Genomic DNA, 70,772 nt, shown 5'->3' on the forward strand with positions numbered 1-70,772 from the left:
CCTTCGGCTAAGGGCTTATGGGATCGAGCCCCACATCAGGCTCTTCCGCTATGAGCCTGCTTCTTCCTCTCCCACTCCCCCTGCTTGTGTTCCGTCTCTCGCTGGCTGTGTCTATCTCTGTCAAATAAATAAATAAAATCTTAAAAAAAAAAAAAACCAAACAAACAAAAAAAACAATCTACCATGAGAAGTATGTTTGCCAAGAATACTTGTGTCAGCCAAGCAATACAACCTCTTCCCACGAGGGAAAGCCTTCTGGGACTAGGGGGCTGCTTGGAGAACAGGGCCTTCAATGCAGATGGATTTGGAGGCTGTGAAGAGACATTTTTTCCAAACTGTGGAAGTCTGGAATGTCACTTGTGGGCTTCCAGGAGACTGTGACCAGGGTGATGGACAGGATGTGGTAGCTGCTCAGAGCCCCTCTCTGCTGCAGCTCTGGAAATGCATTAGAAAACTCTCCCTTAGGGCACATGGGTGGCTCAGTCAGTTAAGTGTCTGACCCTTGATTTCGGCTCTGGTCATGATCTCAGGGTCATGAGATCTAGCCCCCATCGGGCCTGTGTCGGGCTCCACACTCATCTAGGAGTCTGCTTCTCTCCTTCACCCTCTCCCTCTGCCCCTTCCCCTGTTCACGGGCGCACGTGTGCATGCACGCATGCTCTTTCTCCCTCTCGATCAGACGTGTTTCATTACTTACTGTGTGGCCTTGGGAACCTCTCTATGCCTCAGTGTCCAGAAGGACACAGAGATGTGACATCCAGTAAGGAGGACTTGCTGGCCCAGCTGATGGCCTTTAGCTTTCAGATACTTCAGTGTCCAGCTAAGCTACAGAAAGACACTATGCTCAAGGTCACAGCCTTCCCATGTGGCCTACATCTAATGAATGAATGAGGCAGGGCGATAAAGGTCTGGCCATTTCAGCCCAATGTGGGACAACTGACCATCTATTTTGGCTTTGGATTACCCATGTGATTAGTTGACACTGTTGTCAGATACACACTGCAGCTCAACTTCTCCTGCTTTCCCCTTCTTCTGTGGTTGTCAATTTCCAGGCACACTCCCTAGAAATATCCTGTACACTAAACTCCATCTCAGAGTCTGCTTCTTGGAGAACCCAACCTACAATGATTGGTGCTAGGAGTGATCCAAGAAAGCCGGCAATAAAAGGAGGTTTAGAAGCAGGGTCACTTAACGCACAGCTGGAAATGAAGATCTGGTGGTCCAACTGCTAAATATTTTATCATTGGTGAATAGGGATATTATGCTGGAAGAAGAGAACATACTAGCTGGTGGGATGTATCAGATAAAATATGGGGACCATAGTAACTGTAAGAATAGCGAAATTGGGTCACTGTGACTGAAAGCCAAGTGTGAGAGCCAGAGGGCCCCCTTAATGGCATATGAAGAGGGCTTCATCCCCTGGAGTGGAAGGGCAGGGAAAGCTGAGGCCCAGGATAATCATCAGAATAGTCTAAGATCCAATGATGTTAAACTCCCAAGCATAGCAAGGCGGCCAAAGACCCTGGTTGGGAAATAATGGGAACATGACATGTAGGACGGAGATATCTGATTGGTGCCCCTAAAGATCTTGAATTCCCAGATTCTCCTAAACCGTCTGAATGTGCAGAAATTGCCCGTCATCCAGTGCTTCCCTCTCATTTGAAGCCAATGCAGAAGACGAGACCCTGTAAGACGACATGTACCCTTCTCCAAGATTGCTGTTACCTCCCTCCCAGATACTAGGCTGATAACCAGGGTTAAAGCACTACATAACGCAGTGAGGGACTTATGGGGCCTCATAAGGGGGACTCATTAAGGGACTATCCCCCAAAGGAGCTGCAAGAACTAGCCACATAAAATGGCAGGAGATGGGAGAGTAACAAGGGACTGGATTCTGCAGATGCTTCATCAAGAGGACCAGATCATAAACCTGGGTTAGGGAGAATTTTTATTGATTTGGAAGCATTCTCCTGAGATACAGCATTTATCATTCTGCCAAGAACGCAGGAAATGGTGCAAATTTGCTACCAGAATGGCTCTTAGAAGCATGAAAAACTACAACCCACACAAAGGGGAAAAAAGTCAGAACTGCCAAGACAGATAGTGTAAGAACAGATTTAAAATCTCAGGGAAGCACAACGAAGTAGGTGTACTGTGGGAAGGCTGGAAGTCCCACCGAATGATTATGTTCCATGGGAAGATCAAGAGGACACTTGACTTACTAAGGCCATAGGGAATGAGATGGTAAAGAGGTGTACCAGCATCACTGAAATTTCCCTACATGCTAAAAATGCAGGCCAGAACTGACAGTAGGAGAGACTGGTATAAAACTAGGCTCACAACAGTAATGGGGTGATTGAACTTGAAACAAGAGGCCAGGTGGCAGCACTTAACTACCAGAAGCCAGGTAGATACAATTATTCTAATAGCAGAAAGGGCAGTGACAGCCAGGGAGGCCTGAATCTGAGAGACTTATGGAATGGTTAACAGAATACAGCCTCTCCAAGGGCTAACAGGGCTAATCCTCAATTTTCAATCAGAAGAAAGCAAGGTTGGAAGATCAAGGGGCTGAGGGCAGTTGCCCCAATAAAAAGTGACATCCTTCTCCCACCTTTGGATCTGAGCCAGTTTCAGACCCTGAACTCATTCATTAAGAAAAGCTCGGGTGTTGTGTGCAACTGATGAATCACTGAATTCTACCTCTGAAACTAATAATACAGTACATGTTAATTAAATTGAATTAAAAAAACAAATAAACAAACAAACAGATAAATAAGTGGTTCAGTAACCAAAAGAAGGACCCTGCAACACCGTGACAAACATAGGGGTGCCTGGATGACTCAGTCGGTTAAGTGTCCAGCTCTCTTTTTTTTTTTTTAAGATTTATTCATTTATTTATTTGAGAGACAGAGAGCAGGAGTGAAAGGCAGAGAGAGAAGCAGACTCCCCGCTAAGCGGGGAGCCCGACGCGGGTCTCGATCCCAGAACCCTGAGACCATGATCTGAGCCCAAGGCAGGCGCCCAACCAACTGAACCACCCAGGTATCCTAAGTGTCCAGCATTTGATCTCAGCTCAGGTTTTGATCTCAGGGTCATGAGTTCACGCCCTGCATTGGGCTCCACACTGGGCGCTGAGCCTACTTAAAAAAAAAAAAAAATCCCTCTAATTTTAAAAACAAAACAAAACAAAAACACTGTGGCAAACATACACAGTAATGGTTTCCCCAGTCCTTCTCTCAACGTTCAGATACATACATGTATTTCCACTTTTTCTTTTTTTTTAAGATTTATTTTTAAGTAATCTTAGCTCCACTCACCGTAGGGCTGGAACCCACTACCCTGGGATCAAGAGTCGCATGCTCCATCAACTGAGCCAGACAGGTGCCCCAGTAGGAATATTTTTATAGTAAGAAAAAAACATCCTATTTCCCCAAAATTGCTAAAAAATCATTATGAGGGACGCCTGGGTGGCTCGTCGGTTAAGCGCCTGCCTTCAGCTCAGGTCATGATCCCAGGGCCGTAGGATCAAGCCCTGCATCGGGCTCCTTGCTCAGCAGGGAACCTGCTTCTCCCTTTGCCTGCCACTCCCCCTGCTTGTACTCTGCGCGCTCTCTCTGACAAATTAATATCTAAAATCTTTTTAAAAATTATCATACTCAGTGTAAAAAGCTCAAACAGCACCAAGGTGTACAAATTAAAAAAATAAAAATCTCCTATCTCCAACCCTCTTCCTACAGCCCCTCCCTAAACAATTATAGCTGGCATTTATTGAGTGCTTACTCTTTGCCAGGAAGTACTCTAAGCACTTTTTAAACATATGTTAACTAATCTAAACCTTATTACAACCCAAAGTGGCAGATATAATCATTATCCTCATTTTACTAAGGGAAAACTTGCACAGGTCAGGTTCTCTGGGAAACCAACTCAAGAGGAAATTTAGAGTATGTTTATTCATTCAATGTAGACACTTTCCGGGTGCCTGGGTGGCTCAGCCGGTTAAGCGTCTGCCTTTGGCTCAAGTCATGATCCCAGGATCCTGGGATCAAGTCCCGCATCGGGCTCCCTGCTCAGCAGGTAGTTTGCTTCTCCCTCTGCCCCTCCCACCACCCTTCTTGTGTGCACTCGTGCGTGCGCTCTCTCTCTCAAATAAATAAAATTTTAAAGAAAAAGACACTGTTTACTCTCAATATAGACTAACTCCAGTACATGAATCATTAGAAGACTCTCCTTAAGAGCAAAATCAATAGATTTCACTCAAGTAAGAACATAACTTTTTTTGTTTGTTTTATTTATTTAAGTAACCTCTACACCCAACATGGGGCTGGAACTCATAACCCCAAGATCAAGAGTTGCATGCTTTTCCAACTGAGCCCGCCAGGTGCCCTAGAACCTATCTTTCTTAATTGCAGTCAAGCGTCACTGACAATATTATGGTCTCTTAACATGGAGCTTGAACTCACAATCCTGAGAACAAGAGTCAGATGCTTAACCAACTGAGTCCCTGAGGTGCCCCTATTATAGTCTTCTTTATACTTTTTTTAGAGAAAGAGCACATGTGCAAGAGCAGGCAAGGGTGGGGGGATGGTGGGCAGAGGGAGAGAGAGAATCTTAAGGGCTCCACATTCAGCACAGAGTCCAACACAGGGCTCTCACAACCCTGATATTATGACCTGAGTCGACATTTAACCAACTGAGCCACCCAGGCGCCCCTGATCTTCTATTAACACATTCAGAGAGGATCCTCACAGAAAGGCACCAAACTTCAGGGTGGCTAGACACAGGGAGATTAGCCAGGTCATTTTGAGTCATTCTGGCCATAGGCTCAGTTCCAAGGATATGTTGGAGGAGAGAGGTCTGGGGGTTATATCTTAGGAAAAATCTTCTGGAGTAAAAAGGTAATTGGGGCTTAGTTTTCTCTATATCCTGAATGCATTTTCAAGCTAACTGGTAGCAAATTGGACATCTAGGTATGTGTTTAGTTCCAGGGATTCCTCTAAGTCTGATATTTTTTTTTACTACTATTTTAAAGCATGCACATTTGTGATATTGTAACTTACCGGAGAAAATAAAATTTAGACAGTAAAGGGGAAAAGAAAAAGGGAGTCAGCAAAAACTCATCAGCTTGCCTGTGCCCAGTAATGCCCAGGGGAGACTGGGGTCTAACTCCCAAGTTCACTACCAGAACAAAGAATTAATGACTCCCCAAAAGTTTTGAGAACATTTTCAAATGATTGCTAATGTTCCCTACCCTATATTCCAAATCCCACAAATCACTTCTGAAATTGCCCTTTATTTTTTAAAGTAATTTCTATGCCCAACATGGGGCTCAAACTCATGACCCCCAAATCAAGAGTCATATGTTCTATGGACTGAGCTAGTCTGGTGCCCCTGAGGTTGCCCTTTTTCTTTTCTTTCTTTCTTTTTTTTTTTTTTAATTTTGCTTATTTATTTGACAGAGAGAGAGGCAGCAAGAGAGGGAACACAAGCACGGGTAGAGGGAGAGGGAGAAGCAGGCTTCCTGCTGAGCAGGGAGCCCAATGTGGGGCTCGATCCCAGGACCCTGGGATCATGACCTGAGCCAAAGGCAGAGGCTTAACGACTAAGCCACCCAGGTGCCCCATGAGGTTGCCCTTTTAATTAACTGATATCAACAGGCAAAAAACTGAACTTATTTTCTTCATACATCAGTCTCCCAAACCTCCTTTCCACTTGTGTTTCTTATCCTGATGAATGGACCACTCACCACCAGCTTTCTAAGCCTGGATCTAAGCATCATTTGTGCTTGGGACCTCGCCTTACGCGCTCTCCCAACTAATATTCATGTCCTGGGAATTCTACCTTCCAAATCATCCAGAATCCATCCACTTCTCTCCATTTGCACTGCCTCTTCTTTGGTTTGGGACACCATCATCTCTTACCAAAATAACACCAACAGCCTAAGTGGTCTCCTCGCCCTCAGCCTCCCACCCTTCCAATTCATTCGCCACACTGCACCCAGAGTAATTAAAATACAAATCTAGTAACGTCGTTCTTCAGTTTAAAATCTTTCAATACTGATGTTCAAACTTCTGAATATAGCTTATTAGGCACTGAAGGATGTGGCCGCTGAGTCCTTCCACACACACCAACAGTCTCTGTTCCATAATGAACTTTCAGTTCCCTGAACCCAATTTTTTCAATTATCTTTGCCCACGCGGGTCTCTGCTTGGAACACCCTTCCTTCTACTCTTCTTTTGGGTAACTCGGATGCATCCTCCAGGTTCCATCCAGCTCAGGGGTCACTTGCACCCCAGGTAGGCAGGTTTTATCCCGGACGCGTGCCCTCTGCGTGGTCCAGCCGACTTGTGTCTTTCAGGCAGGCAAGCCCCGGAAGGCGCCCTCGACACTCCATCAGCGTGGGCCAGTTGAAAGGCTTGTCAGAGCGGACCCAGATGCTTGCAGCGCCAGTTCACTACAGGTACGTAGCATACCAAGCTTCGGCCCCGCAGAGAAGACACACCCAAAGCTTCTAGGGGCCCGCGCAGGGTACAGGACCGCTGTCCACTGTCGGGAGCCCAACCCTGCACCGCGGCCCTCCTCCCACGCTGCGTCGGGGGTGGGGCAGGGCGGGGCACCGGGCGCCGGCGAACTGCGTGCGACGAGCGGGGGGCGGGGCCAGGGGCGGAGCGGAGCGCGCATGCGCGGTCGCCTTTGTGTGGGTCGAGCGGCGGCGGCGGCGGCGGCAGTGGCGGTCCCACTGGCAGGCGGGCAAGAGGGGAGTCCGGGCGGCGTCCGGCGTGCGAGCCGGGGGACCACCATGGTAAAGAAGCGGAAAGGCCGCGTCGTGATCGACTCGGACACGGAGGACAGCGGCAGCGATGAGAACCTGGATCAGGTGAGGGCAGGCCGCGGAGGCGCGGGCCGGCGGAGCGGGAGGGCTGAGTCCGGGCCACGGGAGCCTGGAGCCGGCCGGGCCCGGGGCCTCCGGCCCGAGCTCCCGGCCCGCCCCGTGCCCTGACCTCCGCTGCCACCTTTTTCTTGTCCTCCCCGCAGCGCCCGGGGCCCTCGGAGTCCGGCGGGGCCTGGATACGGAGCCCCGAGGACTTGGCGCCTTGGGCGGGGAGGCGGGGCAGGGACCAGGCTAGTGGGCCTCGGGCTCGGGGGACCAGCGGGGTCCGTGATCTGCCGGGGTCAGATCCGAGCGGCGGGCTGCAGGCCCGGCGATCCGGGCCCAGAGAGATAGGAAGTATCGCCCGCCAACCCGGGAGGCTGGGAGATTTTGGAGGAGGTGCAAGGGTGAGTGTGGGGTGGTGGGGGCGGGGGGCGAGATGGTGCGGGCCCTGGGAGATGAAGTTTTTCAGACTAGAGGTGTGGACCTAGAGGAGAGACACACTTAAACGTTCCGGGGAACCTTTGCCGTGCTTGATGAGGAAGACTTAGCTGTGGGCACAAATCTGTTTAGCAACTAGGGTCGTTTGTGGTTGAGAAGGGTCCTCGTTGAGATGTCAGACCAAAGAAAACTCTTGGGAGAAAGGAGGGCAGAAGTGAAGAAATATATAGGACGACTTGGAAGGACTATGACTTGGAAGGACTATGAGGCCTCTTGACTTTTCATGCAGCATCCCAGAATTCTTTCTTACTGAAGATTGTGCAGGAACCATTGAAAGTAACTTTTGGTCTCACTCTCTTGGGTTTGAACTTGTTTTTATGCTCTAGAAAATATTGTAGGGATGAAGCTGTCCTTTACAACAGTGCTCCAGTGATACAAGAAGATTCAAAGAGTTTCCCTCCCATGTTTTGTGAACAAATGATACAAAGAATATGCCAGAGGTAGTAGCTTTATAAGTTGAGAGAGTACTGAATTCAGAATCTGAAATTTTGAGTTCTAGGCCGGCTGTGCTGTTTTTTTCTAGCTATGTATCTTTTGTAACTGTAAAATTTAGATACATTAGCTTTGAGTATCTAATTGGGCTATTATAAGAATCAAGTGTTTGTAAGAATTCATATTGGTACAAGCACTTGCAAACTAAGGCTTTTGTATAAATGATTTCTTGGGGTCCCTTGGTATTAGGCCACAGGTCTCAGGACTAAAGTATTAAGGCGTGAAAGGGCTGGACTTTAAGGAGGAGGGACTGGAAATGTGTTGAAGAAAGAGGACTGTTTCGAAAATGGTGGTATTGAGGTGGAAAAGTAGTGGGGCTTCATCAAAGGGAGAAAATCTTGTTTGGGGACAGGAATTGAAAGGTAAGTTGAAATGTTTTCACTGAAAGGCTTTTGAAACTTACAAAAATAAAAAAATATATTCTTGGCTGGAAAATTTTAGGCTGGCACTTAGGAGGATTAGAACTTTTTTTTTTAATGTATCTAGAAATGTGGGTATTTCTAATAAAAACATCAGCTACCATTTACATAGTGTTTGGGGTGAACTAGTCACCTCAATTAAATGCTTTATTTACATTGTCAAGTTTTCAAATTGTGGTGAATTTAGTATCATTTTCTCCATTTTACATATGAGGGAGATGGAGATTGAAGAAGTAACTTACCTAGATTCACACAACTTTTTAGTGGTAGAGTTGGAATTTGAACTCCAAATCTGCATGATGGTAAGCACACAGTCTTCACTATATCAACGCAATCTGTTAGTCTTTTAATTTTTCATAGTGCAAAATGAGAATGATGTTTCATGGTCATTTTCCACGTTGCTGGAATTCATGTTTGTAAAGTACATTGAACAGTTAGGAGGAAATTATTACATCAAACAAAAAGATTATTTGGGAGCTTCCTTGGTAAAGCACTCTAAGACATCTGTTTTGATGATGAATGAACTAAACTGCAAATTACTCTGTCTGTAGTGATTTTCCACAGAATTCTAACAAATGATTTCAGACCTTCCTTTTGTGGTAGAGAGGTTTTACCTGATCTACAAAGAGCTCTTCCAAAGTGGACACTGGAAGGGATTGCAACTTTATTTTTTTTTTAAGATTTTATATATTTCTGAGAGAGAGAGCACGAGCAGGGGGAGAAGCAGGCTCCCCCACCCAGTGAGGAGCCTGATGTGGGACTCAATCCCAGGACCCCAGGATCACAACCCAAGCCAAAGGCAGAAGCCCAGCCAACCCAGGCGTCCCAGGATTGCAACTTTAAACCCAGCTCTATCTATTTATAAAAAGAAATTAGCATAAAATTTGTAAGTGATACCTAATACAGTTTAACAGCAATTTCAACTTTTTCCTCTTCAACCATTCTCATTGGCATTCTTTTATCAGATGGGAACCAGATCAAAATTCCCTTTCTCTGCACATCCTAACAGAGGCACCTGTGCCTTCCATCTCTCTTTGTTCAGTGCTCCACCAGGCTCTTAGGGGAATCAAAAACAAACATCTCTGCCCTCTAGAAGTTTTCACCAGACACCTTTAGCAGAAATTCAAAGTCAGGCTGGTTTGGGGGGTCTTTGGAATCCTCAGAACAAAATTAATGCATCTGGGCCTTTCTAACCAAGATGCCTTGGGCTGCTCCATCTAGTTCTGGGTCTTCATTGGGGATATAACATCATATTTGCTGTCTAGTGTAAGGTCCTTGTGGAAAAGACAAAATCATAACAAACCTCTGAGTGGTGTAAGACTGAAGCGGTTGGAAAGGAGGTCCTTTGTTCCCAGGTTTTCCAGATGGGCATAGAAGTCATTATGTTAGAAATATTGTTTCCAACTTTGTCCTTGCTGAAGGTGAGGCAGGTGAGCCCACTGTGCTGATTCTTCCTGGTGGTGGGAGGTCAGGACCACCTGTGTCAGAAGCTGCTTGGGTTGCTTATTGAAAATGTACTTTGCAGGGGCTCCCATCCCAGACCTACTGAATCAGACCCTCAGGGGATAGAACCCTGGACTCTGCAGTTTTACCAGGTACAGCCCAGGTACTCATGTATGTTAATGATTGAGACCACTGTCTGTGTGCGAGTTAATATTTTTGGTAAGACACTCTAGGAGAGAAACAGCCTCCTGTCCCGGCTGTAGTGTGTGCACAGTTGAAGAAACTTGACAGAGATGTTTGAGGTAGTGAAGCTGTTGGCTGTTTGAATTGTTGGGATGCTTTGTATTGAGGCCTATTTCCTTTTTTCCTTTGTTCATGATGGGAAGGAGAGGTGTGTAGGGACTGTATTGGAGTACTTTAAAATTGTTTTAACTTTGACGGGTTTTAAAAACTCAGACCTTTGAAAATTTGAAGTATTTCTTTATTTTAGAGAGAGAGAGCGAGTGAGCACGCAGGAGCGGGAGGGCCAGAGGGAGAGAGAATCTCAAGCAGACTCTGCACTCAGCACGGAGCTGGTTGTGGGGCTCGATCTCAGAATCCTGAGATCACGACCTGAGCCGAAACCAAGAGTTAGATGCTTAACTGACGGTGCCCCCTGGGCACCCCATCTTGAACATTTTAAAATGGCAAATCCTGAAGATACTTGTTTTTGGCACCTTTTGGAAAAGAGTTTTTGGCAAACCTAGGCTGTTGTTTGTTTGTTTTTACCCCATTGTGTACTTCCATGGAAATAATGTATGTCACTTGTTATGGAATAACATTTATGCGCTGGGTCTTATCAAATGAAAAGCATCCAAGATAATAAAGGAATAAGAGTTCTCTATTCAGATCAATGCACCTCAGTATTTATAAAACCTTTACTCTGCCTTTCTCAAGAAGAAAATTGAACTACTTGCATACTGGAATGCTTTATTTCATAATTTCCTCTCATTTAAAATGGTGATGTTGTCATGTCCTCTTTTTCTCTGCTTATGATACTTGAAGTAGCAATAATTAAATTTGTCTTTGAAAGAACAGGCCCCTAAGTATTTTCTAGGAGTTATTTTTAGATATTATATGTTAAAAATACCAGCGTTATAAAGTATCCTTCCATAAACCTTCCCCATAAAAGTTGGAAAATTTATTTTTTTAAAGATTTTATTTATTTGAGAGTGAGAGAGCAAGCACAAGCTGGGGGAAGGGCAGAGGAAGAGAGAGGAGCAGACTTCCAGCTGAGCAGGGAGCCTGATGCGGGGCTCCATCCCAGGACTGATCCCAGCTCATGACCTGAGCTGAAGGCAGACGCTTTTGATTGAGCCACCCAGGCACCCGAAGTTGGGAAATTTAAAAGTTGTGCCTCTTTTGTAGTCTTTTTCTTTTTTTTTTTTTTTTTAATGATTTTTTATTATATTATGTTAGTCACCATACAGTACATCCCCGGTTTCCGATGTAAGGCTCGATGATTCATTAGTTGTGTATAACACCCAGTGCACCATGCAATACGTGCCCTCCTTACTACCCATCACCGGTCTATCCCATTCCCCCACCCCCCTCCCCTCTGAAGTCCTCATGTAGTCTTTTTCTATTAGAGAATTTCATAGACGTCTAGGATGAAAAACTTGCGAGAAGTGTCAGTGTTAACTTGTGAAGTTTTTAATTTGTGTCATAATGTAGCATCCAGCTTGATGTAACTCATTTGGTAATTTCACTCACCTTTTCTGTGCAGGGAAGATTGAGTCCCGTGGGAGCTTTAGCAGGGAGGCTTTTAGGAAAAATTCAGGACTCATCTTTCAACACCAGATCTTTTGCTATACTTACTGCTCCCTTCCTAGACTGTAAGTTTCCCAAGGGCAGAGATTGTTTATCTTTCAGCAAATGTGTTAAACAGTGTTAGGCACTGAGGCTATTGGGTGAACAAAATGGAAGCAGTTTCCACTTTAAAGATTAGAGGAGACAGAAAGGAGAGGGTGACTATGGGGCAGGCATTGCTCAGAGAGTCATTTCCTCACAGTTTCACTAGCAGCTATGAGGGAAGAGCAAGGATACTGTGAGAGTGTGACAAGTGACCCTAGACTACCCTCGAGGGAGTAACACTTAAAGACTTGGAATATGTGTTAAGGAAAGGATTAGGAGACTGAAGAGTACAGAGACATATTGAGTGTTCATGGTTGAGGGACGAGCATGCTCAAAAGCGTTGAGGCAGGAAGGACCTAGCACCCTAATGAAACTGAAAGAAATACACAGTGACTGGAATATAACAAGTTGGAGAGAGAAGGTACAAAGGAAGCTGCGGTAGTCCCTTTGAAGGTGGAAAAGTCAGTTTAGTGAATCACAACCAGCATTAGAAATGAAAATGAAATTGAATCAAATAGAAAACATCAGGGATGCCTGGCTGGCTCAGTTGGTAGAGCATGTGACTCTTGATCTCGGGGTTGTAAGTTTGAGCCCCATGTTTGGGTGTAGCGATTACTTTAAAAAAATCTTAAAAAGGAAAGAAAGAAAACATCATGCGTCAGACTTAGTAAAAAGGAGTATTGTTTTCTGTAACCTGTATTTTGCGTTATACATGTACGTGTGTACTGGCTCATGAGGTAGAATTGATCGTACTGTGGGCTGGGGTTAAAAGAAGTTTTAAAGTTATTGGTAGGGCCATGTTGGCAATGTTAAGGACTTTGGACTTAATTCTGAGGGTAATGAGAAACCACTGAAGGATTTTAAGTTTGAAGAGGTGTTCAGATTTGTCTTTTAAAAAGTTTGGTTAGGGGCTCCTGGGTGGCACAGTCTGTTAAGCGTCTGCCTTCGGTTCAGGTCATGATCCCAGGGTCCTGAGATCAAGCCCTGAGTCGGGCTTCCTGTGCATCCAGGAACCTACTTCTGTCTCTCCCTCTGCTGTTCCCCCTGCTTGTGCTGTCTCTTGAGTGCACACTCTCTCTCTCAAATAAAAAAAAAAAAAAAAAAAAAAGTTTGCTTAGGCTGTTAGTGGAGAGTAATCTAGAGAAGGAACACCAGTTGGGTGGCAGAGGAGTCCAGGTGAGAGATGGTGGAAAGCACAAATCCCACTAGAACGGAAGCTCCAGGAAGGCAAGGCTATTTGTTCACTACAGTGTCCCTGCACCTAGGACAGTGCCTGGTATGCAGCGGGTATCCTGTTAATGTTTGCTGAATGAATGCCTGACTTGGACTGGTATGGTACTCACAGAGACAACAGAAGTAGATTTGATTGGTCAGAATATTCAGGATAAAATGGGAGGACTTGATTGATTGGATATTGGGGGTGAGGAAGAGGAAGGCCTGGCATGAGATGGGGAACCCCAGGGGAAGATCAGGTTTAAAGGTGAAGAGTTTAAAGTTGTGAGAGATCTGAGTGGAGACGTCAAGTAGGTAGTTGGAAATAATGCCTGTCTGGGGTGCCTGGTGGCTCATTTGGTTGAGCGTCTGACTCTTGGCTTCCACACAGGTCTTATGGTCTCTGGGTCCTGAGATCCAGCCCTGCGTTGGGCTCTGCATTCAGCACGGAGTCAGCTTGTCCCTCTCCCTCTGCTCCTCCCCCTGCTCACTCACGCTGCCGCGCACACGCTCTCTCTCTCTGGAATAAATAAAATCTCTAAAAAAAAAAAAAAAGAAGAAAAAAAGAATGCCTAACATGGAGTACGCTCGTTTGAAGCAATCTTTGTTGAATATGCAAATGGTACTTGGCATATTCATGGTGGCAAGTTCTCTGAGTTTTCTGGTTACAGCAGGATTACTCAGAGATAAGAGACAGTGTCAGTTTGGGAGTTCTTTTTTTTTTTTTTTTTTTTTTAATTTTATTTACTTATCTGAGAGACAGAGCATGAGGGGGGAGGGGTCAGAGGGAGAAGCAGACTCCCCGCTGAGCTGGGAGTCCGATGCAGGACTCGATCCTGTGACTCCAGGATCATGACCTGAGCCCAAGGCAGTCACTTAACCAACTGAGCCACCCAGGCGCCCCAATTTGGGAGTTCTTACTCCAACTCCTCTACTGTAAGATACCCCTTTTTTAAGGGGTAGAAGAAATGTGCATTAGTTAGGAAGTATATTAGAAAAGGGAACCAAGTAAAAACAAGTAACGATAGAACTTTTTTAAAAATTTTATTTACCTTTTGGGCGCCTGGGTGGCACAGCGGTTAAGCGTCTGCCTTCGGCTCAGGGCGTGATCCCGGCGTTCTGGGATCGAGCCCCACATCAGGCTCCTCCGCTATGAGCCTGCTTCTTCCTCTCCCACTCCCCCTGCTTGTGTTCCCTCTCTCGCTGGCTGTCTCTGTCAAATAAATAAATAAAATCTTTAAAAAAAAAAAAAATTTTATTTACCTTTTGTTTTGAATGGGTTGAAAAATGATTCTGTCAATTTTATAACATTGTGGGCATTTATACAACTCAGTATTTTATCTACAATTATAATTACTTGGCCGGAAATTTGAAGGGAAAGTTGCCACATTTAGTGCCAATCATGTGAAATATAAAGGATTGTTATACTGCTACTTTGGAATTAACTCAGAAGGGTTTTTGTATATACGTTAATTGTTTGGATTTATTTTCTTTCAATAAAAATAGTAGGGGGCACCTGGGTGGCTCAGTCGGTTAAGCATCCAACTTTTTTTTTTTTTTTAAGATTTTATTTATTTATTGCCAGGAGAGAGAGCACGTGAGGGTACAAGCAGGGGGAGCAGCAGGCAAAGGGAGAGGAAGAAGCAGGCTCCCCGCTGAGGAAGGAGCCCAATGCGGGACTTGATCCCAGGAATCCGGGATCATGACCTGAGCTGAAGACAGCCACTTAACCAACTGAGCCACCCAGGAGTCCCTAAGCGTCCGACTCTTGATTTCAGCTCAGGTTATGATCTCGGGGTTCTGGGACCAAGCCCCGTGTCAGGCTCCACACTCAGCAGAGAGTCTGCTTTTCTCTCTTTTGCTGTCTCTAAAATAAATAAATCTTTTTAAAAAATTAAAAAATAAAAATAGTAGATGCTTGTTGAAACAGTTCCAACAAAACAAATACCTCCCTGTCCCCAAAACATACATACACACAATGGCTCCATTCCTTACTCCTGAAAGGAAACCATGTGTCCACCATTGGAATCCCGTTCCTCTACCTGTAGTTTTGATATGAAAGAAGGAATAAGAATTAACATCTCAAATTTGTTTCTTTTCATTTCTAGAGAGGGAGTGGGGAGGGAGAGGGAGAGAAGAGAGAGAGAGAGGTGGGGAAGGGCAGAGGGAGAGGAAGAATCTTTTTTTTTTTTAAGATTTTTTTTTTAAATTTATTTATTCGACAGGATAGAGACAGCCAGCTAGAGAGGGAACACAAGCAGGGGGAGTGGGAGAGGAAGAAGCAGGCTCATAGCGGAGGAGCCTGATGTGGGGCTCGATCCCAGAACGCCGGGATCACGCCCTGAGCCGAAGGCAGATGCTTAACCGCTGTGCCACCCAGGCGCCCCAGGGAGAGGGATAATCTTAAGCAGACTCCACGCCCAGTGCGGAGCCCCACGCAGGCTTGCCTCACAACCTTGAGATCATGACCTGAGCCCAAATCAAGAGTCTAGGCACTTAACCAACGGAGCCATCCAGGTGCCCCAACATCTCAAATTTAAACTTATGTGAATTACTACTCTTTCCTCATTATCTCTCTAGTTCTCCCTCTTCTCTTTGTTCCTGTGACTACTTCCCATGTCCAGGTCACCATCCACTCTGATGGCATTGCTATGGATTCCTTCTGACTCCTTCCTGCACTTCTCGGCCCCTCTGGTCTGTTCCTCTGTCAGAGTGCTCTTTAAGAAACCCTCTGGGGATGGTTACTCCACTTAAAACCGTTTGATGGCTTCCCATGGCCTTCAAATAAGATGTTTACTCCGCATCCTGCTTTATAAACCCTGGAATGATCTGGTTTCTTCTTACCTCTAACCAACCTTACTCTGTTCTGCCCCTTGCCTGCTAAGCTCCAGTTGCATTGGTTCTTCTTCAGTTCTTAGACCATGCCAAACTTTGGCCATCTTCAGGGCCTTAGCTGTTCCATCTGGAGATCTCTGTCCAGAAAACTGCACGTCTCTTTCCTCCTTCAGGGGTTCTAGTCTCAGCCTAAATGCCGTTGCCTCAGAGAAACCTCCACAGATCAATGTATCACAGACACATTCCCCATTCACATTCACTTGATTCAATTCCTTTTTAGCACTTATCATGAGATATAATGAGTTGTTTCTGTTTATTGTCTGTCTCCCTTACTCACGTGTTTTGTTTTGTTTTTTTAAGATTTTATTTATTTGAGAGAGAGCGTGAGAGAGAGCACGAAAGGGCCAGAGGGAGAAACAGATTCCTCACTGAGTGGGAAGCCCGATGTGGGACTCGATCCCGGGACTCTGGGATCATGACCTGAGCCGGAGGCAGACGCTTATCCGACTGAGCCACCCAGGCACCTTACTCAGTTTTAAATTCCATAAGGTCAAAGACTGTGTATCCTTTTTTCATGACTGTCTACCCAGGGCTTGGTGGTACATGATACCTATCATGTGGGTAGTAGGGTGACCATCTGTCCCAGTTTGCCTGGAACTGAAGAGTTTCCTAGAATTTAGGACTTCCAGTGCCAAAACCAGGACAGTTCCAAGCAAACCAAGATGTTTGGTTACACTAGCTGGTAGTAATTATTTACAGTAGTTATATTTGTGGAATGAATAAGGGAAAAAGAGCTCAGCATGCTAATTAGCCATAAAAACCTCTGGGGCCTATCCATATAGGCTTTTAGTCTCATTTCTGGGGTGCAGAATGTGTATCCCACTTTCATGTGATCAGGGGAGGTTTGGTCAAAGAGATGAGATTTAATTTTCTTTAAGTGAGAGGGAGCTAAGTTGCTTTATTACCAACTGATCCTGACATGACATCCCAAAATGTACACTGTGAATGATTGGGGGGGGATTAAATCTCAAGGTTTATGAGTCTTCATGTATTGATGGGGATTAGAATTCTTTTTTTTTTTTTTTTTAAGATTTTATTTATTTATTTGACAGAGATAGAGACAGCCAGCGAGAGAGGGAACACAAGCAGGGGGAGTGGGAGAGGAAGAAGCAGGCTCATAGCGGAGGAGCCGGATGTGGGGCTCATCCCAGAACGCCGGGATCACGCCCTGAGCCGAAGGCGGACGCTTAACGACTGAGCCACCCAGGCGCCCCTGATGGGATTAGAACTCTAATCTTACCAGAATAATGCTACTTTAACAAACATTACCTTACTGCAGTTAGACTTGCTTTATTTTAGGGTCTCAGTTTTGGCAGTCTAGTTTAATGTTAAATATGGCTTTTAAGCAATATTAATGAAACTGCTCTAGAAGCCAGATGTGGCGTCCTACACAGCCATTCCTGTAGTATGATGGGCATTAGCCTTAACTTAACCAGATCTTTAGTTCAGCTTTAATTTGATATACCATGCTGTCACCCCCGACTGCCATTCCCTTAGACGAATACTGAGGTAAGTAGGGAAGGTTCACACTGGATGAGGTGAAATATAGGGACAGTGGTGAGAGAGAACTGTGGGACACACAGAATCGTCTCAGCCAGCCTGGTACAGTTGAATCCAGCTGGCAGGAGACAGCTGCAAATGGACCGGCACCCTGTGCGTGAATCAGTTTTAGATTGGCTTTTTCAAGTTCCAGGTGTTGAATCAGTCACCCCTACAGGTAGTAAATCTGATGGTTTCTTCACGTGTGCATGTTGGAAAGACCTTTTTGTTGTTTGTTAGTCTGTTCAGCTGTACTTAACGAGCCCTCAGTAGACCAGGGGACTTAACTATAAAGAGTACCCTTGCCATGCATCCCCCTAGTAACTTCCTGTACACATCTTAACTTGTGGAAAGGGTATATTTCACACTATTGACAAGGTCTGTGCTGTCACCATACTATTGTTAATTTGTATTTATTGTCATAGGAGAAGAGGAACTATCAGATGCAATTGTTTGTTGATGAAGGAGAGCCATTTGCTAGGTTTTTCATATAGAGTGGAACTTTAATAGGAAGGCAGTATTAACATTTTAACACTTTTGTTACAGTGACTTTTAATGAATGTCTATTACTTATAATAGTTAATGTTTCAGGGTAGGATTTGATTGACAGTTATCTAAATCCCTGTTATACTGAGTTGGTATTAAAACAGATTTCTGGTGCATTTGTGAACCTCAGAAGGTCAGGATGATTACTTACCAGAAATCTTCCTAAATTTTATAAATTTGCATTAAGGTAATGTGGAGGAAAAGATAATAGTAAAGTCCATATGTCAGTTACCATATAACCCAGCAATCCCACTTCTAGGTATTTACCCAAGTGAAATAATAACTTACATTTAGGGGTGCCTGGGTGGCTCAGTCAGTTAAGCATCTGACTTGATTTTGGCTCAGGTCATGATCCCAGGGTCCTGGGATCAAGCCCCACAGTGGGCTCCACGCTTAGCAGGAATGAGGATTTTTCTCTCCTTCTGCCTCTGGCCACCCCCCGCCCCTCGAGCTGTCTCGCCCACACACATTCTCTCACTAATCTTTTTTTTTTTTTTAAGGTTTTAGGTATTTGGGGTTTTTTTGGTTTGTTTTTGTTTTTGTTTTTGTTTTGAGAGCAAGATAAGCAGTGGGGAGGGGCAGAGAGAGAGAGAAAGGGTGACGGAGACTCCCCCCTGAGCAGGAAGCTTGATGCAGGCTCAATCCCAGGACCCAGAGATCATAACCTGAGCTGAAATCAAGAGTCAGACGCTTAACCAGTGTGTCCCCCAGGCGCCCCTAAAATAAATCTTAAAAAAAAAAAATCTTGCATGTACACAAAAACCTGTATATGAACGTGTAATTGCCTCCAAATGGCAACGACCCAAATGTTTTTCACCTGGTAACGTGTGGCACATCCACACAATGGAAGACTACTTAATAATAAAAGGAACAAACTACTAGTATGTGCTGCAGCATGGATGAGTCTCAAAAGCATTATGCTAAGAAGCCAGACTCAAAAGCCTGCATACTCTACGATTCTATTTATGTGATTTTCTACAATTGGCAGATCTGTCTACAGAGACAGAAAACACATCTGTGGTCGTCAGAGGATGGAGGGAGAGATATAAAGAGCACTAACTTCCTGAAAAGGCTAAAGATCATAAGAACACTCTACTTTCTTTTTATACCAAAACAGTAACTCCTCTTGACCAAATGCAAATTACAGCAGTATTTGTGGGGATGATAGAACTGTCCTATGTCTTGATTGTGGGAATGGTTAAACTGTATGTATTTGTCAAATTCTTAGAATTTATACATAAGGAAGGATAAAATATACTATGTGTAAATTACACCTCGGGCTTTTTTTTTTTTTTTCTTTTTTCAATTTTTATTTATTTTTTAAAGATTTCATTTATCAGAGAGAAAGAGAAAGAACGCGCGTGCATGCCCAGGAGTGGAGGGAGGGGCAAATGGAGAGGGACAAGCAGACTCTCCACTGAGTGCAGAGCCTATTGGGGGGCTCAATCCCAGGACCCAAGATCATAACCTGGCTGAAGCCAGATGCTTAACCAACTGAGACACCCAGGTGCCCCTGTTTTTGCTTTTGGGTTTTTTAAAAAATTTTATTTTTAAGTAATCTCTATACCGAATGGGGAGCTCGAACCCACAACCCCAAGATCAAGGGGCGTGCTCCACCGACTAAGCCAGCCAGGTGCCCCCTCAAGTTTTTAAAGACAGTAAACACATACACTTATTGCTGTAATTTGCATTTGGTCAATAGGAGTTACTATTTTGGAATGAAAAAGTAATGTTCTTTTGATCTTCAGCCTTTTCAGGAAGTTGGTGTGGTACCTCTCTTCAATGAAATGAGAAGAGTAACATTTCATGACTACTTATGAGGAAGAGAGCAGGTCAGCTGTTAATCTGAGAAGGTCATTTTCTCATTCTGGCCAGGGGAGTATACTCCTAAAATAGAAAGAGACTGGAAGAAGAAAACAGATACTCTGTAGCAGTCTATTATTTTAAAATCCGTCTTGGCACTTGACCTATAATTGTATAGCACCATCATCATCAAGAAATAATACTACTAATATTTATTAGTTGTATTTTTCTCTTTTTTGACAGAAGGGAAAAATGTTTTAGACTGGTAAATCATGACTGACTTGGGGTTCTATCTGCCCTCGTTTGAATTCTGGCTCTATCATGTACTAGCTGTGTTACCCTGAGTAATGGTAACCTCTCCTGCTGCTTAGTTTCTTTATCTTCAAATGGGGAGGATGACAATACTTACCTTAAGGTTGTCATGAAGAGTAAGTGTTAGATACTTAGAGAGGTACGTGGCACCTAGTAAGTACAGTATAATTTTGGACTGGTACTGATACTACAGAGGGCAAGAACCAGACAAGTGTCCTTTTGTTCCATGTTTGAGTGACTGGACTGAGTTGGTGAGAAGTAACAGAGAGGAGCCATGTGAAAGCAAATTCTGGTTCTAGCCATGACACTTAGTGGCACATCCCTCCCCCTGTAATCTGTCATAAATCACCAGCACAAGGCAGAGGTGGTGAATGGGAACATTTGGGTTGTCAAATTAGGATACTGATGCAGAAGTCCGAACACTTACTGCTTATTGTGAGGCTCTGGATTAAACACCAAAAATATACACTTCTCCCCCCACCCCCACTCCGAGTTCAAGCAGTCAAAATAAAAAATGATCTTAGAAGGGCACCTGGGTGGCTCAGTTGGTTAAGTGTCCAATTCTTTTTTTTTTTTTAAGATTTTATTTATAGAGAGAGAGAGAGACAGCCAGAGAGAGAGGGAACACAAGCAGGGGGAGTGGGAGAGGAAGCAGGCTCCAAGCGGAGGAGCCTGATGCGGGGCTCGATCCCAGAACGCCGGGATCACACTCTGAGCCAAAGGCAGACTTAACGACTGAGCCACCCAGGCGCCCCTAAGTGTCCAATTCTTGATCTGTAATTTGCAGGTCTTTATCTGAGGGTCAGGAGTTCAAGCCCTGCTTTGGGCTCCTTGTTGGGTGTGGAGCCCACTTTAAAAAAAAAAAAAAGAAATATCTTAGAAACGTGTAGTTTGTCAGCTTGTTCAAAACAATCCCACAAATGCCAGTTTTCCCGTGATTTACAATGAGAGGACGCTTGGAGTATTAGTTAGCTATACCAGTAAGAACAGTGAGCAAATTACGTTTGAAAATATGGCTCTCGTATCAGTTCCTAAGAATCAGTACTTCTGTAGCTTATCGAGGAAATGGTGACAATTTGGGAGTAACCTCCAGTCCAGTTTTCTAGTCATTTTTCCATTCAGACATACATTTTTCACTGAGAAGAGAGGGACAGATTTTGAAAACATTTCTTTAGTGCTTAGGAGTCCCGGCAGTCAGTCTATTCGTGTGATAAAAGTTGCTAAGATGACAACTTTCGATTGAAAGCACAAAGAGGTAGTAGAGATCTAGGGAACGTGGGCCTTTTGCTGTCTTGAATGTTTTTTCTCTGAACAAAACTCATGTGTCTACTTCTGCCCTGTTAGGAGCTCTTGTCCCTGGCGAAGCGGAAGCGGAGTGACTCTGAGGAGAAGGAGCCACCTGTGAGTCAGCCTGCAGCCTCCTCAGACTCGGAGACGTCCAACAGTGATGACGAGGTGGGTGTGGAGGGCGTTTGAGGGCCCTGAGTTGGTGACTCTTGACAGCCTCTTTTCCTTAAACTGAGACCTTACTGCCCAAGATCTACCAGAACTTCTTAGGGAAAGAAAATTGTGTAAGGAAAGCTCTCGAATTGTCATGTGCTGTCAGTTACCTAGTGTGCCCCTCTGCAGGGCACTTGCAGCCATCATTTATTTGCTTGTTTCCAGCCCTATTGCAAAAGAAGAGGCACAACCTGTTAGTCTTCATCTCTTTATTTTGTCTTTTTTTTTTTTTGGTCATTGTTTTCATTCCACTTTCATGTTGGAAAAGAAATTCTGGGGGTGCCTGGGTGGCTGAGTCAGTTAAGCATTGGACTCTTGGTTTCAGCTCAGGTCATGGTCTCAGGCTGTGAGATTGAGCCCTACAGCTCTGAGCATGGAGCCTGCTTGGGATTCTGTCTCTCCCTCTGCCCCTCCCCCCACTTGCATGCACCCTCTCTCTCTCTCTCTGGGGGGAAAAAAGGAAATTCTGTCAAGAATGCCATATGTTGAGGCACCTGGGTGGCACAGTTGGTTGAGTGTCCCACTCTTGGTTTCCACTCAGATCACGATCTCAGGGTTGTGAGATCGAGCCCCCTGTTGGGCTCTGTGCTTAGCAAGGGGTCTCCATGAAGATTCTCTCCCTCTGCCCTTCCCCCCACGCATGTGCAAGTCACTCTCTCAAATAAATAAATCTTAAAAAAAAAAAAGAGAGAGAGATCGAGAATGCCATATGTTGGGGTGCCTGGCTGACTCAGTCGGTGGAGCATGCAGCTCGTGATCTTTGGGTCCTGAGTTGAAGCCCCACATTGCGTGTGGCTTAAAAAATAAATAAATAAAATATTTTTTAAAAACCAGAATGCCATATGTTAGTGGGAAGTACTTTAGCAAGACAAGAAGCTTTCTTTGGATAGATTGAATCAACAGCCTCAGAGTGGTGGTGGTAATTTTTAGGGTGGAAAATTCGGCTGTTCGTTGTTTAAACCAAGGTGACTTTCCCAAACTGCCCACCCAAGGCCCTAAAAGATCTAGAACCTTAATGGAAGAGAGGGATGAAGGGAAAGGTCTTTGAAGCCCTCCTATGTGTTCCTCGTTTGATTTAAAATTTTTTCTTTTAGTAATTTCCTGGAGAGACGCCAGATGCCTCTTTTCTGTTGAATCTCATACCCTGCAGCCTTGGGGAGATATAGATATAGATATATAATCCAATTATATATAGATAATCCAGTATCTATCTATCTATCTATATAGAAATATATAGGGAGTCCAACTTGGGGCTTGAACTCACAACCCTGAGATCAAGACCCAAGCTCAGATCGAGTGGGACACTTAAGCAACTGAACCACCCAGGTTCCCCTAGGAAAATATTTTTAACAGTGTACTTATTTTATTTTAAAGTTCCGCTAAAGTAAAAAATGTTTTTATTATAATGACATTTAATTAACGTCTAGAATAATATTTACCAGTGCCGTGCATATGCAAATTAGGAATGGTTGTATTCTGATTGACTGTAGTGAAGTTCTCTTAATCTTAAATAATTTAATCTAAAATTGCTTCCCACAGCAAGAGGTAGTGAATATGTGGGTTTTTTCTTTTGTTTATTTTTAATATACTATATTAACTAACTAGAGGAACTATAATTCCTTTCAAATTGATAAAATCTGTTAGAAAAGTTGTAGGCTCTATGAAGTAATTTTTTGCTTTTTTGTTTTTGTTTTTCTTTAAAAAAATGCATAGACAGTACAGGAAAATCTTGAAATAATTCCCTTTCCCACTATTCCTACATGAACTATTTTTATTTTTCATGTTTCAGAAGTCAGCTTCTATGGATTTGCCCCTAATATCTGTGAAGTTTGAATCTCTGTTGAGCCTGGGATACCTCATAACATGTCTCTCATCTTCACAATTCCTTAAGATACAAGCAGTGACTCTCCTTTGAAGTATTGGGTTCGCCTTATTCCTGTCATTAGATCAGAGTCCTAGGTATGCAGTTACTATAGGGATTCCCTTTATCCTTTTTAGCTGCTTCTATCAGAAGGGCAGAGGGTGTGTCAACCTCACAGCATTAGAGGAGTCCAAAACTTGTACTAGAGTAGATCCAGCCTTTCTAAAAGCTTTTACAGCTTACAGTTCCCTTTGTCACTCACAGCTACTTAACCAAGTCTAAATGTCCTCACCTTAGAATGCTAGCCAACTGTTTATGCGCTTGTTAGAGACCAAGCCGAGACACAAGCTGCACCCTGCTCAGTGCGGAGCGAGACTTTGAGTAACTTTCCCCCACAAGGTTCTTTGCTCATGCTGCTGCCTCCGGGTCCCAGGCTCTACTCCATTCTCCTTCCCCCGACCCCCACTCGGAATAGCAGCCTCTGTAACACGGTCGTTCTGAAACGTGCCCTTTGGTTTGCATTATCATATCAGTCTTTGGCCCAGGCTACTAGCTTAGCACAGATCACCTCAAAGTTAGGGTGAATATTTCATTATCTTGGACAGTTAAGCAAACTGTCCAAAAAGATTAAAATAGTTTTTTAAAAAAAATCCTCGAGGGGCGCCTGGGTGGCACAGCGGTTGAGCGTCTGCCTTTGGCTCAGGGCGTGATCCCGGCGTTATGGGATCGAGCTCCACATCAGGCTCCTCCGCTATGAGCCTGCTTCTTCCTCTCCCACTCCCCCTGCTATGTTCCCTCTCTCGCTGGCTGTCTCTAACACTGTCGAATAAATAAATAAAATCTTTAAAAAAAAAAAAAAATCCTCAGGACATCTGGGTGGCTCAGTCGGTTAAGCATCTGCCTTGAGCTCAGGTCATGATCCCAGGGTCCTGGCATCAAGTCCCGCATCAGGCTCCTTGCTCAGCACAGAATCTGCTCTCCCTCTGCCTGCTGCTCCCCTGCTTGTGCTCTCTCTCTCTCTCTCTCTCTCTGACAAATAAATAAATTTTTTAAAATCTTAAAAAAAATCCTGCCAACTACTGGAGAACTCAGTGGTATTACTGTGAACTCAGATTTATGGCTGCCTTAAAGATACTCTAAGGTAGGTAGGGGACTTGCAAGATTCTTAGAATGTGAAGTTTGAGACAGAGGCTCTTGCTTTTTTCCCCCCTCTCTCGTGATGTTGATACACCTCTGTCGGTAAAAACCACATACTGAAGTAATTTACTACGTCTTCTGATTCCTCCTATGATGCCTATATCCGTATGACTTACAACATAGCCTTTTTGAAATTTGGTTGTTCAAGTTGCAGTTCTCAGTTAGGTGGAGTCTGTGATCTAATTTCTTTTTCTTAAATCTTTTTTTTTTTTTTAAGATTTTATTTATTTATTTGACAGAGAGAGACAGCCAGCGAGAGAGGGAACCCAAGCAGGGGGAGTGGGAGAGGAAGAAGCAGGCTCCTAGCAGAGAAGCCTGATGTGGGACTCGATCCCATAACGCTGGGATCACGCCCTGAGCCGAAGGCAGACGCTTAACCGCTGTGCCACCCAGGTGCCCCCCGCTTTTTTTTTTAAGATTTTATTTATTTATTCGACAGGATAGAGACAGCCAGCGAGAGAGGGAACACAAGCAGGGGGAGTGGGAGAGGAAGAAGCAGGCTCATAGCGGAGGAGCCGGATGTGGGGCTCGATTCCATAACGCCGGGATTACGCCCTGAGCCAAAGGCAGACGCTTAATGACTGCACCACCCAGGTGCCCCTGTGATCTAATTTCTGTGCCAGAAGCTACTCTGGACTTTTTTTTAAAAATACACCTCCCGGCTCTTCTCCCCTTCCACTCTTTTATTGTCGATTGTTATTAGTAAGCCATGAATACTGGTAGAAGTATATTGGTCCCTTCAGATTTGCTAGGACGGAAAACTGGTCAAGAACAACAGAGTTAGAAGGCTAATGGGTGGTTTGTTAAAAGGAAAGACATGCCCTGAGTTTAGAGCCAGAAGGTATCTAGCTAATTGATCAGGGCCAGTAGAAGAGGGAGATAGAGAGAACTGGGCACATTGGACATAAAGCATAAGATTCAAGTAGGGAAAGAATAGTAGATATTTCATGTGTAGCATCTTTGCAGGGAGGAAAACCTAAATTTAATGAAAGAAAATATACTTGTGTATTATTTTTGGTGAAGAGATTATTCTCGATGATATCTTGGGACACATGTGAAAATAAGATTCAGGACTCTTTCTGTAAGGGTTACATTGACCAAACCTGGGAAATTGGAAAGCACACCTCAGTGGTAGGTCATAAGACTATGATGTGGCATTTTGGTGTTGTCACTTCCTGTGCCTGAAAGCATTTGATAGGAAAAACACCACCAAGGGTGCAAACAGGAGTGGCAGGGAGAAAAAATAATAGGGAGGAGGAGAAAGCTAGCAACCGCTCATTCACACGATGGGTTTAAAAAAAAAAAATGGCCCAAACAAAAATGTCCATTTGTTAGGAAGAACAGAGTCCTAAATCAGGTACTTCAGAATCCTTTTTTTTTAAAGATTTTATTTATTTATTTGACACAGAGACAGCCAGCGAGAGAGGGAACCCAAGCAGGGGGAGTGGGAGAGGGAGAAGCAGGCTCCCAGCGGGGGAGCCTGATGTGGGGCTCGATCCCAGAACGCTGGGATCACGCCCTGAGCCGAAGGCAGACTCTTAATGACTGAGCCACCCGGGCGCCCCCCCCCCTTTTTTTAAGATTTTATTTATTTGAGAGCGAGCGAGCTGGGCAGGTGAGGGGGGGTGTAGTAAAGGGGAGGGAAAGAGAGAATCTCAAGCAGACTCCTCGCCAAGTGCAGAGCCCTACACTGGGCTTGATCTCACGACTCCAAGATCATGACCTGAGCCGAAATCAAGAGTTGGGTGCCTAACCCACTGTGCCATCCAGGCACCCCCAGAATCCTTTTTAAAAACATGGTGGATCGTGTGCATGGGGGCTCAGTTGGTGGAGCATACGACTCTTGACCTTGGAGTTGTGAATTCAAGCCCTACATTGGGTTTAGAGATTACTTAAAGTTAAAAACCTTGGGGTACCTGAGTGGCTCAGTTGGTTGAGTGTTTGCCTTTGGCTCAGGTCATGATCTCAGGGTCCTGGGATCAAGCCCCCTGTCAGCTCCCTGCTCAGCAGGGAGTCTGCTTCTCCATCTCCCCCAACTCATGCTCTCTCTCCAATAAATAAAATCTTCTTTAAAAAATTAATTAAAAATAAAAATATTTTTTAAAAAACCCACAAAAAACATGGTAGATCTTTCAGAAACCGCTACAGCTAGATAAGAAGGAAGCCCCAATTTCCGTAATTGTTACTAGTAAAAATCACATTGAAAAACCAAAACCCTTTTTTAATTGTTAAAAATCGAATAAAACTACATTAGACAAAGTAAGGAAACAGCTGAATTATCTTCTAATACCCTCCGCCTAAGCAAGAGTTATTTTTTAAAGCTTCATGTATAGTCTTGTTTTCAACATTTTTGAGAAATAAAAGCATGTGGCCCAGCCCTGTAGTTCAGTACTTGTCACACCTGTTTTTTCTTCCCCAGAGCTGTCAGTCTTCCTGGTGGCAGTTATGCCCCCACTTGCCTCTTTGAAAACTTTGCTCTCCTCTTGCTTTCCCCCCATTTCATTTTGCTCTACTTTCTTTCTGAAGCTTCTTCCTTCTCTTTTTTTCTTAACTGATCTTTCAGATACTCTCACTTGGATCTAGTTGTGCTCCTATTCCCACTCTGTTATCTCTTGCTGGTTCCAGTATTTTTATTAATAGAACATTTTGAAAATGATACAACTTTTACTTAAAAATTCACTTAGTAACAGCTTCTCCGGGAAGCCGACCTAGATATCCAAGAGCACTGTGTGATTGCTTTACCATACAGATAATACCTAATTAGCACAAGCTCTCGAGAAAGGCCTTCCCTGCCAAGCTAGTGTTTCCCTGTGTGTATGTTGGTTTAGTGGAGTTTTTGTACACACCGTGCTTCTGGAACAAGATGTTACACATAGATGAATTACCCCAGTACTGAAACTAAATCTTTGAAAATCTAGAAAAATCACTGTACTTGGGAAATTTTTGGTAGGCATTATTATATATAGTTGTTTTTCTTGCTGATTTAGTCATGATTATGAATGGCAGTTCTTGTATTGTGAAATAAGAACTTCCAGAATATGGAGCTGTGTGCAGTGCATTTTACACCTTTGCTTTTTCCTCTGTGAATGTAAGTAAGATGTGGCCATCATTCTCCTCTTTGGGTAGTCTCTTTACTCCCAACTTCCTGCATCTGATCTCTGGGGTCAGGAACCCAGGTGACCTACTACAGTTTAGGTCAGAATACTCTGGTTTAATACTTGATTTTAACAACAGCGATGTGGATTGCTTACCAAAACCCCCCCCCCTTTTTTTTTTTAACATCTTGGTTCTTGGCTATGTAGATAACCGTACAGTACCACCTCATTTATCTAGAGACCATAAAATCTCATCATAAGAATTTAGAAAAAATGAAGTGGTTTTCATGAACCACTTGCTCAAACTTGTTTACGTTCTGACACTTCCACCAAGCAGTGGAATGGAGGCACTGATTATCTTTTACATTTTTTTTTGTATGACTGCTGTTTCACTTTTGTTTTTGTCTCCATAATCAGGCTGTAAGTTTTTGTGACTAAATGTAGGGATTCTGTGTGTTTTCCAGTTGAATGTGTGTGATTGTCTGATTAATTACCTAGTAGAAGGAAAAAGAAAGAAAAAGCTGAACAAGCTGAGCTACCTCTTATATTCTTTACTATCCCTCATATTTTTCATATCCTTCATACTCTTTAATATTCTTTTAAATTGCATATACTCTTCAACTCTGCTGACCCTTTTCTACCTTCAGGGAAAAAACATCGTAATCAGGAACCTGTCCTCCCCACACACCTTTTTGCTGGCCACTGTCAAGGTCTAGAATAATGACTACAAAATCCTTTGGATAGTTGCTTTGGCTTAGTATACCACTCACTTCATGAAGAATCCTACAACTCTAAAAATCCAAGGGGTCATAGAGATCATCTGGACTCCCCTATTTCAGATATGATATTAAAACCGGCTAACAGAGGTTCTGATTTCCTTTTCGCATCATAAACTAGTGTCCTGCCTTTATACAGAACTTCTTGGTTTCTGATGTGCTCCGTGTACTTCTCTTATTCTGTCTCCTTTGAGTCTCAAACTACCCTGATAGGTGCTCAAGGTGATATTATTATTCCTACTTTACAGGTAAGCAAACACTATCAGGCGAAGGGCTTGGGCTGTATTCCAGTCCTTTTAACCCTAATCCCAGTGTGGTTTATCACTAGCCCAGCTGTTCTTGAACACTACTTACCTGGATGTATTTCATTTTACTTGTAAATTCATTTCAGAGTAACTGCCCTGCTGTGGTTTCTACTCTGGATCCTGAGACCTAGAATATGATCTTCCTTGCCCATTAGAGATAACCTCTCTGAAATCTTGAAGTTTCTTTGCTTTTCTGCCTCAGGATGTTCAAAATCCTGCATCTCAAAGCTACCCAAGTCCAAAATTACCACTTGCCACCCCATGTTCCTTCCGGTCTGTCAACTGGGCACCAGTAAGGTCAGCTGCTTCCCAGAGTAGGACCTGCTTCTCCCACCCCCACACACTCAAGCTGGCACAGGGTTGTGTAGTACTCACCCTCCTTGTATCGTTAGATAACGCTGCCCATTATAGTATCTGTTACATCAGCGGGAGTCAAAGTGCTAATCTCTTTTAATTTGGTAGTTAGGAACACATCTTTCCAGTCTCTGTTTGAGGTGTTCTTGACTGCTTGTCTACCTGATGCTTCCCCGATGGTTTGTGGGGCCTGCCTCCACATAGAATGCCGGGAGAGCAGGAAGTCATGTGTACGACAGTCCTGACTGGCAGCGCATCCTTGCCCTCCCCACTGGGGGAGGCTCTGGCCTCTGTACTCAGATGCCCATCAGCAGGCACTTACCTTCTCATGCTTGCCTTCCGTGTGGCACTTTCAAGGTCACAACAGAACCTGCCTTTCAGTAGAGTCACAGTTCCCAAAACAAATTTTAAAATGCCAGGTCAGGGGCACCTGAGTGGTTAGGTGTCCGATTCTTGGTTTCAGCTCAGGTCATGATCCTCATGGGTGGTGAGATCAAACCCCGCCTTGGGCTCCATAGTCAGCAGGGAGTCTGCTTGAAGATCCTTTCCTCTGCACCTCCCCCAACTCATGAGTGTATGTGCTCACGTGTGCAGGAGCACTCTCTCTCTGGGGCGCCTGGGTGGCTCGGTCGTTAAGCGTCTGCCTTCCGCTCAGGGCGTGATCCTGGCGTTGTGGGATCGAGCCCCGCATCGGGCTCCCTTCTCCGCTGGGAGCCTGCTTCTTCCTCTCCCACTCCCCCTCTTCTGTTCCCTCTCTCGCTGTCTCTCTCTCTCTCTCTCTGTCAAATAAATAAATAAAATCTTAAAAAAAAAAAAAAGGAACACTCTCTCTCTAAAATAAATAAATCTTAAATAAAAATTAAAATAAAATAAAATGCCAGGTCATTTCCTGTACTCTCTGCTGGATGGGGAAAGCCTAAGAGCATTCCTTTAATCCTGTCCTTTATCCTTTAGACTCCATTTACTACCACACTCTGGCAATGAAAGAAGGAGTCATTTACCTTCTGTCTTAGAGTCAACACAATAAGTCTTTTGCAGGGACAGGGGAGCAACCTCTGGGTTGTATAACTGGATTAAGATATTTATTGATGTTACCTGCCATAAGCTTTGACCCTGTCCTTTAAGGTTTATCACAGACCGTGATCTTGGGAGAAGAGATGCTGGGCAAATATTTCAAATAGGTGCTTAGACCAAAAACATTCAGGAACCTGTAGTTTATGGGAGTAAAAGTAAAATATGACAAATGTGATCTGAAACTACTGTAACACTATATGTTAACTATACTGGAATCAAAATAGAATAAAATAAAATAAATGTGATTTATTCTCCAGGAAAAAAAAATCTTTGGAAGATTATTGGAACTCATTTGAGTGTCTTTCTCTGTATTAAATAATAGTACATAAATAATAATTAACTGGCCCCTGAATTTTAAGTGATTGTCTTTGGGTGGTGAAATACAAGTAATTTTTTTTTAGATTTACTTATTTTAGAGAGAGGGAGAGAGCCTGAGCAGGAGGCGCAAAGGGAGAGAGAATCTCAAGTAGACCCCGCTGAGCTTGGAGCCTGTCATGGGGCTTGATCTCACGACCCTGAGATCACCACCTGAGCGGAAGCCAAGAGTCTGACACTTAACCAGCTGTGCCACCCAGGCACCCCCAAAGTGATTCTTTTTTTTTTTAACTTTAAAAATACTTTCGTATCTTTTCAAAGATTCACATAACGAGCATATATTGTTTTTAAAATTAGATTTTAAAGGTTTATCAAAAATAAGATACTTTTTTAGAAAATAAATTTATAAACAGCTTAATCCAGCTTCTCAGTACTGAAAGGCATATTCATAAGAATTTGTATTTTTTTATTTTTTTTTTAAAGATTTACTTATCCATTTTTATTTTAGAGAGAAAGAGAGCATGAGCCAGGGGAGGGGCAGAGACTCTCCGGCCGACTCCCTGCTTGCTGAGCAGGGAGCCTGTTGGAGCCCACTCAGGGCTTGATCTCAATCCTGAGATGAGGACCCGAAACGAAATTGAGTCAGTCACTTAACCGACTGAGCCACCCAGGTGCTCCAAGAATTTGTATTTTAAAGTGAAGTCGTGTACATTATTGTAATTCCCATAACAGCCTGTCACATATACGTGACGCTGCTTGTTTGCCACTGGCACGACAGACCCTATTGAGTCAGCATCATGGGAGATGAGGTCTTTTTATTGTCTCATTTCTTTTGAAGCTGTTGGAAGGAAAAAAAACGAGGTTCCTTTCCCACTCAGATTTAGCCAGGAAAACTCTTTTGAAGTCGAAACGTTGTATTTTCTTCTTCTTTCTTATCTTTCCTCCTTCTCCCCCAAGGGATAAACAGCATAGACTGCAAATGAGTGACAGTTGCTAGGCTCAGGCAGTGGCCGACTGGAGCAGTAGCGGGAGGAAGGGGAAGGAAGCCAGGTAGCTTCCTGGCACCTCCTGAATTCGACTCACCTATGTGACTTGTTTTAACATTCATCTCTTTTCTCTCGTAGACACTTTTTCCCCCCTTCTAGGGAGTTCAGAATTGACTGTTGCACACGAGAAACCCAAATCTGTAAGCAAAAATAGACCTCGCTACTCTTAACACACATGTGACACTGGGAGCTCAACCTTTCCCCTCTCGGCCTCCTCATATTCCCATTGGTAGAAGTACAGAGGGCCAAGACACCGTGTTTGGAAGAGGTTTCATAACCAACCAATAAATCCTGACCACTTACTATGTGTGTAATTGTGCTACTTCTTGTAACCAAAGCCAGTACAAAAGGTGTTTTTTAGGTTATTTCCTGTAGAAATATGTGCATTGTCAGCATGGGAGGTTGATACATTTTAGCTCAATTGACTAAGAAATTGAACCCTTTGGCCTCTTTTGGATTCTTTCAAACTGACCTAAAAAATTATCTTCCTTGAGTGATGAAAATTTGAAACGGTTGAAAAGTAGGCTTTAGAGGAGAAGCAATGGGATGTCTTCCTAAATAATAATCTAGGTGTTGAAATGTTAAAAGTCTGAGAGGTAAATTCACTTAAAAAGAAAAGTTGCTGTTTACTCATTTAATGTATCATTCTTGAACATGTGACTTTTTCCCCCCCTACTTTTCCCTTCTTCTTAGCTCTTACCTACAAAAATAAGTGGCAATTAAAATAACGAAGAGTAGGGGCGCCTGGGTGGCTCCGTCGGTTAAGCGTCCAACTCTTGGTTTCAGCTCAGGTCATGATCCCAGGGTCCTGGGGTCGAGCCCCCACATCGAGCTCCCTGCTCTGCAGGGAGTCTGCTTGTCTCCCTCTCTCTGCTCCTCCCCCTGCTTTCGTGTGCAAGTGTGCACACTCTTCTCTCTTGCTCTCTTGTTTCTCTCTCTCTCTCAAATCTTTGAAAAAAAAAAAAAGAGTAAATTAAAATGTGAAAGGGATTTTATTTCTTTGATTTTTCAATATTTTAATCTGGCAGACTGTGGGCTTTTAAGAACAGCTCATAAGAAACTGCGCCAGAACTACCCTTCCACCACCCCCAAAACAACCCTCCAAAATAAATTTACTTCTGATCTTAACTATTGTGAAGTAGGAAATTAATTTATGATCACATTATAGGAGAAGCAAAGACTTTGTACTTTTGTTAAATAGACGTAGACATTTTCTGTTAATACTAGATCTATAATTCAATGTGATGCTGGAAAGATGAAGATTATTTTTTGTAGTACCTAAAATAAAGCTCCCAAGTAAAGTTTTTTCAACTAAAATCATCCTCCTAAAATTGGCAAGTTAAACGATCAATTGAGGTATGGTTTAATATAACTAAGTAGTTTTTAACAGCTTTTTTTTTTTTTTTTTAAGATTTATTTATTTATTTGAGGGGAATGAGGGGCAGAGGGTGAGGGAGAAAGAGGTTTGTTTGTTTGGTTTTTTTTTTTTTTTCAATTTTTTATTTAAATTCCAGTTAGTTAACATACAGCGTAGTATTAGTTTCAGGAGTAGAATTTAGTGATTCATCACTTCCATACAATACCCAGGGCTCATCACAATAAGTGCCCTCCTTAATGCCTATTACCCATCTAAGGGAGAAAGAGTCTTAACCAGACACTGTGCTGGGTGTGGAGCCCGACACAGGACTTGATCTCACAACCCTGAGTCAGATGCTTAACCCACTGAACTACCCAGGCACCCCAATATAACAAATCGTTTTTTGTGAATTTTTAAAATAACCATATAGTCTTTGATTTTTGTAATTAAAGTGCTTGATTGGAGACAATTTTATTGGCCTCGATTGTGTATTGCCTGCCTGTTATTTGTTAACCCAAATTGCAAGCTCCTTATGTCTGTAGGATCTCCTGTTTATGGTCCAATTTAAACATTATGTGTAGTGTTATATATGCAGGTTAAAAAAAAAAAAGATGCACACATGTACATGTATTTAATAATGTGGTTTACTGTCTGCCTTCTTGCAGTTGGTACCATCCATGCCAGCGATTGGCGGTCATCCTTTCTCCCTGTGCTTTCTGCAGTTTTCTTCTACTAACAAGCTTTATTCCCTGCCTTCCTGGGACCCACTCCAGCACTAAACCATCTTCTGCGTATTGAAACCCAGACATACTAACCCCTAGCAATGACTGCCCTCTGTGTCACAAGAAACTTTAGAAGCTGTGGTCTATACCAGCTGAGTGAGTTAGCTCAGTTGACTTGCCATAAGGTTCATAGCTTTGTTTTTCTGTTGTGATTAAAAGTACATTATTTAAATTTTATGTTTGTTATATCCATTATCTACCATCTCTAGGAAATTACAAACTGGAACTTACGAAGTTTTAACCAAGGTTTGAAAAACTCCATCTTTGTTCGTATACAGTATATTTGTTTTGGGTTGAAAGCAGTAGAGACTCCTGTAACCATTTTGATGGCTATCACTCGACTCTTGCTCTTCCAGCTTTTCCCAATAAAGGCCCTGTTTCAGTTTTCCTTTTTCTTTTCTCCTTGTAGTGGACATTTGGGAGCAATAAAAATAAGAAGAAGGGAAAGGCCAGAAAAATAGAGAAGAAAGGAACCATGAAGAAACAGGCCAACAAAACTGCTTCTTCAGGCAGTTCGGATAAAGACAGTTCTGCTGAGAGCTCAGCCCCTGAGGAAGGTGAGCAGGTGGCCCAGACCTGGGGGTGAACTTGTCAGGTTGAAGCTTCAGAGTCAGAAATGGGTCAGGGTGGTGGGGGCAGGTCTGCGTTACAATATGGCCTCCACCTTTATTTCAGCGGTCCATAACCTTCTCAGTGGTCATGGATCCTTTGAGAATCTGAATGAAGCAAGAAAAACACACAGTTCCAAAGGGTTAGTGAGGCCCCTAAAGCCTATCCAGCAAACCCGTGAGGAGTCCCTGCATTAGAATCTCAGCTCAGTCCTGGTTACACACGCATGGTCTGGCTGTGAGGAGGAAAATCCTTGAACCACATACAAAACTCAGTGAAAAAAATGTTCTTATTTTGAAACCAGTTCCAGAATTTTTGCTAACACTAGGATGAACGTGAACTCGTTCCAGAACTAGAATGATAAACCTTACATTTCTTTTAAGAAATAACATTTATGTGCAAACAGGCCTGTATGGAATTGGCCACACCTCGTTTTAACACATTATCTGCGAATGTTAGCTCAAATTGAGTCAAGCAGAGTTCTTATTAAATTGCAAGTTTAACTTAATACTCATTTGTAATGTATACTATCTTTTTCCATCACCCTTTATCCTATCAAGATCGAGTTTCATTGAGAATTCAGTCAGTGTCATGACTCTTTAAAACATTGAATATTTTAAATGCTAACTAATAAATATAGAAGAAATTATTGAAAATCACCATTTTTCAACTGTCGTGATAATAATTGATTTATTTAAGAATTAGGGACCTTAACGCCTGGGTGGCTCAGTCGGTTGAGCATACGACTCTCGATCTCAGCTCAGGTCTTGATCTCAGGGTTGTGAATTTAGGCCCTGCATTGGGCATAGAGCTGACTTCAATAAAAGGGGGCTGGCAATAGTTATCAGGACTGTGGGGTCATCACTGTGGCCTCAGTCTTCTGGAGCAGAGCCTAATCTGGTGTTTGGCCTTGCTGTAGGTGAGGTGTCAGATTCTGACAGCAACAGCTCCTCCTCCAGTTCCGATTCAGACTCTTCCTCAGAAGATGAGGAGTTCCATGATGGCTATGGAGAAGACCTCATGGGTGATGAGGAAGACCGGGCCCGTCTGGAGCAGATGACAGAGAAGGAGAGAGAGCAAGAACTGTTCAACCGCATAGAGAAGAGGGAGGTGTTGAAAAAAAGGTAAGGTTGTAATTCCTTCATGATAGAATTCATATCTGGAGCCCTGTCTTCCCAGAATTCAAGACTTAGAACTTCTCATAATTTCTGAGTTAAGTACCTGACTATCCTTCCAGCATAATTTTTGTATTTTTTTTTAAACTCAGGTGTTAATAAATTGCCTTTTGATAGTCAAAAGCTGCTTCAGTGTTTTCTTCTCTTTTTTTTTGGTTAAGATTTTATTTATTTGACAGAGAGAGACTGAACAAGCAGGGGGAGCAGCAGAGGGAGAGAGAGAACCAGGCTCCCCACTGAGCAAGGATCCTGATGCGGGACTTGATCCCAGGACCATGGGATCCTGACCTGAGCCAAAGGCAGATGCTTAACTGACTGAGCCACCCAGGCGCCCTGTTTCAATATTTTTTTAATTACTTTTGCTATATTTAAATGGCCAAAGTTCTTCCTTATCTCGTAACGTAATTTTACAGTAGAAATAAATGTGTTTGTTGTCTCTAGAACTAAAATAATCCTCAGAACTAGGAGCCTTTTCTACCTACCTAATAGTGTGAAAGAAAAATAGAATTTTCTCTGACCACAGTTAGTTCCATTTCATCTAGGAACCTGTTTGTCCCTTTTGGAGACCATATTAAGTATAGTAAGTTATCCTGGATGAGAATGTTTGGCTTTCAGTCAGCAGCAAGTAATAGACATTTGTTCTGAGTGTAATGCTTTCAAGGTTACTATGTTGGAACAAACAGGACTGAAGAAACTGCTGGAGTTGCCAGATGGTTAAGGATGGCTTAAAATTTGTATTTCTGAACTGTGGCGAGCTTAACAAGATTCTTATATAAGGCCAATAGGGCCCTGTGATAAAATCACAGAGTAAGGGTGCCTTGGTGGCTCAGTCAGTGAAGCGTCTGCCTTCAGCTCAGGTCATGATCCCAGGGTCCTGGGATTGAGTTCCGCATCAGGCTCCTTGCTCAGTGGGGAAGCCTGCTTCTCCCTCTGCCTGCTCCTCCCCCAGCTTGTGCCTCTCTTTTTCTCTCTCTCTGACAAATAAATAAAATTTAAAATCACAGAGTAGCTGGGGAGTAATGGGTGGCTCATCTCAAACTTGGTTTTTATATATTTCACATATTAGTGAGACAGTTGGCTGAGTCAGTGAGGTTTTCAGTGACTAGAGAAATGTTTATAGGGATGATAATTAAGTTCAGAGCCATTCACAGAAAACGGAGATTTGTTTTGTAGTTCATTTGTTTCATTATAAGGCAGTGCAATATAGTGACTCAGAAACTTTCTCCTTTTCACGTAATAGAAGTCCATAGTGTCACCCGTGTGGCTCAGTCAATTAAGCGTTGACTTTGAGCTCAACTCAGGTCTTGATCTCAGAGTGGTGAGTTCAAGCCCCGTGTTGGGCTCCACACTGGGCGTGGAGCCTACTTAATAAAATCAAAAACTTTTTAAAATGCAAGTATATTGATCTCGTTCAATCTTAGTAACAGTCTTTTTATGGAAACACCAGTAGCATCCCATTTTATAGGCGGCAGCACCAGTCGTGAGGCGTCATCTTTAGTTGTTCGGTTTTTCACTTAAGGACTGCCTCTTGAAAAAACATTATTTTTTAAGTTGGGCGCAGGTAGTATAAAAGGTAGCTCGTCTGTGGAAACAGCACTGACATTTGTCGCGGCTCTCAGGTCAGACTCACTGGCCGGGTGATCAGAATGAGTCCCTTACCTTCGTCCTGCCTCGGCTTCCTCCTTGACATTATCGTAAGCCTTGAGTGAGATGGTACGCATAAGCACATTGTGTGAATAATAAGCTATTCGCTTTTTTAAATAACTTCATTGAGATACATTTGCGTACCATAATCCACCCGTTTAAAGTGTACAGTTCAGTGGCTTTTATATATTCGCAAAGCTGTTTATCACAATGAATTTCAGAACATTTTTATCAGCCCGGAAAGAAAGCCTGTATCACTACTAGACATTTCTCTGTTTCCTCCCAAGCCTCCCAGCCCCCGGCAACCACTAATCTACTTTCTGTCTCTATAGATTTGCCTATTTCTGGACATTGTATGTAAAAGGAATTATACAATGTGTATGTAGTCTTTTGTGACTGGCCTCTTTCACTTAGCACATTTTTGCAGTTCATCCAGATAGCGCATCCGTACTTCATCCTTTTTTATGACTAAATGATCTTTCTTTGTATGTATATACCGCATTTTGTCTGTCTGTTCATCTGTTGATTGACATTTGGGTTGTTTCCACCTTTTGCTACTATGAGTAGTGCTACTATGAGCACTCATGTACACATACTTGTTTGAGTACTTATTTTCAGTTCCTTTGGATATAGAGGAATTGCTGAGTCATATGGTAATTTTATGTTTTAACTTTTTGAGAAACCATCAAATTGTTCTCCACAGCAGCTGCACCATTTGGCATATCTACCAGTAGTGTATGGGGTCCAGCGTCTCCACATCCTTGCCCACACTTGTTATTTTCCCCTCTTCTTGACAGTAGCTACCCTGGTGGATGTAAAGTAGTATTTCATTGTGGTCTTTATTTTCGTCTTCCTGTTGACTAGTGATATTAAGCATCTTATGATATCTTTGTTGGCCAATTGTACATCTTTGAAGAAATGTCTGTTCAAATCCTTTGCCCATTTTTAAACTGGGTTGTCTTTTTGCTGCTGTGTGGTAAGAGTTCTTTGTATGGTCTGCTTATGAAACCCTTATCAGATACATGACTTCCAAATATTTTCTCTTGTTAGTATTTTAGGTTGTGTTTTTTATTCTCTTGCTAGTATTGTTTGTTTTTTATTCTCTTGCTAGTATTGTTTGATGCACAAAAATATTTAATTTTGATGAAGTATAATTTATTTTTTCCTTTCTTAAGTTTTTAATGTCATATCTGAGAATATGCCAAATCCAAGATCATGAAGATTGACTTCTGTGTTTTCTTGTTAAGAGTCTTAGAGTTTTAGATCATTGATCCATTTTGAGATAATTTTTTTATGTGTTGTGAGGTAGGGATTCAGCTTTATTCTTTGGTATTTCAATATCTAGTTGTCTCAGTACCTCTTGAAGAGACTGTTCTTTCTGCAGTCTTGGCATACTTGTCAAAAATCGATTGTGTGTGTGTGTGTGTGTGTGTGTGTATAAATATGTGTGTGTATATATATACATGTATATGTATATATATGAAACAAAGCAGTGTGTGTGTATATATATATACACATATATATGTATATATATGAAACAAAGCAATTCAATTATACATATATATATGTATATATATATAGGTTTATTTGTTAACTCTCAATTCTATTCCATTTATGTATATGTCTGTCTTAACACTGTTTTGGCTATATGGGACCCTTTACATTTCATGTGAATTGTAGTATTAGCTTCTCAGTTTCTGCAAAAGCAAAAAAAGCAGTTGGGATTTTTATAGAAATTTTGTTGAATCTGTAGATCAAATTTGGGAGCATTGCCACCTTAACAATATTAAATCTTTCAATCCATGAACCTGTTATCTTTCTACTTATTTAGGTATTATTTAATTTCTTTAAACACTTCTCTTACAGTTTTGGGTGAAAAGGCTAGCACTTGTTAAATTTATTCCTAAATATTTTATTCTTTTGAGTGCTATTATAAATTGAATTGCTTTCTTTGTTTCATTTTCAGATTGCTCATTCTGAGTATATAGAAATACAATTAATTGCTGTATATTGATCCTGCCCCCTCCAACCTTGCTGAGCTCATTTATTAGTTTTAATAGTTTTTAGTAGCTTCTTTAAGATTTTCTATACATAACATCATGTGAGCTACAAAAAAGATAAATTTTACTTCTTCCTTTCCAGTATGGATTCCTTCTATTTCTTTTTCTTGTCCTCCAGTACGATGTTGAGTAGAAATGGTGAGAGTATCCCTGTCTTGTTCCTTATCTGTGGAGGAAAGCATTCAGTGTTTCATCATTGGCTGTGGTTTTTTCATAGATATCTTTTATCCATTTGAAGAAGTTCCTTCTAAGTTTGTTGAGAGTTTTTGTCAAGACAGTTTGTTGGATTTTGTGAAATGCTTGTTCTGGGTCTTTTGAGATAGTCATGAGATTTTTGTATTTTATTAATAATGGGTATATTACATTGATTTTCTTACGTTGAACCAACCTTGCATGTCTGGGATAAATCCTCCTTAGTGATGGTATATCATCCTTTTTATAAGTTGCTGGATTTAATTTGCTACTATTTTGTTGAGTTTTATGTCAGTATTCATAAGAGATATTTACCTACTTTTCTTATAATGTCATTGTCTGGTTTTGGTATCAGGATAATACTGGCCTCATAGAATAATTTGAGAAGTGTTTCCTCTTCTCTTTTTTCAAAGAGTTTGTGAAGAATTGGTATTCTTTTTTAAATGTTTAGGAGAATTCTCCAGGGAAGCCATGTGGGCATAAGCTTTTCTTTGTGGGAAGTTTTTAAATAACTATTTCAGTCTCTTATTATAGGTCTATCCAGATATTCCTATTTTTTCTTGAGTCAGTTTTGGTGGTTTTTGGCTTTCTAGAGAGTTTTTTCCCATTCCATCCAAATTACCTACTTTGTTGCCATATAGTTGTTCATATTGTTCCCTTATGATATCTTTTATGTTTCTGTAAGGTCGATAGTGATGTCTCTTCTTTTGTACCTGATTTTAGTAATTTGAATCTTTTGTCATTTTTTCTTGGCCTATTTAGACAAAGTTTTGTCAGTTTTTTGGATCTTTTCTAAGAAGCAACTTCTGGTTCCATCGATTGTTCTCCTGTTCTGTGTTTTCATTAATTCCTGCTCTGATCTTTATTAATTATTTTTTTCTGCTTGCTTTACATTTAGTTTGCTCTTCTTTTTCCACTCTGTTAAGGTAGAGGTTAAGTTACTGATTCAAAATATTCTTTTTTTTTTTTTTTTTTTTAAAGTAAACTCTGTGCCCAACATGGGGCTTGAACTTAAAACCCCGAGATCAGAAGTCACGTGCTGTACCAACTCAGCCAGCCAGCCAGGCAGCTACCCCTATCTTCCTTTTAAATACAGGCATTTATGGGGCGCCTGGGTGGTTCAGTTGTTAAGCATCTGCCTTCGGCTCAGGGCGTGATCCCGGCGTTCTGGGATCGAGCCCCACATCAGGCTCCTCCGCTGGGAGCCTTCTTCTTCCTCTCCCACTCCCCCTGCTTGTGTTCCCTCTCTCACTGGCTGTCTCTCTCTCTGTCAAATAAATAATAAATAAAATCTTTTAAAAAAATAAAATAAAATAAAATAAATACAAGCATTTATAGCTGTACATTTCCGTCTAGGCACTGCTTTTGCTGCATCCTCTAAGTTTTGTTATGTTGTATATTCATTTTCAGTCCTCAAATTATTTTCTAATTTCCCTTGTGATTTCTTCTTTGATCCATTGGTTACTTAGGAGTATGTTGTTATGTGTTTTTAAAAGAAGTAAATTCATTAACAGTGCTCCTTTATATCACATTACAAAAGTACACTAACAACCTTAATTATGAGTGTAAAGGACATAACAAAAGAGATTTGTACTGTGTTTTAAAAATTACGTAAAAAATTGATGGGATTATTTTAAAGTGTTATGAAAAGTTTAATGTTTATTATATTCCTTTATTCCTTCCATAATGTTCCTTAAATTCATGCCCCCCAAAATAATTTTGTTTCATAAGAGCCTGATTTTTATTATAGGGAAGGAGCCTAGATTGCATTTGTTGAGGAGAATAGTTTATTTATTCACAGCATATTTATTCATTATGTTTGCTGGTGTGGAGGTGAGGGGGGGGCATTTTTCCTAATGAAGAAAGATGGAGAGTGATGGGTTTTTTTAAATTTTGTTTTTAAGATTTTATTTTTAAATAAGCTCTACACTCATCGTGGGGCTCGAACTTACAACCTGGAGATCAAGAATCACATGCTCCACCAACTGAGCCAGCCAGGCGCCCCAAGAGTGGTGGTTTTAAGATACAGTCTTTGTCCTGACCACCTTAAAAATGTGACAGTGCGGGCACCTGGGTGGCTCAGTCAGTTGAGCTTCTGACTCTTGGTTTTGACTTAGGTCATGATCTCAGGGTTGGGAAATCGAGCCCATGTCGGGCTCCAAGCTGAGCGCAGAGTCCACTTGGGATTCTCCGTCTCTCTGTCCCTCTCCTCCACTCTCTCTCTCTCTCTGTCTCTCTGAAATAAATAAATCTTAAAAAAAAAAAAAAAAGTGACAGTGGCTCTCTGTGGTTTCATTCTGTTTCTAATGGAACATCATTGCTATTGATCCAGAAGTCAGCTGTTTTCTGCTGTTATGTGAAGGCTGAAGAACAGCTGTGTGCTACCAACAGAGTACAATAGTAGCCTGAATATTTTCTCTCATTATAAGTCTATTCCAACTTAATGCTTTCAAGTACTTCTGGTATACTTATGTTCAATATGTTTAATGTACCTATAAGGTACATTGGAGTTTCTTGCAAGAAACCAAGATGTTTAGCTCCTTCCCCCTCCTTACTTCCTTTATCCTATTTATTAGAAATCAGTTTTTGTAAATACTTCATTTCCATCTAAAAACCAAACAAATATCTTTTAACCAGATTTGAAATCAGGAAAAAACTAAAAACAGCCAAAAAGAAAGAAAAGAAAGAAAAAAAGAAAAAGCAAGAAGAGGAGCAGGAAAAGAAAAAGCTGACACAGATTCAAGAATCTCAGGTAGGAAATTCAGTGGTCCTTGTTATCGAAAAAATAAACCTCAGTTTTGAGTGTGTGTGTGTGTGCGCGCGCACGTGTGTTTATGTAAAAGATGGTTTTATTTTTTAAAAAAATGGTTTTATATGAATCACCCTAGTTCAGTTTGTGCAAAGACATACTGTCTTTATCTTGTAGGTTCGCTAATCTCTGGACATATCATTTCAGCATTAGCTGTGCTGTTTAATTCCTTAGGAATTCTTCACCCAAGTCTGCTTTATAAAAAACAACTCACTGGTATGTGAGCATTCCTTGAGGGAAAGTTGATAAACGTCCTGTCCCAGGTAGCCGGATTAGTTCTGAGGTTTACTCAGGTGTGTGTCATCCTGGACATGGTTATAAATGTAGCTGCAAAAATTAGTCATCTCTACATTCATCACATAAAGCTTGTTAAAAATATCCACAAGTATGAGCCATCTAGGGTGGCCTTCCAGAAAGTGTTTATTCCTCTAAATCTTAGGCTTTCTGTTTATTAGGCAAGACCGGGCCGACTTTATGCTCTACCCTCTTTGCCCACTAGAGGATGCTCTCCTCCCCTAAACAAGTTTCAGTTTCTGCAGCCTATGTAGATTCCCATTGGAAAGCTGAATGATTCGTTGTTAGGTATAGAGAATGTTTTCTTTGCCTGTTAATAAAAAAGAGCCATCCTGCATATTTTTCCCTTCCCAGGTAACATCCCACAACAAGGAACGGCGTTCCAAACGGGATGAGAAACTAGATAAGAAATCTCAAGCCATGGAGGAGCTAAAAGCAGAGCGGGAAAAACGGAAGAACAGAACAGGTCCGTGGGGAAAATGTAATGGCTCCTTTTCTCTGGGATCCTGTAATTGGACGTTCTGGTGCCCGTTTATATTCCCCCCCTTTTTATCAGTTCTTTTTTTTTAAGCTCTTAATTATGGGTAATTCCAGACACATACGGGGAATAGTTTAATGAACCTCCATGAACCCATCATCCAGCCTCAACAATCAACTCATAACCAGTCTTGTTAAATCTGTATTTCCCTCTTTCATTGGGTTATTTTGAAGTAAATCACAGCATCATTGTATTTCAACCATAAATATTTCCGTATGTGTCTTTAAAAGATAAGCACTCTCTTGTTTTAAACGTAACTACAGTATCATTATCACATCTAAAAAACAGTAACAGTGACTTTCTTAATATTATCAAATATCTAGTCAGTGTTCAAATTTCTCTAGTTGTTGTGTAATTAAAATATACTAATTTGGTTGTTCGAATCAGGATCTTAAAAAAAGTCCACACATTGTGATTTGTTAATATGTCCCTGAAATCACTTAACCTGCATAGGTTTTCCTGTTCATCTCTTTTTCCCCCTTGCAGCTTATTTTGAAGAAACTAGGTCATTCGTCCTATAGTTTCTCAGATGCTGGGTACACCCCATTGGAGGCGTTGAATGTGTTGCTCTAGTTTCTTGAATTTCCCGTAATTTGTAGTAAGAGCCAGGGAATTGGACAGATTCAGATTTGTTCTGTTTCGGTTTTTGTGTGGAGGGGAAGGCTAAGTTTTAGGTGGTGGTGTATAGTTCCATCGGGACACACGTAATACCTGTGTCTCACATTCTGTGATGTTGCCAGCTCTGTCACTTAGCTTTTACCACAATACTGTGAAATAAAAGATTGCTCCAAACTCATAAATATGCATTTGCTCTTGCTCATGGATCTGCAGTTCAGCAGAGGGTTGCCTCATACACAAGTGAGCTGGGATTGTCTCCAGGCTGCAGGTTGGGACCAGGTCTGTTGCACGTATCTCCCTCCCTCCCTCCCTCCCTCCCTCAGACCAGTACACCTAGGGCACATTCTTCTCATGGCGATGGTAGAAATGAAATAGGGGCAAGCGGAAGCGCTAGATGAATCTTGAGGCCTAGACTTGACATTGGCAGGTGCAGTGCCAGGTCTGTGCATATTCCATTGGCCAAAGCAAGTCACGTGTCAAGCCCATCATTGATGGGTGGGAGGACTACTGAGTCACATGGCAAAGGGTTTGGGTGCAGAGAAGGGTGAAGAATTGGGTAATAGTAACAGGTTCTATCCCAGCAGCCACTGATAATTATTACGTAGGTCGTTTAATTCATTATGAGTTGCAAAATGGTGATATTCTAATTGGTCATTCTTTCTTCATTTATTATCCGGTCCACTTTTATAAAGAGAAATTTCTCATCAGCTATGTAGTTACCATTAGGTACATTTTGTATATAAAAAGGCAGAATAAATGCTGCATTTTTTACCTTTTATTACTAGTTTTCAAAAGAATGAGATAGTACCTTAGCAGCTTCCAAAGGTGACCACCGAGGTGTGTGTGTGTATGTGTGTGTGTGTGTGTATGTGTGTGTGTGTACATTTTTTTTTAAGATTTTATTCATTTATTTGAGAGAGAGAGCACGCAAGAGAAAGCACGAGTGGGGCGGCGGGGGGCGGGGGGAGCCGACTCCCCACTGAGCCGATAGCCTGGGGCTGGATCCCAGGGTCCTGGGATCGTGACCTGAGCTAAAGGCAGAGGCTTAACTGACTGAGCCACCCCGGTGCCCCTGTTTGCTTATTTTGAATATCCTTGTGAACTCATGGATTTAAAAATCCTTTTGTGTATTTAATCCATTGCAGTTATTATTGACTCTCAAATTGTCCCATCTTCAGTCACTAGCCTGAGTCCTTTTGATGTGAGACCCCAGTAGTCTTCAGTAGCTTTCTTTTTTTTCTGGATTTAGAATCGGCCATTTCTCTAAGGAGTCTTTTCACGAGAAACTGTTATTAAACACCATAGTCCAGACATGAGGACGGCTCATGCTACTGGGTTGGCTATTATGTCTAAGCCTTTCAATACAGAGACCTAGGATTTTTTTTTTTTAAGGATAAATTTTATCCTTATGAGCTCCATATTGATAAGTCCATTTCAGAATCAGCATGCTAAGGTTTTTGTTTTGTTTTGTTTTTTATAACAACATTATTGAGATAAAACAAAGGTAGGGGGATGCTTGGATGGCTCAGTCGGTTAAGTGTCTTCAACTCAGGTCATGATCCCAGGATCCTGGGATCGAATCCAGCATTGGGCTCCTTGCTCAGCGGGGAGCCTGCCACTCCCCCTGCTTGTGCGCGCTCGCGCTCTCTCTCTCTCTCTCTCTCTCTCTCTCACAAATGAATACTTAAAATCTTTAAAAACAAAAGCAAAGGTAGCATACTGTTTATTCCTTTAAAATGTACAAGGCAGTGGCTTTTAGTATATTCACAAAGCTGTGAGATGAAACTCAATAAATTTTAGAATGTTTCATTACTACAAAAAGAAAGCTCATATCCCTTAGCCATCACTGCCCCCCAGACCTATCATCCCCCAGTCTTAGGCAACCTGTAATTGACTTTCTGTCTTTATAGAGTTGCTTGTTCTGGACATTTCATATAATTGGAATCATACAATGTATGGTCTTTTGTGTCTGGCTTTTTTCACTTAGCATAATGTTTCCTAGATTTATTCATGTTGTAACATATATCACTTCATTAATGGATGTACATATTTTGTTTATCCATTCACCTGCCAATGAACATTTGGGTTGTTTCCACTTTTTGACTATTATGGATAATGCTGCTTATGAGCATTTGTGTATAAGTCGTTGGGTAGACATATGTTTTCATTTCTCTTGAGTATTTACTTAGGAGTGAAATTGTTGAAGCATATGGTAGCTCTGTGTTTGGTCTTTTGAGAAACTACCAGACTGGGCATCTGGGGGGCTCAGTTGGTTCAGCAGCTGCCTTCTGCTCAGGTCGTGATCCCAGGGTCCAGCAATCGAGTCTCCCTCTACCCTTCCACCTGCTTGTGGTCTCTCTCTCTCTCAAGTAAATAAATAAAATCTTAAAAAAGAAGAAGCAGCAAAGAAAAGAAACTACCAGACTGTTTTCCGGAGAGGCTTCACCATTTTGCATTCCCACCAATAAAGTTACAAAGGTTCCACTTTTTCCACATCTTTACCAAGACTTGTTAATTGTCTAGCTGCTCATAACCATCTTAGTGGTATGGCGTGGTATCTCGCTGAGGGTTGATTTGCAGTGTCCTGACGATCAGTGGTGTTGAGCACGTGCTTGTTGACCTTTAGAGTATCTTTCTTTGATGAAATGTCTGTTCAGGTCCTTTGACCATTTTTTACTCAAGTTCTTCATTTTCTGTTGTTGATTTGTGAGTCCTTTAAATATTTTGAATATGAATCCCTCATCAGATATGTCATTTGCAAATATTTTCTGTCATTCTGTAGGTTTCTTTTCACTCTTGATAGTATCTTTTCGTTTTATGAAAGTTTTTAATTTTGATGGAGTACAATTTAATTTTTTTCTTCTTTTGTTGCTTGTGCTTTTGGTGTCCTATCCAAGAAATCATTGCCAAATCCCGTGTTGTGAAGCATTTCCCTTATGTTTTCTTCCAAGAGTTTCATAGCTTTAGCTCTTAAATTTATGTCTCTGTTTTTTGGTTTGGTTTGGTTTGGTTTTTAGAGAGGGAGGGTGGGGAGGGGCAGAGGGAGAGAGAGAATCTTACGTGGAGCTCTGTGCGGGGCTTGATCTCACTACCCTGAGATCATGACCTGAGCCAAAATCAAGTGTCAGATGCTTAACAGACTGAGCCACCCAGATGCCCCACATTTAGGTCTTTGATTCGTATATGGTGTAGAGGAAGGATCTAACGTCTTTTTTTTTTTTTTTTTTTCGACTTGGGATGTCCAGTTTTCTCAGCACCACTTTTGAAAAGACTTATTTCCTCCATTAGTGGTCTTGACACCCTTGTCGAAAATCATTTGACCATATATGCGAGGGTTTTTTTCTGGACTTTCTACTTTATTGATCTATGTGTCTATCTTTTGAATGACTGTATTTTAAAGTCAAGTGTTACAGTTCCCATTGTGTGATTGTGCCGTCAGTTGAATATTTCATTTCTCTTGTGCTACATAGAGATGACTTATTGTTATTTTGTTCCATGATTATATGAAGTACAAGGTTCCCGGGGTGCCTGGCTGCCTGAGTTGGTAGAGGATGCAACTGCTGATCTCAGGGTCATGAGTTCAAGCCCCACGTTGGGTTTAGAGCTTACTTAAAAACAAACAAACAAACAAAACACACACACACACGGTTCCCAAGTCAAAGCTGCTAATAAACAAGGTATATTCAAAGAAATTTAGTATCTATACCTTTCTATTTCACCCTTGGCCTCCCTCCGGTAACAGGCAACCATTTAAAAATATTTTTTATATCCTTTTTTTTTTTTTTTATGAAAGGACACAGATTCACCTTCCATTTTAGATTAATGGTAGTTCACCATGCATACTTTCCTCTGCCTTGCTGTTTTCACTTAACCATACATCCTAGAGGTCACTCCTTAGTTTTTATGTCACATAATGGTTGGTAGATGACTTTTTTTTTTAAGTTTTATTTAAGTAATCTCTGTACCCAATGTGGGGTTCGAACTCACGACCGGAGATCAAGAGTCGCGTTCTCCTCCAACTGAGCCAGCCAGGAGCCTCTAAACTACCTGCTTTTGTAAATAGAATTTTATTGGAAAGCAGCGGAGCCCATTTGTTTGATAATTGTAGCTGCTTTTTATCTACACCAGCAAAGTCGAGTAGTTGAAATAGTGACCACATGAAGCACAAACCTAAAATATTTACTGACTGCCCCTCCAAAAAACATTTTCTGACTCAGTATGTAGTGTAATGACTCTTTTTTTTTTTTTTTTTAAATTTTATTTATTTAGGGGCACCTGGGTGGCTCAGTTGGTTAAGCATCTGCCTTCGGCTCAGGTCATAATCCCAGGGTTCTGGGATTGAGCCCCACATTGGGCTCCCTGCTCACGGGGAGTCTGCTTCTCCCTGTCCTCCCACTCATGCTCTATGTCGCTATCTCTCTCTCATATAAATAAAAATCTTTAAAAAAAAAAGATTTTTAAAATGTATTTATTAGAGAGTGTGAGCAGGAAGAAGAGGGAGAGAGGATTTGAAGCAGACTCCGTGCTCAGTGCAGAGCCCGACGTGGGGTTCTGTCCCACAAGTGTGAGATCATAAGCTGAGCAGAAACCAAGTGTCAGACATTGAACCGACTGCAGCAGCCAGGCGCCCCTGGCCCCTTTTTCACAGCTGCATAGTAGTCTGGTCCGGTGGGTGTATAGAGGTGATTCAGCTGCTCCCCTGTGCAGACATTTGGGTTGTTTTCAGTCTTCTGCTCATTCAAATAGTACTTTAAATTGAAAATAAAGGTTTTCTCCAAAACCCTCTGAAGACATCACAAAAATTTTCCCCATCTTTCTTGCCCATCTTAAGGTGTCTTGAGTGTAATAAAGACAACTGTCAGTAAAGTTGGTGACCCTCTCTGCCCACTAAGCAATAAACTTCCAGCCCTTTTTGTCTATGAAAGCTTGACATTTGGTGCCTGGATGGTTTTGTTTGTTTGTTTTTTAAGATTTTACTTATTTATTTGTCAGAGAGAGATAGCACAAGCAGGGTGAGCAGCAGGCAGAGGGAGAAGCAAGCTCCCTGCTGAGCAAGGAGCCCTGTGTGGGACTTGATCCCAGGACTCTGGGATCATGACCTGAGCTGAAGGCAGCAGATGCTTAACCGACTGAGCCATACAGGTGTCCCTGCCTGAATGTTTTTTTGTTTTGTTTTGTTTTTTTGGGTTTTTTTAAAGATTTTATTTATTTATTTGACAGAGAGAGAGACAGCCAGCGAGAGAGGGAACACAAGCAGGGGGAGTGGGAGAGGAAGAAGCAGGCTCCTAGTGCAGGAGCCTGATGTGGGGCTCGATCCCAGAACGCTGGAGTCACGCCCTGAGCCGAAGGCAGACGCTTAACCGCTGTGCCGCCCAGACGCCGCTGCCTGAATGGTTTTAACTCTGGTTTAACTCACTTCTGTGTGTAACCCAAGTGATCACAGTGCAATCCAGAGAGGATGGGCTGTCTGTTGAGTCCCTTCCCATGTCCCAGTTCTTTCTCAAGGATGAAAGATCTTTCAGTTTCTTATTGAGAGAATGTGGATAAACATTTCCTCTCTCCTTTTAGCTGAGCTCCTCGCTAAAAAACAGCCATTGAAAACCAGTGAGGTGTACTCTGATGATGAGGAAGAGGAAGAGGATGACAAGTCCAGTGAAAAGTCCGACCGCTCATCCCGAACGTCGTCATCTGATGAAGAAGAGGAGTAAGCTCTGTATATTTTGGTCTGGTAGTCAGAATAGGTGTGTTCTTTGCGGAGAAACTGAGTGTAGTTTCCAGAGTTCTTGTTTGGATGGTGAACTCTGGTTTGGTTAGTACCGTGAAGTGCAGAGCTGAGTTCCCCAACACATCAGCCCAAACATATGCTCCTGCCTTCAGCTCCTAGCCTGCAGCCCTGGGCCTGGCAGGTAAGAACTGACTTCATGTCCCGCTCAGACTGGCCTGGAGCTTCTGTTACTTTTCCTACTCTGATAGGTTATCTGGAATGACAGCCTCAGTGAAGACCATTCATTCTACCAGTTAGGAACAGGATTCTGTTACCACTCTTGCCTGTGGCTGCATTTATTTCTCCTGTGGTTAATTTCACGTACTTTGGTTAAGTTTTAAGAAGTTGATGGTATTTATGTATCTTGATCTGATTTTTTGTTGTTGTCGTTGTTTTGTTTGTGGGTTTTTTGTTTTGTTGTGTTTTTCCAGAGAAAGCACATGCCGGAGACCGGTCGGGGGATGCGGGGGGGAGGGTGGGAGAGAGAGAACCTTAAGCAGGCTCCACACCCAGGGTGGAGCCCAACACGGGGCTGGATATCACAACCCCTGAGATCATGACCTGAGCCGAAATCAAGAGTCGGACGCTTAACCGACTGAGCCACCCAGGCGCCCCTTGGTCTGTTTTTATGAGGAACACTTTTCCCATTGCCCTTTATTCCTCACAGGAAAGAAGAGATCCCTCCCAAATCACAACCAGTCTCCTTACCCGAGGAATTGAATCGGGTTCGATTATCACGGCATAAGCTAGAGCGTTGGTGTCACATGCCCTTCTTTGCTAAAACGGTCACAGGATGTTTTGTACGGATTGGCATTGGAAACCACAACAGCAAACCAGTTTACCGGGTTGGTGTTTCTTTCCATGGACAATTGTCCATGTTTTAAATATAATGATTCTTGACTGGGAGTAGGAGCTGCTGAACAAGTCTGTCACTTTTCTGCTACCGTTTGACGGGAAAATAGACTCTAATTGAGATGCCTGTAGAATAAGGACAGTCTGAGGTAACCAGAGATCATGCATGACCTGCTGCCAGAACGAGTCTTTGGAGCCCACTGGAGGGGGGTTTGGATTTAGAATAACTCTCTTTATTTTCCTTTCATATAAAAGCGAGAAGAGAGACATTTAGGGAGTATTCATTGGGAGTTACATAATCTGGAAGCTTTGTTCATTTGAAAAATAAATAAATGAAAATTTTCCATGTTACATACTAAGTGACTTCTAAAACAGAATTATATTGAGGTTTAAAAACAAACACAAAAACACAAAAAACCACCCTCCAACCTAATAGAGGTGGTTTTGTGAGTTCTGGCCCTGCGTCTGTGATCTGGGTGGCTGGAACATAGCTGTTTGGTTTTTTTCTTTTTCTTTTTGTTTGTTTTAGCCTGGGTTGTATGGTTTTAATATGTGTTTACCTCCTTCTGTGAGGACCAGCAGCCATGCTGTGTCCCAGAAAGCTTGACAAACAGAAACTGACCTCCATGGTCTTCGTATTTGGTTGATAAAACGGACCTCTGAGGTCCCCAGTACATCCCCTCGGTAAGGTCAAGTTAAGTCGGAGGGGAAGCTTCTAACGGGCCCCACCAGGCCAAGCGCCTCCTCTCCCGGCGCTTGCTCCCGCTGTGTTGGGGGCTCCTGGTGCTTGGCCATCTGGGTTCTGAACCTGAGGAACGTGCCCAGAGCACCTGGCAGCTGTGGGGTCCTCTCAGTGCAGGGTCACTCATCCGCAGTTGGGTGGGTAGAGCCAAAGAGGGAGTGGTGTGGAGAGCTCTGAAAAAGTCTGTTTTTAACTGGTCTCTGTCCTTTCACTTAGGTGGCTGAGATCACGGGTGTTGTGGAAACTGCTAAGGTTTACCAGCTTGGTGGCACCAGGACAAACAAAGGGCTCCAGCTACGGTAGGGGAGGCGCCGCCGTGGCAGCTTCTGCTCCTGCCGCGCTCGGGCACTGGCTGTGTTGGGGCTGTCATTCTCGCCCAATGCGATGTTTCTTGTTAGCGTGAATTTCCGTTGTCCCCACAGGGGACTTGGCCAGAAACTTATTCTGCCTTTGCCTGTAGGGAAAGGGAGGGTATCTCTCTCTCACAGGGGAAATCCGGGACGAGAAGTGGTAGGACACAGAGAAGGAAAAAGGCAGGTTGGGAGCTCGCCCCATCTAGAGCCCTGCAGGCATTTCTCTGGTGACCATGGTCAGGGGGCTTGCTTCTGGTCCTGGCTGTCTCCCTAACTAACCTGATCTTTGACAGGTCGAGCCTCCTCTCAGGACTTGGTTTCCTCTTCAGTAACATGATCCTTACTGAGTGCCTGCCGTGTGCCACTGTTCTGAGCATCAGGATGGCGGCAAAAACAAAGCAAACACAGGCAAATTCGTCCGCTCTTGGAGCCTGAAAATTCTAGAGACCCTACATAAGAAGAAACAGAAGTAGTTTGTCAGGATCACTGCAAATAGCAGCTGGTAGATTCGGCTGTATCCTGGCCTCTGTGGTCTCCGTTCCCTTCTGTCCCCATCATTTTCCTGGTCTGTTTTAAAAGAGCCAGTTGGGATAGGGAGTGACCATGACATGCAGAGAGTGATTGTCCGTAGAAGAATGGCACGGACTCGCTTAACTTTGCCACCGTAGTGGTCAGTCAGAAGGCAGTGTGCTTTCTCTCTAGGGAATGGCGTTTCCTTGTGATTCAGATATCCACATATTTCATATCCTTGGTGCCAGTTGACCGTGACAGATTTTATTGTAAATGGACTTTTGAAGCACTGGCCAAGTCTGTTTTTCCCCAGCGCTAGCTGTGATTCTTTATCCTGGCTGCCCATTAGAACAGCCTGAGACGTATTGTTTGTTTAATATCATTCCTGGTTCCTACTCCCAGAGATTCTGGCTCAGTTGAACTAGAATGGTGCTTTGACAGAATTTTTACAGATCTTCCTAGGTGATTTCTCAAGGGCAGCCAGGATTGAGAACCACAGAGTTAAGTGGTTCACAGTCTGGTTGGGTTGCTTCGCTGCTGCTGCAGGTAACATACCCATTCTTGGAAATGCTGTCTCTTTTTTTATGTAGGCATGGCAACGACCAACGGGTGTTCCGCCTAGAGTTTGTCTCAAACCAAGAATTCACTGAAAGCGAATTCATGAAATGGAAAGAGGCGGTAAGTGGATAGATAGCCCCTAGCTGTTCATGAAAACCCTGAGAAAGTTTCCAGAATCTCTATTAATAACCCGTTGTTGTGTTTTGGTCTAGATGTTCTCTGCTGGCATGCAGTTGCCCACTCTAGATGAAATCAATAAGAAGGAGTTGTCTATTAAAGAAGCTCTTAATTATAAATTCAATGATCAGGACATTGAAGAGGTGAGAAACCTGGCGTCCCAGAGACTGGAGGTTCAGTAAGAACCAGTATTGGAGAAGATCGTGACTTTCTTGACGTTTTTACCTGTGCTAATATTGCACAAGAATGAGAGAATATTGATATTACTACCTTCTTGATAGTTCTTCCAGATTTTCTCTATACATTCTCATTTGAAGTCATAGAGTAAAGAAGTGTATTTAGAGTTCAGGGATCTGTATTCTGCTAGGCTTGGTCCTTCAAGAGTTTCCTTTCTCCAAAACATTTTGGTAAAATTCTTTGATCTCTGTTCTCTTGGACAGTGGCTAGCCTTACAGTACCAGGTCCTTGGGCTGCTGCTGTTTACTGGTGCATGTTCCTTCAGACTGTCCCAGAAGAATCTGCGTGACCCTGGAAGCAGCATAGTATCCCTTGGAATGAACTCGCTCTCTCTCTCTCTGGGGCATGACACTGCTGTAGGAAGAGCAGCCCCCTTTTAACTAGCTGCTTGTCTCCAAAATGGGCTCGTTAGCCTGTCTCCAGAAATAGTTTAGGAATACCTCACTGCTGGTATCTCCTCTCTGGTACAGATTGTAAAAGAGAAAGAAAGGTTCAGAAAAGCTCCACCCAACTATGCTATGAAGAAGACTCAGCTGCTGAAGGAAAAGGTGAGGACTTGCACTTGAACCTCCTTCCTCATCCTGTAAGATGTAGAAATCAGGCTTATTCATCCCCTTGGTTAGTGGTGGTGGGATTGGGTCCAGTGGAAGCAACACGGTGCTTTCCTGGCGCCTGCGCACCATCCCTTGGCCATGTTCCTTTCTGTAAGTGGAAACTGATCGCATTCGTTCCATTCTCCTTACTTCCCAGTCCCTTTTGTTTTGTGTGTAATGAGACCGAAGCCAGGGTCCTCTCAGCACTGGGTCTGAACAAATGGTACTGTCCAGCCCAACTGAGCTGGCTGGCTCTCCATTCTTCACATCAGGACGGGGGTGAGTGTTGTTAGGGTGAGTGAGCCCCACAGGCCTGGGTTCCGAGGTCAGTGCTGCACGTCCCTGCTACCAGGGGCCCAGGGCCAGAGAGGATATGGCAAGATGTTAACTACTATAATAAGAATTACAAACCTTGCATTTGTAAAGTTTGTTTTCAGTGTCCTTTCATATTTCCTGTCATTTGTTCATCATGTGAGCTGTCTCGCCCGTGCTGGAAGGGGACACTTGATACAGGGCCTGTCACAGCCAAGAACTCACACGTCTCTCTGTGTGCAGGCCATGGCTGAGGACCTGGGGGATCAAGACAAGGCCAAACAGATCCAAGACCAGCTGAATGAGCTGGAGGAGCGGGCAGAGGCCCTGGACCGCCAGCGGACCAAGAACATATCTGCTATCAGGTGTGTGACGGAGCCTGTTTGGGTTGGGCTCCTATTTGGTACCCACAGACCTTGCCGCAGTCAGCAGGCGAGCCCATGGCCTTGCACCCCCTGCGCTGCGCTGGCTCCGTGTGGCTCTGGGATCAGGGCTGAGTGGTTCCCTCCCCCCTTCCACAGCCCACTGACGCACCTCTTACTCCCCCACAGTTACATCAACCAGCGGAACCGGGAGTGGAACATCGTGGAGTCTGAGAAGGCCCTTGTGGTGAGTAAGACAACTTTTATTTGGATCACTGAAAACAATTTTAATTAATAAAATGATACAAAATCTTCCATATTTCTTGCTCCTGTTTATTTATTTTTTATTTTTTTTAAAGATTTTATTTATTTATTCGACAGAGATAGAGACAGCCAGCGAGAGAGGGAACACAAGCAGGGGGAGTGGGAGAGGAAGAAGCAGGCTCCTAGCGGAGGAGCCTGATGTGGGGCTCGATCCCATAACGCCGGGATCACGCCCTGAGCCGAAGGCAGACGCTTAACCGCTGTGCCACCCAGGCGCCCCATCCTGTTTATTTTTTTAATTACTGACGTAGCACGTACACTTCACATACACATGCTCTGGGTGCACACGGAGACCCATCGGAGTTATTGAGTGATAATGAAAAGCAGCAGTCTCCTGCCCGCCTTGCCCTCCCTGTCCCGTAGCTGCTTCTCCACAGGTATTCACCTTTACTGACTTGCACTTTCGTTCTTTCGGTTGCCGCCCCCATATCTGCTCTGGTGTTCTTGAAGGGAAGAGGATGAGCGACCACTTTTGATTTGCTTTAGCCCTTGCAAAGATGGTGGTTTATACGTAAGCTTAGGATAAACGAAGGGGAGGGAAAAGGAGACACAGTTCTGTAATGCGTGCTCTCTGTTTCAGGCTGAAAGTCACAACATGAAAAACCAACAGATGGATCCCTTTACCAGGCGGCAGTGCAAACCAACCATCGTTTCTAACGTGAGTGCCGAAAGAGGACGTTTTTAGTCAGGACCTAGATTCTAGGACATAAAATCAATTCCATTAGGAGATTAATAAGGAAGTTAAAAATAATGTTGTCTTAGTGGGATTTGCTTGCCTCAAACTCTTGGGTCTGGCTACCTCTTTTTCTTTTTTTTTTTCTTTTTTTTAAATCTTGCTGTAGGATACACAGGTAGTGAAAACCTGGCACGGATTTGTAGACGCCTCCGGACTCACCCCTCCTGCGTCAGGGTGGGTTTACCCATGCAGCAGACATTAGGAGTGTGGAGGCTGGGCCACCTAGGGCCAGGCCAGCCTGGGCTGGGCTTCAAAGCTTTAATTGCTTCTCTTTGCTGCCTTGAGGAAAACCCCACCGAGCTGCTGACGGGTGCACTGTGGTGCTTGTGATGTTAGCGGTGGTCGATGGGAAAGAATCTGGCATAGCAGTGTGTGAGTGTTAAATAATCTCTAAAATAACTAAATTTCTCTCTCAGTCCAGAGACCCAGCTGTTCAAGCTGCCATCTTGGCCCAGCTGAATGCAAAATACGGTTCTGGAGTGTTACCAGATGCTCCGAAGGAAATGAGCAAGGCAAGTGCGGTGCCGCCTGTGGCTGCAGAGCAGGGCTGCCGGCCTGGACGCTCGGCCTGGGTTAGGCCTGACCGCCCCCCGGAGGAGCAGAGCTTCCCACTGGCAGCCCTTTCCCCATCCTGATGCTTTACAAATAAAATAAGCAGCTGCTGAGCTCTCAGAACCTACCTGCTCAACCCAACACCACTACTTAGCTAAGGCCTTGAGTACAGCTTTAGGCGACTGACAGCTAGCCCTCTGATCCACATTTTCTCACGTGTAAAACGGGGATAATACTCGCTATCCTGCTGCCTCACCGGATAATTGGGGGACGCTGATGACACACAAGGATCAGGTGGTTACAAAGGTGAACGCTCTTTGAAAACTAAAATGTTCAACAGAGAAACTGTCCATTTAGAAGCAGTTTTTTGCGTAAGTTAGGGCTCTTCCTGTGGAGCCCAGACTGTCCCAGGAATTTCTGAAATCGTGGGTCAGAAGGTAGCTTATTGTCTTAAGCCCCTTGTCCCCCACACCACAGACATGAGCCTTCCCTTTCCTCTTTTAGGCCTCAGAAAAGATACCTTCTTATGGCCTCTGCTATCCTCCCTCTGAGAGAAGGAATCAGGAAAGGGCTTTAGCAGAAAGAGCTGATGAGTTTGAGCCAAAGCTTTTTTTTTTTTTTTTAACCATTAGTGGCTGCTGCTGCTTCAAGTCCACTTGCATTTATACTTTTATAATGAGTTTTTCTCTTCACATTGCAGGGCCAGGGAAAGGATAAAGATTTGAATTCTAAGTCAGCCAGCGACCTCTCAGAAGATTTGTTCAAAGTACATGATTTCGACGTGAAGATTGATTTACAAGTTCCCAGCTCGGGTAGGTGAGGGTGGGGAACGCAGTGATGGCCGAGGACCAGGTGGCAGTAAGGCTGGACTTGGCCGGCAGAGGGGCCTGATTTTCGGGAAGAAGTGCGGGCGTCCGCTCGTCCGTCTTTAGAGAGGCCAGAGGAAGCGGGGCTGCCGGTGCGTGGGAGAGGGAGCAGGGACAGGCAGGCAGGCCACCGGAAGGAGTGCCGCGTAAGACTGAAAGGACTTGGTAGGCTCCTCAGATGCCAGTTTGCTCTTCTCTCCCACAGAGTCAAAGGCTTTGGCCATCACCTCCAAGGCTCCACCAGCCAAAGATGGGGCTCCAAGGAGATCGCTAAACTTGGAAGACTACAAAAAACGACGAGGGCTTATTTGAGCGCGCCCAGCCTGCTGCTTCTGACCCTGCATGCCCCATCACAGTGTCCTCCTTTCCTCTTTTCCTTTGATTTGCCCTCTTTGGGCTGGAGCAGCAGAACTGGGAAGAGACTCTAAACTGCCAGTCATCTGTAATATAAACCATTTGCTGTATAGACCTCCCTTGTCTGCACCATCTCCACCCCGCCCAGGCCTCTCACCCAGTGCAGGCCTGGGCTCTCTCGGGCTTTATCCATGTCTTTAGATTTGTGTTTGCCTTTCTTTTTGTTTTGTTTTTTTGTTTTTGTTTTGAAACCAGCACAGTTCATTGGCCACTCTGCACACATTCAGTATTAGCGTGGAGCTGGGATTCTTGCTGGAGCCCCTGGTGGCGACAGCAGCAGCACTAGGCAGTCTCCCCCGTGGGCTGCCTCGGACCCAACCATTGACCATTTGGCACCGGACCCTTGTGGAGGGAGTGGGGACTGGGCACCTGCAGTCCTCCTTCCTCTCTCCTCATCTTTCTCTTCTTCCCATCTCTGCAGAAGAGAGGTTTTCAAGTCCAATTTAGTTTCCAAAAAGTGTACATTGGGGGGGGGCGCTATTTGAGAGAGAGAGAGAGTGTGTGTGTGTGTGTGTGTGTGTGTGTGTCTGTAAGTGTGGATTTTTTATCATTTTTTAAATGCAGTACTCTTTGTATCAGTCTGTCATGGGTCTGTAGCTGTTTCAGATTTTTTCAGCTGTACTCGAGCATCTGAAACTGCAAGAAAGAAACTCATTAAATGTGATTCTTCTTACTAAACAGGCCTGACTGCTGTAGCTGTGTAACATCCCCTCCCCCACATCCCTTTCCCCCTCCCTTCCCACCTCAGAGAAAGCACCCCCGTGTCGTCCCTGCCCCGTAGGCTGTGTCCCAGCAGGCGGGAGGGAAGCCCCCGGCCAGGTACCGGACAGGGCAGTGCAGGTGTCTTGCTCACCCCTGGGTACGGCCCACAGCTTCTTGGCTGAACACAGACTGTGTCTTTTCCCCACCCCATGTACTTGTCTCTTCCTAGTGATTCTGTTTTGCTGTTTCAGAAAGAGTAATATTTTGTTTTGTTTTTCTAAGAGAAAGTATTCAACGTGAATGTGGAGAGAGCGAACACAAAAAGACTTAGGTTGCAAATGTTACAAGCATGTGCAGTTTTGTGCGTGTGTATACATATATATATGGTAAGCATATATATTGTTGGGCCGCTAGGGTGAAGCCAGCAAAGAAGTGTGTATGTCTTTATGAAATGTTTGAAAAGAGATAAGCTGACTGCTTGATAATCATTCTCAGGTGTAAAGCTCCAAGTGTAAATAAAAGTGGCATTTAACAAATCTTTTCAGAACAAAGTACAGCTGACTATATATACCAAGAACTAAGCTAAAGAAACAGCTGAGAGCTGCCGAGTCCCACGAGAGGGAGAGGAACTTAGAGGCGCTGCTTTGTACTTCTGCACCCTACTTTTCTGTAAGGAAGCGGGATGGTGGGAAATCACAGACTTGAGTCGTATTTAAACAGAAAAATGAACTTGGTGACTCTTCTGGGTTTAGTAGAGCCTCGGTGTTGCTTTAACTTAGTTTACACTTTTTTATTTTAAAAAGAAGCAGCAATGGATGGTTTTTTAAAAGTATTGTGACTGTAAAATTGGTGAACTGTGACTGTGACATAGCCCTGTGGTAGCTGTGCCGCAGTTCGGTTGGGCAAAAGGTGGCAATGGACTCATTAAAATCATATATACTTGAACAGTCCATTGACCGAAACCCTTTAGAGACTGTTGCGTAAATATGGAATCACAGACTGCGAACCGTTGCCCGGACTCCAGCAGAGTCCTGGAGGCTGCTGGGACCTCTCGTATCATGACAAACCTGGACTGTTTTTTCTTTCTGGTTTTCAAAGACATGAAATCATAGAACCCGTACAATTTGCTGGAGTCATTCTGACCCACCCTGTAGATCTGTATTTACTATCATTTGGATTTGGAGACGTGTCGGTTACATTATGGCTGTGTAATAAAATTTTTATTAAAACTGCATCACACTGTAGCCACTTTGCCACTACCTCCCCACACGCAGCTGCTGAAACTTTCTTCTGAGACGCCGCCACCCAGCAAGGAGAAAGGCCAACCAGCACGTCACCTGAGTCGTCTCCTTGGTGATTGGAGTCAGGAACCGAGAACTTGTCTCCAGTCTCCACTGAGGCAGGGCCTCTGAACTGAGATCTTAACCAGGCGAAAGATGTTGGTTGGGTCTCCCCCACCCCAGCTGGGTTTCTTGGCAGTTCACTGTCTTTCTTAGGCTGGGGAGTTCCTGCCATGGCTCCCTGCTCCACACACACACACACACACACCACCACCACCCCCCGCCATGTGGTTTCAGTGTTGAAGGGTGCGGCACCTAAGGCTGCTTTATACATTTTTCACTTCCTTCCAAGAAGCAAAAAGGCCAATGTCCATAAGCCTAGCTCATGATGTATGGGTCTGTTTGTCTGTCTTGCTTCTGACAGGTGCAGGGAAAGTCTACTGCTTACAACTTCCCTTCAAAAAAAATGCTTTTGTTTTCTTTGTTTCTGTGGAGTCCTGACCTGTCACTCAAACTGTACAGATATTTGTAAATAAACTTTCCACCCTGTTTTAACAAGGGGATCAGATGTAGTCCAAGGATTGCATCCTGAGCGATGACTCGAAGTCATGTTTTGAACGTCCAAGAGAGCCTCTATTTGGCTTGGTTTCCCTCCTTCCCCTTCTCTTAGCCTGACACCCCACAAAGTGAAAGTGGCTGTTTTCAACTCTTCAGCAGCCTGGTTCCCCAGAAGCTTCTCTGGAAGCTGGCTAGAGCCAGGGAGCCCTCCAGTTGGCCTGGTCTACTTCCTACCTTGGAAGATACCAACCGGCTTGAACAGAATCTGGTAGGACCCTGATAAAACTGCCTAGCCCCGGTGAGAGGCTGCTGCTTCCAGCTTTCAGTGGACTGGGCGCAGTTCCTTTGCTATCCTGTTTCCGGTTTATCAGGAGTGGGAAGGGGGAGCCTAGGGACTGGAGGTTATGGAGGAAATACTAGTATCCTTTCCTCCATCTCCGGAGCTTGGGAGATCTGCAAGGTTCCACACCCTAACTTGCTAAGGATGGGTGTCCAACCTTTCTGACTGTGTTTTAGGAAACAGCATCCTGGATCACCTGCTCCCCTTTAGAGATGGGAAGGTGGGAGGTGACAACAATGGTAGGCGCCCAGTCCAAGCCTGCGTCTGGTGTTGGGAGAGGTGGGTTCCTGGGGCTCACCCCGCAACTGTACTCGAGAGGTCTTTCCCATCTCCTTAACACTCCCACTACCTGACTGCTGGGAACAGTTTCCCTCGGCCCTAGAGAGCAGGGATTCTGAGCAGAGAACAGCCTTACCCGTGCATGTCCCAGGATCCAGTGCCCTGGGGGAGCCATACCTGGGGGCAGAAAGCTGACTGCCACAGGCAGAGGGGAGACAGGTCAACTTGACCTTGGGGCCTTGGTGTGGGGGGCTTTCCTTGGGTAATCCTGGGTGCCAGTGTCCAGCAATTCTTGGGAGCCAGGAGACCATCAACCCCTAGCGCGGAGTTTTTGCGTGACTTCACTGACCACTGGGGCCCTCCGAGTTCCCTTGAGGAGGAAAGTGTTAGGCTGGAGGGAGCGGCAGCACCTTCAGAGGGCCGAAGGGCACCGTGTCTTCTCTGAAAGGTTCCCCAGGCCAGCCCCAGTCCTGGCTGAGCAGAACCTGGAGGTGGAGTTCTTGGCCCTGTGTAGGGGCTTAGCTACTGCAGCATAGGCACATCTAGGGATTCCAGATGGTGCTCTGGGCCCAGGGGAGAGCCAAGGGTCACACGGCACTGCAGGCTCAGTGCAGGGTTCACATCCCAGTTCTGCCGCTTACTAGCTAGGGCTGAGCCAGTGAACTCACAGCCACAAATTTCCCATCTTTAACATAAGATCTGTCAGGATCGTGTTAAAGATTAAGTGTACCTTTCCCCAGAAGCGGCTCAATAAATGCTGTTGTTGGAGCAGAGGCTGCTGGGCTTGGGAGGAGAGACTTCGGGGACAGAGCGGCAGGAGGTTGGGGATGGAGTGGGCAGCGGGCGGAGGGAGGAGGTGTAGGCGGCAGGAGACCAGCCAGAGTGGGGCAGCCGGGCTGCCAGAAGCTGGAGCACTCGGCTCAGAAGCTCCTGGCAACTCCCACCTCTGGGGCCAAGAAGTTCTGCTCCCAGGTTGAGATTCTGAAGGGTGGGCACCGGGGCTCGCCTGGGGACAGTCCAGAAGTGCTGCTTTTTGGCCTTCACTCTGCAGACTGGCCAATCTGAAAGTGGCTGGGAAGCCCCCCCCCCCCGACCTCACCACCAACTCAGTAGGCTCCGAAAGATTGTGAGGCTTCACCTACCCACCATCACCAAAAGTCATTTTAAAAAAAAGTACCAAACCGGAAAATACGCATAAAGAAGACTAACAAAACGTTCTGGTCCTTCCCACAGTGACTTCTTTAAAATAGCAAATTTCTTATGGGGCACCTTGGGTGGTTCAGTCAGTTAAGCCACTGACTCTTGATTTCAGGGTCGTGAGTTCTAGCCCCATGGAGCCTACTTTAAAAAGATTTTATTTTATTATTTTTTTCTTTTTTAGCTGTCAGTGACCCTGCTTTGCAAAGCGCGCAGAGACGGCATTTGCTCAGCCTACATTTACCTCTCACCAGGAATGCACTGGTCTGTCTCCATCCATGTCGCCCCCCACCCCCAGAACTCCTCCTCACCCTTCAGCGCTCAGCCCGAAGGTTGCCTCCTCCGGAAGCCTTCCTTGATCTCCCCTCCCACTCGGGTTTGGGAGCATCTTCTGCTGGCTCTCCCCAGCGCGGCACTCGGTACGCTGTACTGTTACTATTTACGAGTCTCCACGCTCAGCCTGGAAGCTACTTGTGTCCGCCGCGTACCCCAGCACCCAGCGCCACCTGGCACTTCGTTAACGCCCAATGTGGTGGAGGGAAGGGGATGGAAGGGGGGCAAGCGGATGTCCAGCGGAACCGCTGCGTTCGGGGGCATTCGATTCCACCTGTCCCTCCCATCCTGTCCCCAGACCGCAGCGCCCGCGGGTCTGAGACCCAGGCTGCCCATCCCTTGGGTTCGACCCAAGACAGCGAGAAACGCGGCGGCGGCAGATGGAAGCGGCCGGCTCACCTGGGGCCGGTGCGCCCGGGGCCCCGACGAGCCAGCAGCCTCGGCCTCTGCTCGCCCACTCGGGGCCCCGCCGCCTGCACGTGCGCGCGCTCCTCCAGGCGTGGACCCCAGCGGGATGCGCGTCCCGGTGACTTCCCGGACTTGGGAGCGGGGCCCCAGCTTTCAAGCCCCGCGGCCGGCGCGGAGGCGGAGGCGGAGCCGGCGCTCCCTCGCGGGACCTGGGGCCTGTGCGCAGCTTCCCCGGGGCCTCCTCTTTTCGCCCGGCAACCGCAGGCTCCGTGGACTCGGTCGCCAGGCACCCGGGGTGGAAGTCAGACCGGCAGAGATATCACCAATGGAATTCGGGGAGGCACCCACACCATCGGGTACAAGATTCCGGGAGGTGCCCTGGTGGGGACATGGGGGACGGAGGCCGACAGGCGCCCCGGGCGTTCTCAGAGCAGTCAGTCCCTTGGACCGGCAGCTGCATCCTTGACCTCAGATGCTCTCGGTCCCCTCTGCCTCCACTGGCCACTGGGAGAGATCCTGTGGGTTCTGAGTTCTGGAGAGAGGAGGAGGGAGAACCACAGGAACACAGGCTCCTGGGAGGGATGGGAAGCCTTGTTTCCGAAGTGTGTCAGGAGAGAAAATGTTCTTATTGCGCATACACAGGCGTGCTGGCACATTCTGTTTGTTTTAAACTGGAGTGATTCAGCGGGTGAAGGGTCAGCAAACGCTGTTGGCTCCCTAGCCCTGGGAAACTACCCTACCTCACAAACCCAGAATATTCCCACCAGGTCTATCGCTAAAGGGGTGAGAGATTGCACGGGGAGGAAGAGAAACCCAGAGGTGAGGAAAAGGGTCTGGGGATGTTAGGTGAAAACAGCCTTTCACTCCTCTACCCAGGAGGAAGGAGCCCTCCAATTCTTCCCCCGCCCCTCGAGTTGCCATTGGCCCTGGCTCTGGCCAGCCCTCCAGCGCCCTCTCTAGTATGCTGGAGGCAGAGAAGGGCATCAGACTGAGGGGGCTGGGGACCGGTGGGATGCCCTAGCAGCGGAAGGGGCAAGGTCTCACTGACAGTCTCTTCGAAACAGAGCCATTTAGCATCCTGGGGCCTGTTTTTGGTTTCCTTTCTCCAGAAGACAATGTAAAGTGCTACCCCGCCACTCCAAGTAAGGAAGGGAGGGCATTATAGGAGCTACTCATTCCTGTGTCCTTTTGACTAGCACAATGCCTGGTTTGAGGAAGCCGCTCAGGGGGAGTTTGCTCTGTGAATGAATGAATGAATCACAGGTATTGTCACAAAACACTGGAATCTTGGGGGTCAGAAAGTCCCGTGGGAGATATCAACTCCCACAGAGCATGTCTTGTTGTTGACCAGTTGAGATCCTGTACCACTTGGTCCAGAGGAAGATATGCCACCACCCGGGCAACCCCCCCCCAAACACACAGATACACACACACACACACACACACACCATAGAGGCTCTGCTCCCTCTGGAGAAGCTTTCAAGTTCCCTCAAAGTAAAGGCTCTGCTCCATCCTTTTTCCCTCCCTGCCTGTGGGTCTCAGGAAGAAGAGACTGGCACTCTGCCTGGCTGGGGATGGTGAGCAGTGACTTTAACTCCTGCCGTTGGGGCCATTGGTACTGCCCTGGGAGTGGAGGGAACAGGGGCAGAGCTAAATGGGCCAGGCTGGGGAATGAAACCAGCCCCTCAGAAAACCCTCACCTCACACACCCCATTTTCCAGGCTTCCCCCTTTCCCAGCTTTTGTGCCCAGTGTTGTTACCCCCTAGGAGAAATGTAGCTCCCAGGCCTGATAAATCCTGAAGGCCATGGAGAGGGGTGAAAACTCAGACACTCCAGGGAGCAGGCCTCTGGGGTACGGGAGGATCCCTGAACTGAGATGCACAAGAAGAAAGATCGGTTTTCTCCCCAGACACATAGCTGGCCTTGTGGATAAGGCAGAAGGATGGACACACATGGCCTATCTCAGATCAGCCACCTCATGACCATCAAAACCCTGAAACATTCCTCTCTGCACCCCCCCCCATTTCCTCATTCTCCCATCTACACAGTGGTCTGATTTTCTCCACAGAGGCGTACACATAGCCATCTACTCATAGCCTTACAGACTGTGGAAACTGGCTCACAAACAACAGGATTCCAGGACTTGAAAGGTCACTCCTGGCTCAACCAAGAGGACATGAGAGCCTCCTGACCTTGTCCCCCAATATGTGCCCCTTACGCCTTCTGCCTGTGGTAGGTGGAGGCAGACTCTACATTCATTGGACAAGGAACGAGACACTGAACTACAAGACTCTAATAAAAGAAAGTATGCATGGCACAGGAGGAGAACTCAGGGACCTAGCCGAGGCGCTCTCTGGCTTTTCCACCAGCTAGCTCTGCGGCCCTGTGCAAAGACCTTAACCTCCTGGGCTTGAGCCGTCTAACTCCTTTGTTACTTCTCCTGTATTTTGAGGAGAATGGGATGCATCTAAAGGTCTTTCCGCTCTAAAAGTCTATGAAATGAGCTCTCAATACCCACTCCCAGGTTTGCCCTTACCTTTCCACTGAGGGACACCTGGGTGGGATGGCAAAGAGCTCTTCTTTGGTTGCTGGCCTTAGGACAAGTGCCTGGTACAAGAAGAAAAGGAATTGCCCCTCAGTTTTCTCTTGGCAGCCAGGACAGAGACCCCCTGCCTTGCTTGTGCCTCCCGCGTTGTCCGGACATTGACTGGCACACAAACTTTGACAGGTGCACAACACGTGTTCTCTCCTCTCATTTCCCCTCCCACATTTCCAGTTCTGGAAGATCCTCACTGGCTCTCCCCACCCTGGGTTGGCCCCCAGCCCTCCCCTGCCCTGAGGGCAGTCCCAGTCCTACCAAAGACCAGGGTAGCCCCCAAAGAGGGAGGGAGGGAGGTGAGTGCAGGAGACATGTGTGCTTCTGGGCCGCCAAGCTCTAGAGAACACCCTTCACACACACACCCAGGCTCTCAAGACCCCTGTGCCCCAGAGGAGGTCACCATGTGATTTCCCAACCTCTCCCCAGAGGACTAGAATACTCCAACTCCTGTATTTCCTTCTTTCACTCCCGCATTCCCTCCTTCCCCTCCACTCATCCTCCCACACTCTGACTTTCTTCAGCAATTCCCCCAGGATCTTCTCCTTTCTGCTCTGCTGAAGCTTCCTATTCTCTCTCTGAACCCTCCTTTTCTCTCCCCCGGGGCCATCCTTGAATCCGGCTGGGGGAGACAAGGGCAGGAAAGTTTCTCCTTTTGGCCTCCCTCAGTATTGGAGGCAACCTTCTGGGGCATCCTGACACAGGGCCCCCAACAATCCTGAGGCACTGGCCACCTGAGGAGGGATCCTCACCGGTGGCATTTGGGGGAAGACAAGAAATGTTATGAAATATGAAGTTCTACTCAAAGCAGCCTTGCAGTTAGCTGACCACTAACTTGTCAAGTGGCTGAAGACCTAGCACCATGGTGCCACTGATGAGTAAGTGGCATTCACACGCAGTGTGAATTACCAGCATCAGGGTTCTCTTCCCCTGTCACAGCCACAGCTCCGGGTCAGGTACAAAGGGAAGAGACTGCCCAAGATCACATAGAGAGTGTGACAAACCTGGCTGGCTCGTTCTACCACCCACACTAAAACTATTCTAACGTTTTATAGATTTTACATCTCATTTTATCGTATTCTCGTAGCAATCCTGTGAGGTGGACAACAGCCCTGCGGAGGAGAATCAGCAATTCGAGGAGGTGAAGTGACTTGCTATGGTCGCACAGCAGACTCCAAGCTCCCAATTCCATAGGTAAAGGAGGAAGAAGGGCTCAGCCCCTCTGCCAGCCAGTGGCCAAGGGACGCTGCCCAGGACTCCGCCGAGACAAACGGAGAGATTAAGGCCCCGCCCCCTGACCTTGTTCTCTGCCCGTTGGGAAGTGGGGAACTTGGGGCAAGAAGCCTCAGGTCGTTCCCCGGACAGAGTCCTTACTAGGGCGCACGCCCTGGGGTGAGGCTTCTTCGGGAAGCTGATGGCCTTGCATTCTGTGCTGAAGGGGCCCCGGGCGCGTAGGAAAGCCCGGAAACCTGGAAGCCTTGGCCCAGGATGGATGGAACGCGGAAAGGAGCCGGAGGGACAGGGCGGGAGAGGGAGAGCAGGACCATCTCCAAGACTGTAGGGCCCGGGGGCGGGGCGACTCCTCCCGTCTCCTCGAGGGCGGGCACAGAGGGGCCGCGCGGGCCAGGCCCTGGCTTTGTGTCCACGAGGTCTGGACTTCCCGGCCACCTGGAGGAGCAACAAGGAGCTTCCCGGCCGGGCACCGGCCCTTGGAGGCCCGCGCTTTCTCTGAAAGTGAAAGGAGTGGGCGGGGGGCGCGGCCGAGGCGGGGCCCAGGCGGGCAGGCCGCGCAGGCTCCGCCTCGGGGCAGTCTCGCGCCGGGGGCGCCGAGCTTCTCCAGTCCTCGCCGCGGCGCGGGCTGGTGGGCTCTGCTGCGGCTCGCGTGCGGGGAAATGACCCTGCCCGGGGGCCCGACGAGCATGGCGCGGCCGGGAGGCGCGGGTCCCTGCAGCCCGGGGCTGGAGCGGGCCCCGCGCCGGAGTGTCGGGGAGCTGCGCCTGCTCTTCGAGGCGCGCTGCGCGGCGGTCGCTGCCGCCGCCGCCGCAGGGGAGCCCCGGGCCCGCGGGGCCAAGAGGCGTGGGGGACAGGTCCCCAACGGGCTTCCGCGGGGTCCCCCTGCCCCGGTGATCCCGCAGCTGACTGTGACAGCCGAGGAGCCGGACGTACCACCTGCCAGCCCGGGGCCGCCGGAGCCGGAGAGTGGCTGGCTCCCGGCCGTGGGCTCCTCGCACCTGCAGCAGCCGCGCCGCCTCTCCACCTCGTCGCTCTCCTCCACTGGCTCCTCGTCGCTGCCCGAGGACTCGGAGGACGATCTGCTGAGCGACAGCGAGAGCCGGAGCCGCGGCAACGTGCAGCTGGAAGCCAGCGAGGACGTGGGTCAGGTATGGGCCGCGGGGGCGGGGCCAGCGCGGGGCGCGGGGGCCGCGCGGCGGACCCAGCTCTGAGCTGGCGGAGGGCTGACTCCCGCGCTCAGTTCCCTCCGCCGAGGGTCTGACCCTCACTGCTTAGCTGGGGCATCGGGGTCGCAGGGAGGGCCTGGGCCGACCTCCCGCCTTGGCGGTTTTCTCCGGGCTTCTACCGGCGGGTCGCGGCCCCGGCCGTAGGGCGTCTAAGAAGGAGAGGGAGGAGGAGTCTGCGACCGGCCGTGGGCACCGGGTGGGGCGGGGGTGGAGATCGTGACTTGCCGGCTAGGGAGTGGGGCCGGAGGGATCGGAGGCGCTTGGACTTGCCCCGCGAACTCTTGGAGAGAGAGGGGCGAACGAGTCTCCCTCTCTCCCCGCCCCCTCTCCCGCGCGGCGGCCCCACCCCCGCCGTTGCCACGGTTTCCCTCTCCTGAGTGGGAGTGGAGCGGCGCTCTAGGCTCTGCTCGGGAGCTGCAGCCGTCTGCTCCCGGCGCCCGCACGAGGCGTGGACGCAGAGAAGGGAGGGGCTGGGGGCTCCGGCAGGGAGTGGAACGCAGCCCTCCCCCGGTTTACTGCTCCTAATTAAACCGGGAGGAGGTAAACTGAGGCTGAAAGGGCGGGATCCTCCTGCTAATCGCCGCCTCTGTAACCTTGGTGTTCTGGGGCCAGGTTTGACCCTCGGATAACCCGGGTCAGGGTGCACCGAAGCCATTCCCAGTGCCTGCCCCTTAGGGGTGCGCAGCGCCTGGGATAGCCATCTTGTCCCCTCTTTTTAACCAAGGCCAAATATTTTCAATAACTACCCGCGGTCGACGCGAAGGAGTTGCTCTAGATCCACGTTATGCAAGTGTCCCTGGAGCGGAGGGAGAGGCAAAGGGCGCCCCGCAGGCTCTGGTGGCTCCGGGCCCGCCCAGAAGGGCGGTGAGAGCTGCGGACGCGCCGGGGTGGCCTGGGCGCGGTGCGGAGAGCCCTGAGGCGCGGCCTCCGCCTGCTGGACCTGGGCTTCGCGGCTCGTTCGGATTGGACGAGGCGCAGGAGACCCTGTAGGACTTGCAGTGATCTGTGACTCAGTTACCCGCTGAGACTTACAATACCCAGAGGGCAGCGTGATTTGTAAGGGACACAAGGGGAAAAGGTCTCATAGAGCAGGAACACGCACACACACGCCGTCGTCAAGCGTAGGGTGCGGGGAGTCCCTCTCTCCTCCCCCGGAGATAAGGATACCCCTGCTCCGTGATCATTCCTAGTACAACCCTGGCTCCTACAAGGATGCGGGTGCCACCGAGGGATTTCCAGGGCGGTGGAATGTGGAGCAGTGAGAGGACTCCTTCTTCCCCACCTCCCCCGAAATGCGGAGCAGTTGTCCTGGGTGCACCGCTGCCCTGGTCAGGTCTCTGACAAGCCGAGAAGCGGGTGCAGAAGAAAGTACTCCAGGAGCGCAGCCCCCCGCTTCCCTCTTCCGCCCCCAGTCGGAGGAGGTCCCGCGGCCCAAGCCTGCCTGCATCGTAAGCAGCCCGGCTGGGGTCAAGGCTCCGGAGACCAGTCGCAGCTGTGCCCCGGCGTCTTCGGCCGGTCTCTCCCTCCCCAAGGTTCGCGGTCTTCCGGCGCGGCCAGGAGCTGGAGCAGATGGCCGCCGAGGGCCCTTCCAGCTCCAAGGCTGCGGCTCCCAGGCCTTCCCCACCCCCAGCCCGCCGGGGCCTCCCCGAAGGCAAACAGCCACGGCGGCGGCAGATAAGCCCGTAGCTGTTGACAGAGGCTGCCTGCGTCCGCGTGGAAGGGCCCGGCGCGGACTTTGCCTCGCGGCCGGGCCGGGAGCGGCACCGAGCGCCCGTCCAGGCTGTCTTTAGGGCTTCCCCAGTCAGGAAGCGGAGGCCATCGGCGGGCCGTGAAGGATGCGCCTGGGAGAAGGGTTCTGCAGCTGCCCGCTGGCCAGTCCCTTACACTCGGGCCTGGGTGCATAACGGATTAGCTCGGAGCAAGACGCGGGCCGGAAGGCTCTACCTTGCCTCTGCCTGGCACGTACTCACACATGGCACATGGTGTCTTGAGTGTGTCTTGGCTTCACTCAAGACAGAGAGGCTCGGTCTCCTAGGACCACCGCACATCCTGCCCAGGGCCTGGAACTGGGCTCCCACCCCCACCCAGAGTAGTTGGGACTGGGCAACCTGCCTCCCTCCTGGGGCCCCTCTTCTGGTAGAGGAGAAAGTTGTGAGCAGGGAAACCCAGACAGATCAGAAGAGGAGTTGGGGGCCTACCCCCAAGAGCAACTGGCATGACTATATTCTTAGGCCTTGGCTGCCTCTTTAAACAATTTTGGGGTGTTGCTGTAGCAGAAGACAGGGTGTTTGGCTCCTGTTCACTTGGTTCTCTTCTTTCAGTGCTCCAGGATAGGTAAGGAGACCTCGATGCTATCCTGTCCTGGACCCAGAACTCCCATACTTCGCTTTTCACTAATTATAGTGCAGAATTTAGGTTAACAGACTTCCTTTTTAAAAAGCAAATGCCCCTGGGAAGGTGAAGTCGTGGGTCACTTATACCTTAGTGCAAATCATTTTATAAATTTAAACTGATTGCTCTCACCACCACCACCACCACAGGGAGTGCTGGTTTGATAGGGCAATGGGAACATGAGGAGGGGGTTGGGCTGCCAGAGGGCTTCTGCCAGAGACTGAGTGATTAGAGGTAGGGAGTGGGAGTCAGGAGGTATAGGAATGAGTAGCAAAGACGAGGGTCCATTCTGGCGGAAGATACACTGAGTATCTGGTGTGATTTAAGGAGTCCTCAGGCCTTCCAAATGGAGCTTGGACGAAGGAGCCTCTGAGGCTAGTGTCCTGCCCTTCCCAGAGAGAGATGCTTCCGTGTGCAGCTCCAGGGGTGAGGATCAGAAGGGGCCCCTGTGACTTCCTAAGACTCTTTCACATACTCAGCTCTCCTGGGTTATTTGCCCCAAGATGCCCAGGTGTCCTTTGGCTGTGAGTTGGTTTCCCAGACTTCTGTGGGGGAGTAGGCTGGGCCAGAGGTTGGGGCTTCAGCCCTCCTTCCAGCTAGATTTCACTCTGTGACGTAATAAACCTGCTTTCTGATATCCATACAATAAAAGCCTTACCTGCTTCAAAAATATCTTCCCTGCTGTTGTTCATATGCCAGAATCCCCACCCACCCACTGAAGAATGACTCTTCAAGAGCCTTTTTGGATACATGCATTTTTATCTGCATTATGTTCCCTGGAGGAGGTAGTTCCCTAAGATGGATGGTGGTGAGTTCATTGATACTTGCATAAACTCCTTCCATGTTTGTATCCATCGCTGGCAGGGGAGTTAATCCTGTCCTACCAACCTCAGGGGGTGGCTGGGAGGGCTCAGATGAAAGCCTTTTGTAACCTGCAGGGCCAAAACCAGCTGTAGGTGCTGTTGCTCTTGGCTGATATGATCCTCACAGAATTGGAGTGAGGAGAGTAGGTGATGACCCCATTTTACCTCAGTTTGGAAACAAGTCAGTGCTGTGTTGTCACACACCAATCAAGTGGCAGTAGCCCAGGACTGCAGGGACTAAATCCTCTTCCACTGGGCCACTTCCTACCTTCCAGTTCCACTCACTGCTCCTTCAAGATTCCGGAAGAAAGGATGGTGCAGTTCTCCCATCTCACCTCACCCAAGGCTGTCTCCCTCTTCTGCTGGTGTGGCTACAGAACTAGATATACCGTCTAAGGCCATCCGGGTCCCACTGCCTCCAAAATTCTGCCAGTGGGCCCCTAAAGCTGCCTGAAACCATACCATTAAACCCATGCCTTTGCATGAAGA

The 70,772-nt window shown here is 45.7% G+C and overlaps 2 protein-coding genes across 3 annotated transcripts in view; both read left to right on the top strand.

The window, feature by feature from the left end:
• Positions 1 to 6,652: 6,652 nt before the first annotated feature.
• On the top strand, positions 6,653 to 58,812 carry RTF1 (RTF1 homolog, Paf1/RNA polymerase II complex component). Of its 2 annotated transcripts, XM_040620484.1 has the most exons (19): positions 6,716 to 6,874; positions 9,806 to 9,875; positions 21,268 to 21,378; positions 33,995 to 34,142; positions 35,114 to 35,318; positions 41,903 to 42,017; positions 42,723 to 42,834; positions 49,093 to 49,228; positions 49,956 to 50,133; positions 51,099 to 51,181; positions 52,336 to 52,423; positions 52,516 to 52,623; positions 53,188 to 53,265; positions 53,866 to 53,987; positions 54,174 to 54,231; positions 54,889 to 54,966; positions 55,461 to 55,556; positions 56,297 to 56,408; positions 56,668 to 58,812. In XM_040620484.1, exons 1-19 carry the CDS (start codon positions 6,858 to 6,860, stop codon positions 56,772 to 56,774), a joined length of 2,022 nt encoding a protein of 673 aa, XP_040476418.1. In that variant the 5' UTR covers positions 6,716 to 6,857; the 3' UTR covers positions 56,775 to 58,812. The 2 variants fall into 2 exon arrangements, with proteins under 2 accessions (XP_040476417.1, XP_040476418.1); XM_040620483.1 differs by lacking the exon at positions 9,806 to 9,875 and having other exon boundaries at positions 6,653 to 6,874.
• A 7,650-nt stretch (positions 58,813 to 66,462) lies between these two features.
• The window catches only part of LOC103673539 (inositol-trisphosphate 3-kinase A), a 10,867-nt gene continuing 6,557 nt past the window's right edge, over positions 66,463 to 70,772 (top strand). The window contains exon 1 of the mRNA XM_040620667.1: positions 66,463 to 66,951. Coding sequence (XP_040476601.1) covers positions 66,463 to 66,951 — 489 coding nt within the window. The remainder of the gene's footprint in view (positions 66,952 to 70,772) is intronic.

Source organism: Ursus maritimus, unplaced genomic scaffold (assembly GCF_017311325.1).
Source record: "Ursus maritimus isolate PB19 unplaced genomic scaffold, ASM1731132v1 scaffold_35, whole genome shotgun sequence".
Lineage (NCBI taxonomy): Eukaryota > Metazoa > Chordata > Mammalia > Carnivora > Ursidae > Ursus > Ursus maritimus.

Coding starts and splice junctions, on each gene's coding strand:
- RTF1 (XM_040620483.1), top strand. CDS start 6,677: ATGCGCGGTCGCCTTTGTGTGGGTCGAGCGGCGGCGGCGGCGGCGGCA. Junction 6,875..21,267: donor GCGATGAGAACCTGGATCAG/GTGAGGGCAGGC, acceptor CTGCCCTGTTAG/GAGCTCTTGTCCCTGGCGAA. Junction 53,988..54,173: donor AAGAACATATCTGCTATCAG/GTGTGTGACGGA, acceptor ACTCCCCCACAG/TTACATCAACCAGCGGAACC.